At 34.0% G+C, this 61,649-nt stretch overlaps 3 protein-coding genes across 3 annotated transcripts; 1 reads left to right on the top strand and 2 right to left on the bottom strand.

The window, feature by feature from the left end:
- Positions 1 to 1,457: 1,457 nt before the first annotated feature.
- LOC113764460 (cellulose synthase-like protein G3) lies at positions 1,458 to 19,388 on the bottom strand. Its single transcript, XM_027308370.1, has 7 exons — positions 18,662 to 19,388; positions 16,348 to 16,494; positions 15,238 to 15,363; positions 3,358 to 3,725; positions 3,204 to 3,279; positions 2,377 to 2,721; positions 1,458 to 2,083 (listed from the first exon to the last, which is right to left on the bottom strand). The coding sequence occupies exons 1-7, from the start codon at positions 19,247 to 19,249 to the stop codon at positions 1,535 to 1,537; spliced, it is 2,199 nt and encodes a 732-aa protein (XP_027164171.1). The 5' UTR covers positions 19,250 to 19,388; the 3' UTR covers positions 1,458 to 1,534.
- A 16,925-nt stretch (positions 19,389 to 36,313) lies between these two features.
- On the top strand, positions 36,314 to 51,798 carry LOC113764551 (ATP-dependent DNA helicase 2 subunit KU70). Its single transcript, XM_027308477.1, has 19 exons — positions 36,314 to 36,487; positions 36,575 to 36,652; positions 38,663 to 38,779; positions 40,814 to 40,928; positions 41,068 to 41,173; positions 41,276 to 41,393; positions 41,537 to 41,620; positions 41,708 to 41,766; positions 42,490 to 42,623; positions 42,718 to 42,761; positions 44,299 to 44,375; positions 45,331 to 45,478; positions 46,483 to 46,544; positions 47,457 to 47,517; positions 48,844 to 48,936; positions 49,066 to 49,186; positions 50,532 to 50,634; positions 50,754 to 50,937; positions 51,367 to 51,798. The coding sequence occupies exons 1-19, from the start codon at positions 36,422 to 36,424 to the stop codon at positions 51,478 to 51,480; spliced, it is 1,884 nt and encodes a 627-aa protein (XP_027164278.1). The 5' UTR covers positions 36,314 to 36,421; the 3' UTR covers positions 51,481 to 51,798.
- A 3,758-nt stretch (positions 51,799 to 55,556) lies between these two features.
- LOC113764552 (UDP-glycosyltransferase 73C3-like) lies at positions 55,557 to 57,239 on the bottom strand. Its single transcript, XM_027308478.1, is given in 2 exon segments — positions 55,557 to 56,683; positions 56,685 to 57,239. Coding segments are annotated over 2 exon segments (1,470 nt in total). The 5' UTR covers positions 57,186 to 57,239; the 3' UTR covers positions 55,557 to 55,714.
- Positions 57,240 to 61,649: the final 4,410 nt, after the last annotated feature.

Here is a 61,649-nt window from a genome sequence, read left to right on the forward strand (position 1 = left end):
GGAATTAATGATATTTTTGTCCATATAGAAATCAAATAATCAAGACTTAATAAGAGTAGTAGTAGATCATCATCTTCCTCAAATACCTCTCAAATTAGGACTTCTTGGCTCTTGATTTCCAAAGAAGAAGATGGATCAAGAACGAGACAGTTCCAGGAGAGAACCTAACACCTCTTGTCTACCAATGTGGGTTGAGAAGCATTATAGGGACTTCATGGACAAGTTGGAACCCCAGCCGGAAACCTGCAAAATATCCTTTGCTTGGGGTATGATTGGTGAAAATGGTTGAATTTGAATTAGAAATTTGACATTCATGGCAATGTACTCTTTTCTAGGGCCAAGGATGCAAATTTTGGTAGTGGTTGAATGAAGAAATTTGTCATTGTTCAGTTGACACGTGGCTATTTGAATCACACGTGGTTCCATTCTAGTGGTAATATGACGTGGCTAAATGAAGGTCATTAGTCTTTATTGCAGTTAAAGGGAAGTGAAACGTAGTTGTGATGAGTGGTTGAATTTCGGGGATTTGAGGTAAAGCTGGCACCTCATTCGTGTAATGCATAGTTATTAAATCCGATCTAGGCATCAGCACAGCGAGGAGATGATTCTACAAGCAGTGGTTTAACTACGGATCAACTAATCAGATCAGTGGGACTATAATATAATATTATAATAATATAATGTCTTTTAAGTTATTAAAAACAATGGAATTTTTGACCTGCTGATTGAACCGGACCAATTTTTTATTTTTACGGGTGCAACTATCGATTAAGGTTTGGTTAAGCAACTTGTTTGCCGAGTCAATTGGTCGAACCACTGAGGTGGCCAGTTTAATAACTATGGTGCGATGTGCAATTTTGTGTCATGTGAAAAGACCAATTATCATTGGAAATTGTCTTGTGCAATTTTTTGGCCTTTTTTTTCTAGCCCTGTTTTGGGTAGTCAGATGAAAATAAGATGGATATGTTTAATTGGTAGTTCAGCCAAGGGATGCAATCAAGTCTAATTGAACTCGAGAAGTACACTCAAAATCAACTTGAGTTAAAAAACTTGGGTTTCTGCTCGAGCTCGAGCTTGTCAAGCTTGATTTTATTTTGCCTTATTCAAGTTCGTGCAAACCGAATCCAATCAAGCTCAATTCGGGCTCAATCAAGCCTAATCAAGTTTAAGAAATATAAATTTATACTTTATATAATTTTAAATAATGGATAAAATAGACATTTCGTACTGATAAATTAAAAAATTTTTAAAAACATATATATGTGAAACTCGATTAAGAACTCAAACTCAGTCAATCCGAGTTCAAGCGAATTCAAGTTCAAACCTTAATCAATCAAACTCGCAAGCTATTTGATTGAGCTCGACTCATTGCACCCCTAACTTAACCGCAATCCCTCAGTACAACTAGGACGTATAACCTTTTTCAGTTTTTGTCTAATTGCTGATCTCATGTAGACTACACACAACAATTACTTTTATTTCCAACGAAGGAATAGGTTTACAAGAGACAAAATAAAGCATAATACTAATACATTTATATCTGTAGCATGAGAAAAGCTGCTAAATAGAGACCCGATGCAATAATAATTGAAGTGATGGTAGTCTTGGTAGGCATCTTTCCTTTATCAGTTCTGATAATCATGGCTTCGTAGATTGGCAAGCAATTTAACACGCCAAAACCAGCTATAAACAGCTGAATAAAAACGTCTTCAGTGTTTCCTCCCTTGAGAACTAGCATTGTTCCATAAAGGAAGGCAGCAAAACTTATGATTGCTGCGGTTGCTAATGGCAAGAAAATTGGTGAGGGAACCCCAAATTCAAAGAGCCCTTGATAGTATCTTTTGCTTTGTTCATCATCTACTGCTTTGCTTGTCACATTGAATCCATGTGTAGCAATGCCCAATATTTGCATGAGGTACTCAAGAGTTCCAAAAAGATAACATGTCAGTCCTCTAATGAGCCATATCCTCTGTTCACTCCACCACCTTCTTAGGGTTGCTTGGCTGAATAGGAATTCTAAACAGTCTTGTGCATATGCCCCAAGGAATAGGAAAGCATACAAGAAAAACCATGGACTGGTTACCTGCAGCATATCATGTAATAAAATGTATTTGAGATTATCAGTGATTAATATGTCAGAACTCCTTCAACCTTTCATGTTCTTTGGTCTGTGAACATTTATAAGTACTTTCGCCATGTTCAAAGGACATTTACTCAGTTTGGTTGAAATCTTGATTAGGTACCGTTTAAAACTTGGTTCAACATTTTTATACCAAATTGATTGATGAATACCAAAAGGGTAGATAACAAAACAAGCTTTCTCAAAATTTTCAGTAAATCATGGAATGCAGATATTTGGACTGTTGTCATACATACCTTCGGGAAGATATAGATACCATTTAGGAGAGTTAGCTGAGGAAGAAAGGTATATATAGTGATGGAAACTGACCAAAGAGGTAAGAAACCATACTGTATATAATCAAGACTCATCCCCCCCATAGCTTGTATACCAAAGGTTAATGGACTGTATTTGGAGAATGAAAATTGAAGGTGGCCGACTGCCCATCGTTTAACCTGGTTCAGTGCTTCCAGGAGAGAAATCGGTATGTTACCCAAAAATGCTGCCCTTTGGGGTTGGCAGAAGATAGACTTCCATCCTTGACAATGAAGACGGTAACCAGTGTACAGATCTTCCACTAAAGAGCCATATCTGAAGCCCATCTGATATTTTTTCCAAATTAAACAAATTATATCGGTCAAATTCACCTATGAAAAAGTGCATAGCTATGGTGAGTTGGTACAGCGAGGACAATCTACCATTGACTTTTCTTTGAATCCTTAAGGTAGTGATTGTTTGCAAGGAGAATTGTAGGAAAGTGAAGGAAAGTTTTTTTTTCATGCATGTTTGATTAGTGGAGAAGTCAATAATATTCTTGCACTTTCTTGCATATTGTATCTTGCAAAATTTGTAGGATTTTGAAGGAAAATGATTAGACGAAAAAATTTTAATAATTACCTCTAACTTCTCATCCCATCTTCCTCCAAAACTTTTCTTGATAACAAAACTTAAACTGGAAAAAGATTTTCATTTTTCTTTACCTTACCTTTCCGCACTTCACTTTCCCACCCAATATTCCCTCGATTCAAATAAAGCCCAAGTGTTCAATTAAATTCAATGGTCGTATCATTAGAAAGGCGCATACCTGTTCACCCCAATTGGTTTGGAACTCATAATTGCAACCTGCCACAATCTTAGCCAGCTCTAAAATATGCTGAGACCTAAGTGACACCGAAACGCAACTTACAGGGATCCTGTTAAAAAGAAGGGACAAAAGAATGAAAGAAAATTACTGAGACCTGATAGGGTTGCTAACAACATGGTCAGGGCTCAACTGGGGCATTTCTGGCTGCAGCATCGCCGATGGACCACCAAAGAGAGCTCTACGCATGAAAAAGCATCCAGTGCCCATGCAATGAGGGCCTGTGAGTCCATCCATTCCCTTTGTATTGATGTGAAACCCACGTTGCATCTCGGATGAATAGATGTCATTCTTGTTTACGCCATGGAAACATTGAGGAAATTGGACATAGGCCAATTTAGGCCTAATTGAATTATCCATGAAGTAACAGAGCACATTGTATGGTGTCCTGGGGTTGTTTGAGAACATGTCACAGTCTAGGGTAAGAATTATAGGCGCGTTTGTCATAAGAGCTGATACTCGCAGCTATATAGGCAAAAAAAAAAAATATTAAATGGTTAGAGCTTGTAAAATGGTGTGAGTAAATCAAATTCACCAAATTGATGAGAGCAAAATTATCTAAAGTACGAACACGACACCTGGCTACAATGAATAACAACTTCGTCTCATTTTATCGAGGCTTTTGCTTTAATTTTTGTTCTACATTTTTTTTTTTTTTGAAGGATTGGGAGGATGAGGATGATAAGCATCAAATCCTTGTTAAACTCTTTAGATGTTGTTTATTGGAAGTTTTTAAAATATGTATTATAGCTCCCTTATTAGTAAGAGTATGCAATTTCGAAAAAAATCGATTTACCAACCGATTTCAATTTCAATTCGGAACTTCAAAATCGGCAAATACGAAACTAGAAAGGAAATCAGAATTTTCGTTTTAGAATTGTATGAATTAAGTTCGAATTCAAGATTATGTTTTCCCAAATCAAAAATTCCGATTTCAAATTCACAATTCGAAAACGATAAATTGGATACCTATTTCGAACTCAAATTCGTATATATAATATACATATGCATATAATTAATACATATGTGTAATATAAAATATTTCTATGATATAAATAATACCTCTAGGCTCTAACTACTAATTATATTATATAATAATAGTGAGTCTAATTAAGTTCGTTGTGTAGAAACAAAAATTAGCATCTAATTTAGCAAATTATATTATAAACTTATAAGTTTAATTATAATGCAAAATTAGTAAAATTAGGCCGAATTCAATGAATTTGGTAAACTACCAAAATCGAAACGAAATCAAAATCGAAATTTGTGAATTCGAAATTGAAATCGGTCAAAACTTCTAATATCCAAATTTTCGAAAACTTTGAATTCATAGTTTTGATTAATCAAGATTGAATTCGATGCACACCCCTACTTATTAGTGAATATGTATATAAAATAAGGTGATTGGGAAAATGTTTTAAGTTTTTCTAAAATATGAACTTGGCCATCCAAACAAGACTGTCCTTTTTTTCTCTTTTTTTTTAAAGACTTTTGTTTGTTAACTCACTCTGTTATGTTTGAAAGCTCGAGTTACTCCCTGATAGGGTGTTAATTGTTGGTATTTTTATTATTAATTTTCCCTTCTATCCCTGACAAATATTGTGTTAATTGCTGATATTTACTCATATTTGGTATCGGGACTTAATTTCAGGAATGAAGCAGAAAACTACCAAAAAGGAGGGACTTTATGGAGAATATGGAGACTTCTAAGGGCTTCAATCCTTAGGCCTTGGATTGGTGGGGACCACAAAGCTATAAGTCATTTGGGCTCTTAAAAGAAAGCAACGTAGAGAGACTTGGAAGAAGGAGTAATTTTGGAGACTTTGTCCACATGTGTGGGGACCACCGGAGATAGCTTTTAGTCATCTTACTTTTGGCTTTTTAAGGAGAGGACGTACAGAAGCAAGGGGGGACCTCTAGTTTAGCTTTTTAGTTTAGTTCTAGTTTCCTTTCTCTGGACTGGCCTCTGACACACGCCAGGTGTTCGACAATATTCCCCAACGGGAAAAACATCTTTTATTCCTTGCTTTCTAGTAAAAACGCAATGCCTTTGCAATCCAGTACTTTTGGCTGCAATTCAACTATGAGGAGTGGCTAATTTCTTCATCTAGTCAGAGGTTAAATCGAAGCTTTGGTTCGACAAAACTGTGAGATCGAATTGATTTCCCTACGTTCTTTAATTTGCAAGTGTTTATATATTTCCTGTTCACTTATGCATATGATTATTTCTTGCAATTAAATACTTGATCACTGTTTAATTGTGTGAGTAATTAACAGCCATCTAAGAGTGCTCAATCCGTAATTGTTGGGTAATTTTAGTGCATGTGGCAAGTGATATGATTCAATTGTAGTAGAAACTTTTGAGTCGTTGTTGCGGAAATATATGATATAGCCTAAATAAACCGAGCGTGTGTGTTTGTTGGTTATAATTGGTGGCCAGTCTAATGATTAATGCTGTCAATAGGTTAAATCCTAAGAGCGTGTTTAGGACTGCTTAATTGGCTAGGGCAATAACTACAGAGCTTGTTGTGGTTATCGAATCAGGAAGGTTAGGCAGGTTGTCAGAGCTTGTTGACAACCATAACCAGTTTATTTGTAAATGAAAGATTTTATCTCTGCATCTGTGATCAGTGATTCGAACCATAAGTGGAGATTATACCTTTGACTAGAGATTTTCCTTCCGTCAATTTACTTTATATTTTTAATTTGAGCAATTAAATTAGACAGTTCCATATCAACTTCCCCCATTTTTATTTAATGTTACATTCATTCAAAATAAATTCCCAAGTCCCTGTGGATTCGACCCTGCTCGCTGCTATATTCGAATTTTGTCTTTCACGTAATTAATACACTTTGGTATATCGGATCAAGCAAACTCTGGCACCAGGGTGAAGCTAGTAACCCATTGCACAGCCTAAGTCCCTGCTCCAGTACCATAGTGGACTTAATTCGTGACTTAAGAGTAGGAATTTTATTTTTGCTGGTTTGACACCCAACAAATTTTGGCGCCGTTGCCGGGGACTTGGTGTCAAAATAAATTTATTTTCTTTGAATTATATTTTCTTTGTTTATTTTTTATTTTTATTTTTATTGTTACTGGTTTATGCCTAGATCTTCTCGTACAGGTGAACTGCAATATAATCCTGAGATAGAGAAAACTGCTCGTGCATTGAGAAAAGCAACAAGAGAACGAGCAGAGGCATCCTCCTCATCTACTGGACATAATTCAGTAGTAGATTTTGTGGATTCATTTAGTGAGACGGAAGAGATAGATAGCACCATGGCTAATGAACGGACATTGAGAGAATTGGCTGCACCAGATTTAAATCAACAGCCTCTATGCATTACTTATCCTACATTAGAGGTTGCATTTGAGTTAAAATCTGGACTAATCCATTTACTTCCTTCTTTTCATGGCTTACCAGGTGAAGATCCCCACAAGCATCTCAAAGAATTCCATGTGGTTTGCTCGACAATGAAACCTCAGGGAGTCACAGAGGAGCAAATTAAATTAAGAGCCTTTCCATTTTCCTTAGCCGATAAAGCTAAGGATTGGCTCTATTATCTGCCCTCTGGGTCAATATCCACATGGACAGACATGAAGAAGCATTTTCTAGAAAAATTCTTTCCTGCATCCCGAGCTGCAAGCATTAGGAAAGACATCTGTGGAATTCGACAATTCAATGGAGAGACTCTACATGAATATTGGGAAAGATTCAAGCAACTATGTGCTAGTTGTCCTCATCATCAAATTCCTGACCAACTCCTCATCCAGTATTTTTATGAGGGTCTGTCCCAAACTGACAGAAGAATTATTGATGCTGCCAGTGGGGGCTCCTTAGTGAATAAAACACCCACGGAGGCAAGAAATTTGATATCGAGTATGGCTGCAAATGCTCAACAATTTGGAGACAGGCAGGATAACACGACTCGTAGAGTCAATGAGGTAAGTAATTCTACAATAGAGCAAAGATTAGATTGTCTAACTTCTTTGGTTGAAAAGTTAGCTATAGGACAAATGCAGCAATTGAAAACATGTGGAATCTGCTATGGTTCGAGTCATCCAACAGATATGTGCCCCACACTCCAAGATGATTCGACTGAGCAGGCTAATGCAGTTGGATTTCCAGGACCACCTCAGAGACGGTATGATCCCTATGCAAACACCTATAATCCAGGATGGAGGGATCATCCTAATTTTAATTATGCAGTAAGGCCACCAGGATTTTCACATCAGTCACAATATCAACCTAGACCTCAACTTTCACAGCAACAACCTGCTCCTAAATCAGGTATGTCACTTGAGGATATTGTGAAATCTTTGGCTACTAACACTCAACAATTTCAACAGGAGACGAAAACTAGCATTCATAATTTGGAGAATCAAATGAGCCAGTTAGCTTCCACAGTCAATAGATTGGAATCCCAATTATCTGGAAAGCTACCTTCGCAGACAATTGTCAACCCCAAGCAAAATGCTAGTGCCATCACATTAAGAAGTGGCAAAGAGTTGCCTGAGCCGAGCAAGAAAATTTCTGAACAAGCAATCGAGGAAGAGCTCGAAAAAGAGGGGAATGTGTCTCAACCTAGAGCCTTGGAACAACCAGATTTTGGAGAAAAATCAACACAAGTGGTTACACCTCCGCCTCCATTTCCTAGTCGACTGGCAAAGTCCAAAAAGCAAGAGCACGAACAGGAGATTTTGGACACTTTTCGAAAAGTTGAGGTAAATATCCCTCTTTTAGATGCAATTAAGCAAATTCCTAGATATGCTAAATTTTTGAAGGAATTATGCACTGGTAAGAAAAAGTTGAAAGGAAACGAGAAAGTGCATATGGGAGAAAATGTTTCGGCAGTTTTGCAGAAAAAATTGCCTCCTAAATGCAAGGACCCAGGTATGTTTACTGTCCCTTGCAAAATAGGTAATATTAAAATTGAAAAAGCTATGTTGGATTTGGGTGCTTCGATAAATGTTATGCCTCGTTCTATTTATAATTTGATGAACATTAGGCCTTTAAAAGAGACGGGCGTAATAATTCAACTGGCTGATCGATCAAATGCCTATCCTGATGGAGTTTTGGAGGATATTTTAGTGCAAATTGATAATTTGATTTTTCCTGCAGATTTTTATGTGCTTGATATGGAGGATGATAATTCTAATTCATCTCCAATACTGTTAGGGAGACCATTTTTGAAAACTGCTAGAACAAAAATTGATGTTTTCACTGGCACATTGACTATGGAATTTGATGGTGATGTTATTAAATTTAATATTTATGATGCCATGAAATATCCTGGTGAATCTCATTCAATTTTTGTTATAGATGTAATTGATTCTTTGGCGCAGCAAAATTTTGAATTTAATAATGACGATGCGTTGAAGGTTGCTATTTCTACTGGTCTCTGTCAGGAAAATTTGCAAAAGATAAAAGGGAAGTTTGTTTTTCCTTTTGAATTGCAGGAAGTTATTTTTGAATTGAATTCTCTTTGCCCAGAATTTTCCAATGTGTCTTACTTGGAATTACCTCTGTCTCATTCACAGCTTTTGCCATCTATTGTGCAAGCCCCGAAGGTGGAATTAAAGCAGTTACCGGATAATTTAAAGTATGCATTCTTGGGAGATGGAGATACACTCCCAGTAATAATTTCCAGTAAATTGACTGCTTTAGAGGAAGAAAAACTAATTCGGGTGTTGAAGGACCACAAGGAGGCAATAGGATGGACAGTGGCTGACATAAAAGGATTAAGTCCAGCCACTTGCATGCATCGCATCTTGTTAGAAGATGGTGCTAAGCCTTCGAGAGAGGCTCAACGGAGATTGAACCCACCAATGATGGAGGTAGTGAAGAAAGAAGTTTTAAAACTTCTTGACACAGGTATAATCTATCCCATTTCGGATAGTAAGTGGGTAAGTCCTGTTCAAGTAGTTCCTAAAAAGACAGGAATTACTGTTATTGAAAATCCTAAAGGTGAGTTAGTGCCCACTCGAGTTCAAAATGGGTGGAGAGTTTGTACCGATTTTAGAAAATTAAATGCATTAACTCGTAAAGATCATTTTCCATTGCCTTTTATTGATCAGATGTTGGAAAGGTTGGCAGGAAAATCTCATTATTGCTGTCTTGATGGTTTTTCAGGTTTTCTACAAATTCCAGTGGCGCCTGAAGATCAAGAGAAAACCACATTTACTTGCCCTTTTGGTACATTTGCCTATAGACGAATGCCTTTTGGTCTTTGTAATGCGCCTGCTACATTCCAAAGGTGTATGGTTAGTATATTTTCTGATTATGTGGAGAATATCATAGAAGTGTTTATGGATGATTTTACTGTCTATGGTAATTCTTTTGATGAATGTTTAACTAACCTCACAAAAATTCTTAAAAGGTGCATTGAGACTAATCTTGTTTTAAATTATGAGAAATGCCATTTTATGGTGGACCAAGGCATAATTTTAGGCCATGTGGTATCTGCAAAAGGAATTGAGGTAGATAAGGCTAAGGTAGAAATTATCAAATGTTTACCTTACCCTGCAAGTGTGCGGGAAGTTCGCTCTTTTCTTGGCCATGCAGGTTTTTATAGGCGTTTCATCAAAGATTTTTCAAAGATATCCCATCCTCTATGCAAATTACTTCAAAAGGATGTGGTATTTCATTTTGATGATAATTGCAAGAGTGCATTTGACACGCTCAAGGGATCATTGACTTCAGCACCAGTGGTTCGACCACCAAACTGGAGTCTTCCTTTCGAGATAATGTGTGATGCCAGCAATTTTGCTGTTGGTGCAGTACTTGGCCAGAAGGAGGGCAGAGCTTCTTATGTCATTTATTATACCTCGAGGACCTTGGATGGTGCCCAGTGCAATTATTCGACTACGGAAAAGGAGCTTTTAGCTATTGTTTTTGCTTTAGAAAAATTCCGTTCTTATTTACTTGGCACTAAAGTCATTATTTATTCTGACCATGCAGCTTTGAAATATTTGCTCAACAAGAAAGAGGCCAAACCACGACTTATAAGGTGGATTCTCCTACTCCAAGAATTTAATTTGGAAATTAAAGACAAAAGGGGTGCCGAAAATATGGTTGCTGATCATCTCAGTCGTTTGATCAATAGTGAAGGACCTGCTCCCTTGAAGGATAATTTTCCAGATGAGCATCTTTTTGTAGTTCAAAAGACAACTCCCTGGTATGCTGATTTAGTGAATTATCTGGTTACTAGAACGCTACCTAATGATTTGTCTAGAGCTCAAAAGGAAAAAATTAAAAGTGATGTTAAATATTATGTGTGGGACGAACCATACTTGTGGAAATATTGTTCTGATCAAATTATTCGCAGGTGTGTGTCTACAGAAGAGGTTCCATCAATTTTATCTTTCTGTCACTCATATGCGTGTGGTGGACATTTTGGCCCTAAGCGAACTGCAAGAAAGGTTTTAGAGTGTGGTTTATTTTGGCCAACTTTGTTTAGTGATGCATACTTATTTTGTAAATCATGTGCAAATTGTCAAAAGACAGGTAATTTAAGCCATAGAGATCAAATGCCTCTTACTCCTATACTGGTTTGTGAAATTTTCGATATATGGGGTATAGATTTTATGGGTCCATTTCCTTCCTCTTTTGGTAATATGTATATATTACTTGCAGTTGATTATGTCTCAAAGTGGATAGAGGCTAAGGCAACTAGGACTGACAATGCTAAGGTTGTAGTTGATTTTATTAAATCTCATATTTTTGTCAGGTATGGCACGCCAAGAGCAATTATCAGTGACCGAGGGACACACTTCTGCAATCGAGTAATGGAAGCATTGTTGAAGAAATATGGCGTCACTCACCGGGTTTCTACGTCCTATCATCCGCAGACTAGTGGTCAAGCAGAAATCTCCAATAAAGAAATCAAGTCGATACTTGAAAAGACGGTGAATCCCAATAGAAAGGATTGGAGTTTGCGCTTAGATGATGCACTTTGGGCTTACCGTACAGCTTTTAAGACCCCCATAGGTATGTCTCCTTACCGATTAATTTTTGGCAAACCTTGTCATCTACCTGTGGAATTGGAACATAGGGCATATTGGGCAGTTAAAAATTATAATATGCGGATGGATGAATCTGGAGAACACAGGAAGTTGCAATTGCAAGAGTTGGAGGAAATCCGAAATGATGCATATGAGAGTTCTTGCATTTATAAGGAGAAGACAAAAGCATTTCATGATAAAGCAATTTCAAGGAAAATTTTTTGTATTGGTCAAAAAGTACTTCTTTTTCACTCTAGACTTAAACTTTTTCCTGGTAAATTGCGTTCTCGTTGGATTGGACCTTTTATTGTGACTAATGTGTTTCCTCATGGTGCAGTAGAAATTCAAAGTCTTCACACTGACAAGATTTTTAAGGTTAATGGTCATCGTCTCAAACCTTTTTATGAAGGATTTCAAGTTAATAATGTTGAGGAGGTGACCCTTGCAGTGCCTGAACTCTCTGATTGAAGCATTATTTTGTCTAGCCAAAGACTTTAAAGAAAGGCGCTTTTGGGAGGCAACCCAATTGTTCATTTTAATTGTTTGTTCAATTCCGTGTGGTAGTTTAGAGGTGTTCTCCTTGAATTCGACTAATTTTGGGTTTCAGTTTTCGTTTTTGCCGATTTATAGGTGCCCTTCAGTTTTGACGTGCCCGCGTGATGACGTGCAGGAAGCTCACAATGAGAATCGTCCGAAAGCCACAGTGAAACGCGACTAGAAAACGCGAGTTGAAGGCGCGTTTTCAATCGCGTTTTCACTCCTGCGAGATTTGTGCACAAAACGCGACTTATAAAACGCGAGTTGAAGGCGCGTTTTCAATCGCGTTTTCATTCCTGCAAGATTTGTGAAGGAAACGCGACTTATAAAACGCGAGTTGAAGGCGCGTTTTCAATCGCGTTTTATGTGTCCCAACAAAGGCTTCAGAAACGCGATTTCAGCTCATTTCTTCCTCTCTTCTTAGTTTTCCAGGTTCAGACTTTGGAGGCTCGCATGGTCAACGTCGATGCCAATGTCGCCGGCATGGCACATGATTTGGCGCAGTCTCTGTTTCTTACAGGCTTTGCACCTCCGTTTCCACCTCGCCCTTCACTATGCCCCGATTTCAGGGAAGTGTGGTTGCTTTCCCTCTCACTTTTGCTTCACTTTTGCTTTTTATTTGTCACATTGAGGACAATGTAGGATTTAGGTGTGGGGGGAGCAGTTATGGTGCTAGTGTCTTTCATTCATTTTCTTTTTCTTCTTTTTAGTGATTAGCTCGTATGTGATGCCAAGTTTGATGTTGGATTGTTGCCTTTATTTCTGCTATTGCCAAGTTTTAATAATAAAAGGGTACCAAGTTAATGTGGTTGAATCCAAAAACATCTCTTTGGTGAATATCAATGATTGTTTTACTCTTATAATTTTTGGTTAACTTTCCTAGGCATAGGGAATGATTATTGGCATTTTCGTGTGAATTGGTCCGGTTATTAACTTTAGTTCTCCATGTTTGAAAATGAGGTTAGCTGATGCAAGTTTTCTTTTGGTTTTTGTGTTATATTGAGTTTTTGTGATTTTTAACTATGAATAAACTTGACTGTACTCCGCTATTAGTTACTACTGAGTAACCGGGGATCTGCACCTAAAAGTGTTGATTCTCGCGTCAAAAGGTAGTAACTTCTATGAGTACGTGGTCACGTGGCGATAGAAGCTGAGTAACCGGGCTCCTTCATCTGGCCAATGTTGGAGTTCGCGTCAAAAGGCTCAAATGGCTAGCGACTAAGTCTTTTGTTACTATTGAAAGAAAAAAAAAAGGAGAGAAAAGTAGAAAAAATGTGAAAAAAAGTTGAAGGTTGTGTTAGTGTGTAATAAAAGTCAGCTTGCCGAATTATGGATTTAATGTTGAGATTTTGGTTAATAGTTGGACCATTTGCTGATAACTGTTGTGTGTCATTCCTTTTTCTTAGATTAGTTAACCTGGAATTAGAGGCATTTGTGGTTTAGAAGCTAACCGGAGTGATGTTTCTTGGACTTGACCATTGATGCTTGAATATTATTTTTCTTGGTATCTTGGCAATTTGTTGGATAGAGCAATAGCCACTATCAAATATTGGTGTTTGTTTCTTGTTCTCATGCTTGAGGACAAGCATGGTTTAGGTGTGGGGGGAATTGATAGGGTGTTAATTGTTGGTATTTTAATTATTAATTTTCCCTTCTATCCCTGACAAATATTGTGTTAATTGCTGATATTTACTCATATTTGGTATCGGGACTTAATTTCAGGAATGAAGCAGAAAACTACCAAAAAGGAGGGACTTTATGGAGAATATGGAGACTTCTAAGGGCTTCAATCCTTAGGCCTTGGATTGGTGGGGACCACAAAGCTATAAGTCATTTGGGCTCTTAAAAGAAAGCAACGTAGAGAGACTTGGAAGAAGGAGTAATTTTGGAGACTTTGTCCACATGTGTGGGGACCACCGGAGATAGCTTTTAGTCATCTTACTTTTGGCTTTTTAAGGAGAGGACGTACAGAAGCAAGGGGGGACCTCTAGTTTAGCTTTTTAGTTTAGTTCTAGTTTCCTTTCTCTGGACTGGCCTCTGACACACGCCAGGTGTTCGACAATATTCCCCAACGGGAAAAACATCTTTTATTCCTTGCTTTCTAGTAAAAACGCAATGCCTTTGCAATCCAGTACTTTTGGCTGCAATTCAACTATGAGGAGTGGCTAATTTCTTCATCTAGTCAGAGGTTAAATCGAAGCTTTGGTTCGACAAAACTGTGAGATCGAATTGATTTCCCTACGTTCTTTAATTTGCAAGTGTTTATATATTTCCTGTTCACTTATGCATATGATTATTTCTTGCAATTAAATACTTGATCACTGTTTAATTGTGTGAGTAATTAACAGCCATCTAAGAGTGCTCAATCCGTAATTGTTGGGTAATTTTAGTGCATGTGGCAAGTGATATGATTCAATTGTAGTAGAAACTTTTGAGTCGTTGTTGCGGAAATATATGATATAGCCTAAATAAACCGAGCGTGTGTGTTTGTTGGTTATAATTGGTGGCCAGTCTAATGATTAATGCTGTCAATAGGTTAAATCCTAAGAGCGTGTTTAGGACTGCTTAATTGGCTAGGGCAATAACTACAGAGCTTGTTGTGGTTATCGAATCAGGAAGGTTAGGCAGGTTGTCAGAGCTTGTTGACAACCATAACCAGTTTATTTGTAAATGAAAGATTTTATCTCTGCATCTGTGATCAGTGATTCGAACCATAAGTGGAGATTATACCTTTGACTAGAGATTTTCCTTCCGTCAATTTACTTTATATTTTTAATTTGAGCAATTAAATTAGACAGTTCCATATCAACTTCCCCCATTTTTATTTAATGTTACATTCATTCAAAATAAATTCCCAAGTCCCTGTGGATTCGACCCTGCTCGCTGCTATATTCGAATTTTGTCTTTCACGTAATTAATACACTTTGGTATATCGGATCAAGCAAACTCTGGCACCAGGGTGAAGCTAGTAACCCATTGCACAGCCTAAGTCCCTGCTCCAGTACCATAGTGGACTTAATTCGTGACTTAAGAGTAGGAATTTTATTTTTGCTGGTTTGACACCCAACACTCCCTCTATATAAAGTTGGTTTATGAATCTTAACTAAGCTTGATTAAAAAAAAATTACGGTGTAAATATGGAGTTACTCCCTCTATATAAAGTTGATTTATGAATCTTAACTAAGCTGATGCAAGAAAATTCCTAAAATCTTTTGTAAGAATTTATCCATGTCCTAATAATTCTTGAAGCCTTTGTTACAAGTTTGGTTTTCATGCATTTGCTCTAGCAATGGTACCGTGCAAGTTTGGCTCAATTTGGACTGTCCATTGCATGCTACGATTATCGTACAATAGTATGTAAAATCTTAATCAATACTAGTATGTTGGATTTACTACAAGATTTGGATAATCTCCAAATTTGTTGGGGAATCTTACCAGGGTATTCAAGGCTCCCGCTTTATAATGATGCGGACTAGTGATGCTTTTCTCTCTTGTAACATAAATGAGATTCGGCATAGAGTGGCCTGATACATCGATATCCTTGCCACTTTGAAGCAAAACCTGCTCAAATTCATGTAAATCAAATGAGAAAGAGCATTCTTGTTGCTCTGAGAATACCATCATTACATGATAGCGTCATGTGAAATACTGGTAGTGCATGGATTTTTTAATGGTTTAAGCTATAAAATGGGAATAAATAGAGGAATTTATTAATTAATTTAAACAAAATTCTTGCATGACCTTGAAATGTTGATTTAAGACAAGAGTAGAAGTTATGGGAATTGACCTTTTTTGTTAATCTTCCACCACAGAGCTCAATCCAATCCTAGTTTAATAATTGATACCTTCTTCTTTTCTGGTAATTGTCGTAATAGAAAACCCCGTATGGAGTGAGTCAATGATCTCACAAAAGGTGGGATTAATATTGACAAAAAGCCATACTACAAATCACAACTATGAAATAAACTTCAAGTCTCTTGGTCCTTGGATTTCAACCCTTGTTCTTAATTGATTTCAGTACCACTCTTAGACCAAGGGTTCCCAAAATAGTCTGATTTTAATCACTTAACTTTGATTGTTAATTAAGTTTTGTTCATTTTTAAGTTTAATCCTTCATTTTCGGAATTTCATGCCTTAAATTCCTTGCAATTGAAAAATCTGTTGCTTGAGACATTTGATCATGACATGACAAAATGGGTATATCTTCTGTACCCAGTGAAAATATGATCATATTGGAATTAGAGGCCAAGCTATAATAACTTCCAACTGGCCCAAAAGAAAACCTGCCAACATAGGATCAATTGATGATCTAAATTAGATTAATAAATCAAGAACAGGATTTTGTGGTTTGGATTTAAATTTAAACACATTTTTCATTGTGCAGTGTTTGGACCGACCTAAAAATGCAATAACATTTTATGCATTCCATATGAGTATATATGCACAATAGTTGCATGGGTGTGCATAAACCTAGCATGGATATGTGCATGGTTTGGGTCAAATTCATACTGCGAAGCTTCTAAGAAATACTCGAGGGTAATGAACCTGAATCACTGTAGGATGATCTCGACGAGTGAATGTTTTGGTCCATGGGCTAAAAGCCTCGTGCTCTTGCTGACTGGTGATATATTGAGCTACCTTTCCATTTTCAACCACGGTTTCTATTCTTCTCTTCATATCCTCATACATTATCTGTAACATGATCAAGATCAATTTCAGGAAATGCATGAATGTAGTCATATTTTTTCTTGACAACAAAATGGCAAAATGCAATTGCACCATTAACAATCACTTATTGTTTTGTATTTAAAAACTTTAATGTGTGATAATTTATCTTACTATCTTAGTATTGTGTATCTTGCACTTAGTATTTTGAAGCTCGGCTTGGATTGGTCAGCTCAATCTGTTGGATCAGGATTCAGCTAGTTGTCTGGTCTGAATTAATTGGCTAAATCGGATGGCAATTGACCCAGCCAAATAAATGCAAAAAAAAATCGTGATAAACCGGAAAATCCTATTTCTTCATTATTTTTTTTGGGTTTTCTTGTGCTTTTTTGTCACTTTTTAAGTTTCCTTAATTTTTCTTGACTTGAGTTTGATAGTCGAAGCTTATGCAGGTAATTATTTTATTTTTTATATTTGGATGACTAGGACAATCATAAATATTTTTGTACATTTTTTGAATTTCAATTACAATCTTAATTTCTATATGTTTTGTCAAATACTATGTCTTATGAGTTTACTTATAAACTTGTTTGTAACGTAAATAAATAAATTTTTTTTCAAATCATGGTTATCCAAACACACTTTAGTCTTCGTCTCCTAGCAATTATTTGATGCTACAAGTCTTTTCCACCGACCGTCAAGTGGACAATATACTATGCACTAGACAACCCTTTCTTAGACCAATTGAATACCACATCTTTTTTTTATATTTTTGGCTCAACTTGTACAATATATTCACATGAATTATCCAGTCAATGAAAGCTGTGTTATCAAGATTAATTAGAAATTAACTCAAAAAATAAAAAAAAAAATAAAAAATGCAATTCAAGAAATTCCACAAGATTAGTTCTAGGGCAAAATGCCTCAGTGGCTCTCAGGTTATTATAAAAATGAACTTTTGACTATAGGTAGTAAATCAGCCCATTTAACTAAATTTACCCATATTCATCCATGAATAGATAGATATGGGTATCTTAAGTTTTTGCATATGGGTATAAATGGATTATAAATGGGTATTATTGGGTAACCTATTAAATCCAATTAACCCATTTAGAATTGTCTTCCCCCAAACCTCCTCTCTTCCCCCACTCATTTTTTTTCAGATTTTCATTTTGTCATGATGTTAACTACTTTTGGTTCATTATTATTATTATTTGTTGATTTTATCTTATCATTTATTTTCTCTTAGTTTGTTAACTTACTCATTTTTCAATATTACCAATTTATGATAAGTTTTAACCTCTTTTCCTACCTTTCCAAAATGAAATTTTAAATTTACACACGAAAAAAATGTTAGAGGTTCAAAATTTTTGAATTAAGTTTTTATATTAACTTTTATAGTACTTAGTTCAAATTTTTATATTCTTATTTTGCGACATAGAGTACAGATGGGAAAAAAATTGAGAATTAGTTTATTGAACATTATACGTAAATATTTAAAACTAATGTTGGGTGCAAAGAGTGGTATAAATTAATAACTTAGTTTGCAAAAATGAATTTAAATGAGTTTACAAAAAGTTAAAATAAATATGTTATAAATGGATAATTGGGTTACCCAATTCATTTTTTGACTTACCCATTTATACCCATCTAATTAAATGGGTATAAATGGGTTAACTCACTTATACCCATCACCCATTTTAACGAACTCAAATCCGTCCAAGTCACCCATTTTGGCACCTCTACTTTTAACCCTCCAATTATTAAATAGGCACTTTTAACTATCTAAGTAATTAAAATATATACACATAATCCTTTTGTCACCTTAAGTCTTATGTTCAGCAAAATAGTGAAGATAGTTGTTGACACTTTTGTTTCTATTTTAGTTAGACATAATAACTCAAGATCACAAAAAGGGCTATGAGTATACATTTTCATTAATTGGAGGGCTAAAATTGCTCATTTTATAGTTGAAGAATTAAAAGTTAATATTTGTAATAGTTTGAGAGCCTGGACATTTTGCCCTTATTGCTAAGAATTAGTACAAGCATGAAAATCCATCCTCCATCAAACACGTGAAATTGGCAACTATTTTTGCTATGAAGACAAGTGAAAAAGACTAAAACTTAAAAAAGATATAAGGGCAACAAAAACAAATTCTCCATTACTAATTTACTTGAAGTTAAAAATCTACCTTAATTTTCTCAGTCTTAGAGTTCTTTGTCTCCTGTAATCTGAAAAATTCAGCTGGGCTCCTGTCCAAGACCTTATTCTCCCTGCAAAAAGCTAACCAATGGGCTCCAAATTTAGCAGCTTCCATGATAGCAAAGAGAGTGAGCTCTGAGCCTCCATCATCAGAAACATAAATCGAAAGCTTCTCTGTCGGATAATCATATGCCATAACTGATAAAGCTGTGTTAACAATATCAATTGGTGGTTCTTTATACGGATCTGAAGTGCATATAAAGATGTCTATAGCTGGAAAATCTTTCTTGTCTATCATTTCTTCCAGGTTTTCTGGGAATACTTCACGAGTAACGGGACGTATTCGAAATCCCTGAGCTGTAAACCACAAGAAAGCTAGAAGAAGATCAGAGATGAACATGGAAATGGATATGAAGAAGGATGGAAAGGTGGTGGAGGAGAAGAGTTTGAATGCATGGTGATAGAGTAGGAAAAGAAGAGCAATTGTGTAAACTACAGCAAACAAATGGTTGAAAACTGTTCGACGCATAGACCTAATGGAGTGGAAAGGAGCCTTGAGCATGGTGGATGGCTCCATTAATTCTCTGCTGATTTTATGAAATTTCAGAGATTCACTTATGGTCAAGCCTTTGGGGTATTAATTAGAAGAAATATGGCCATATTCTTGAGTGTGAATTTTGTACAGGATTTTAGCTCAACTTGTTGCTTGTCTAGAAAACAGCCACCAATAATTCTAGGGATCGACTTATGTTCAAGTCTTTGAGGTATTGGAAGATGAAAATATGGCCTACAGGTCACAAAAAGAAGGTTAACGTAGTATTGGTATAAAGACACTGTCAAACACGGACCCCAGAGGTGGACCTGAATTTAGTTTGGATTGCATTGTCAAACACAAAAAGAAGGTTAACGTAGTATTTGTGAACATGGATTGCATTTTGATATATGTGAGGTAAAAAAGTAATTAAAAATGTATTCATAGAAAACATGATTTGGAAAATTGCTGTCCAAACAAGGCCGTTCAAGAATAAATTAAGAAACTATCAAAATTTGACTGGACTCAAGAAGATGCATCCATCAAACTGTAGAAACTTGTGCATTCAAAATAGCCATGATGGTTACAAATTGGAATTGAAGCAAGAGAAAAGAACATGTTGGATGTCAAACATATCCACCAACCTAGTTTCGGAACGGTGTAAAGACGTGGTAACAATTTATAACCACAAAGAACTTGTACAATTCTATAATAGTGAACACATGGATTATGTCAGAGTTAAAGAGGCAGTATTTGAACTCTAATTTTAAATTTTTTGCTTGTTGGAAAACCCAGATTGTAAAAATATTAGGGACGATTGTCAACTACAAATTTGCATAATCTAGGCCACAAAATACAGATGTTTAATCCAATGTTGAAAAAATAAATCTGGACTGTCCTATTGAATCGATTGAACTATTGACTAGGTTATATTTTGAGTTGGTTATAACTAAAAGGAAAAGATGCCAAATTAGTCCCTTACATTTTGAGAAAAAACTTTTTTGTCTCTTACATTTAAAATCAACCACAATAGTTCCTTAGATATAAAAATGTTCGCCTGATTGGTTCCAAAGCTCATTTTTGCTCACTTCTCTGATCAAAAAGTCCACACCTCTCTCACACGAACATAATTTCAAGGACAAAAATGAAAATATACTTCATTTCCTTTTTTTTTTGAAAAAAAAAAAGAAGAAGAAGAAAATGTAAGCCACCAAACCCTTTCTTCTCCTCTTTCCCCCATTTTTTCAACTACCAAAACCCTAATTGTAAGCCATCAAGCCCCTAATCAAAGAAGAAAATTTTAGTATGGTCACCTACAAATAGTAGAAGAAGAGTAAGAAAAGATATCTAAAAAACTCAACCATTTAAAAGTACAATGGAAGTAAACAATGATTGACATCATTGTAGCAAAGAGCCCATAATTATGACTTCTTGAAAACTTGCAAATTCAGGAGGGAGATTCTATGGCTACCCAATCTATGAAGTAAGTCTGAGCACATTTCATTTTGGTTGTCTTGGAAAAAATTGGTTCTTAATATGGAGGTGGAAATTGGGTGCTAATATGTGATGCTGTTGCATTTTAGGTAAATTATGCTTGTTGCTATTTCAAGTAGCATGATCCCCCAATGTGCAGTAGATCAGTATCATGTGCAGTAGATCAGTATCAATAATACTTGGCTTGTTAAAGACTATGAATTGGCTGGAAATTGAGCAAGAAAGAAGAATTTGAAAAGAAAAATTACTTTGGACTGCTTTGCTTATTTCTTGAATGTGCATTTTGCTGATTATGTTGAATAAGAGTTCAATTGTAGTCTAAAGAGGAAACGGAGCATATAATGTAAAAGCAATATGATCTTTTTAACTTAGTCACAAACGTTGTTGTCAGCATAATATTGAAGAATGAAAAAGTTAAAATCTCCCTTGTTTAATTGAGATTTATATTTAAGGTTTTGGTAGCTTATGTGTTTCTTAAAATCTCCGGTGTCAGTGTATTTTCATTTTTGGCCTTGAAATTTTGGGTATGGGAGAGAGGCATGCACTTTTTGTCCAGAAAAAATGAGCGAAAATGAGTTTTGGGACCAATTAGGTGGATTTTTTTATATCTAAGGGACTATTGTGATTGATTTTAAATCTGAGAGACTAAAATTTTTTTTTTTTAAATATAAGTAACCAATTTGACAAATTGTCCTAACTAAAATATAGAAGAGTCAAAGAAGTGTTGTAAATTTGAAAAGGGAAAATTGCAGAAACCTCCCTTGAGGTTACTGACACTTGCACTCACATCTCCTGTGGTTTAAAAAATTGCACTCACCTCCCCTAAACTTACTAATTCTTTGCATATTTAGTCCAGGTGATTAAAATATTATTTTAGGGAGTGAAATGAGAAATTTATGCTAGATTTGCCCTTTGTGCTACATGCCAAGTAGTATTAGCAAAGGAATGACAAAGTACTACAAATCAATTAACAATTAATAAACTTTAAGGGGTATAGTTTATGAATAAATAGGCATTACCTAATCAAAGTCTCATCTCTTTATAGGCATTTTACTTTCAAACATTTTATTTATGATAAATACATCAATGTTTGTAAGTAAAATTCAAAAAGTGTTGCAGTAATATACTTACAAAAAGGAAATCGATAGGTTATATATTTAATATAAATTAAATATTTTTAAAAAAAGAAACGACCCATAAAGTATTAATTCTTTATGACTTTCCTCCATTACATGAATAAAGTATCGGCTCTTTATGGGCATTTTATTCTGAATCATTTAATTTATGTTAAATATATAAATGTTTGTAACTAAAATTGAAAAAGTGTTACACTAATATTTTTATGAAAGGGAAACTGGTAGGTTTTGTATTTAACAAAAATTAAATATGTGAAAGTAAATACAAATTTAAATAGAGGTTTCAGATTTTGAGGCGATATCATGTGAATAGAGGTAAAATACAAACCTTTTTTTAAATTTAAATTGCCTGATAGAGATTTTGAGGCCATATCACGTCAATAAAGGTAAAATACAAATTTTTTTTTAAAATTTAAATTGCCTGAGAGAGGTATCAAATTTAAATTTGTATTTACTTTCACATATTTAATTTTTGTTAAATACAAAACCTACCAGTTTCCTTTTTGTAAAAATATTAGTGTAACACTTTTTCAATTTTAGTTACAAACATTTATATATTTAACATAAATTAAATGATTCAGAATAAAATGCCCATAAAGAGCCGATACTTTATTCATGTAATGGAGGAAAGCCATAAAGAATTAATACTTTATGGACTATTTCTTTTTTTAAAAATATTTAATTTATATTAAATATATGACCTATTGGTTTCATTTTTGTAAGAATATTATTGTAACACTTTTTGAATTTTACTTATAAACATTGATGTATTTATCATAAATTAAATGTTTGAAATTAAAATGCCTATAAAAATTGGTACTTTGAATAGGTAATACCTATTTAACCATAAACTATACCCCTTAAAATTTATTAATTGTTAATTGATTCGTAGTATTTTGTTATTCCTTTGCTAATACTACTTGGCATGTAGCACAAAGGGCAAATCTGGCACAAATTTCTCATTTCACTCCCTAAAACAATATTTTAATCGCTTGGACTGAATATGCAAAGAATCAATAGTTTAGGGGAGGTGAGTGCAATTTTTTAAACCACAGAGAATGTGAGTGTAAGTGTCAGAAATCTCAGAGGAGGTTTCTGCAATTTTCCCATTTTAAAAACTAGTAAAATCGTCCAATTCGAGCAACGAACCGTTGAACCGGATGTTTAAACTGTCTCGATTCTTACGCTTATTTGAAAAAACATTGCCCCACCATTGACGCTTGTCGCTTACCGGCCTTTTTAATGCAATGCCTACTATGCCTACTAGCTATTAAATCTTCTCTTCTTTAGCTACCCAATATTTGTGTAATAGTTTAGTTTTGTGTCGTCTGATCTTTTAAAAATTGTAGTTTAACTCTAAATTGTTTAAAAATTTCAAAATTTCTTACTAAATTTCATACCTTCTATCAACTAGACTATTTTAAAAATTAAACTATCCACATTGCAGCTTACTTTTATGCAACTTTTCATTTCTTTCATGAGTAATTTTATTTTTGTATAATTAAAATTTCATGATTTATCAAAGTTAGATTTTTTTCGTTTTCTTTGTTTAGTGCGTATGTTTGTTACTATCTAGTTTTCTCCTAAGCTCTTGAATGTGTTGTGATTGCAAAAATATATTTATTTAGTTGATATTGTATTACTATTTCAACTTTTAAGTTATTATCATCAATAATGAACAAAATACTCTAATCTCACCCATTGATTAACTAAGTATGGATTTACAAGATTCATTTGATTGGTCAATATGATAATACAAATAACATATTAATTATTAGGACATCACGGTCAATAGCACTTCAAAAATGACTAGCCAAACGATTGAACCAATAATCCTTGACTTAATACAATTTTCGATTTAATGAATGATTTGGGTTTTAAAACCTTAGTTTAATTCTATATTAACTCTTCACACATGTTAACAAGTGATATGTTGTTTTTTTTTTTTTGAAAATAACTAATATACACTCACACAGAATTAATATTACATGGTCCTGGTGGAAACAGCCAAGTCGTGTGCTCTATCTACAAATATTCTATCGACTTTAACAATATAAAGCTTATAAAGGAAAGAAGATAACATGATGATGTCCTTCAAAATAGAGACAACTGCCAAAGGAGCGGCTGGAATATTAACGCAGTACAACAAAAGTAGAAGACAACCTGTAGCAACGGTGAAAACTGATGATGCATAATTGGGCTATGCAAAGGGTCATAGCCAGCTAAGTGCACTCAGACATGCTTGAGCCTCTATCTGAAATGATGATAAAGCACAATTTTTTTCCGTCGTGACGATAATATTCCTATAACTTAATTTATCCTATTCTACAAGGAGGAAGAGATTAAAGAAATTGTGTAAGAGGTTAACAGGTATACAGACTTGACTAGATAAAAGGAATGCTTTAACGCATCCTTTGGATTTTTTTCAAAGCAAGTGAAGTTTGAACCCCGACCTACAGTTCAAAGAGAGATTTTGTCCCTTTAAATCCCTTTTTGCTGTCCACTGAACCAAAGTTGAGTGGTTTATAAAGTACAAATTGACTGAGTATGTGAATGCAACACACAGCCTTATTATTACAGTAATTAACATGTATATAAAAGGGGGAATGCACTTTGTTAAAGGAGTGGTCGTCTGATGATATGGCACCATGCCATTGGTGGAAATGTGTTCGTCACTCATGTGAAACCCACGTGGCTTCTTTTTTTTTAATTATTCCTCTACTTTGTGTATGACATAGTGGGTTACACTTAAATACTCTTCTTTTTTGGTGCAGCGAACGCTGCTTCTTCTGCTTTCCTTTGAGGGGAGTTACGGATTTTTTGTGCTCGGGGCAACCATCCCTCAAGTCTCCTTTGGAACCCTTTTTCCATTCTCTCCCATACCGTCTCAAAAATTATCCCAAACTACTTCCTCCTCCATGTCTCTTCAATAAACCTTCAATTATTCTTTCCTTTTTGTGAAAGATAAATGGATCTTCGACATCTTCCACTTCATCCAAGCAATTTCATTTTTTGGTGATTGCTTTCTGGTTCTAGATGATTTAATCTTTACAACATGAATTTCATTCAATTTTGATTAATTAGCTAAAGTAGGTCATTTGCATTCATAATAGGTACTATTTTTGCTTGGGTAGAATATCTCCCCTTAAGCATCAGCCTTTTCTCATTGTCTTGTTGAATGATAGGTGAAAAAAAATTATTGATAGCTACAACCGTGAAGAAAGGTTACTTAGGAAATGTTGAATAACTGCTCAATTGCTTAGCACTTCATCTATAGTACTAACTAAAAAAAATCCACATTTAATGAAGCAGCTTGTCATGGCAGCGGCATGGCATTGATGTAAAGCAGGATCCTCCTATTGATGGTAAATGATCTTTACATATTTCGTGAGTAGAAACTCCACTGCAGCAGTTGTCATTTTGATTTGTATTTGCCAAAACAAGGAAATTGATGACTTGAATTAGTACAATTAGTTGATTCTTTGTTCACTTTGAATTAATATAGACAGTAGAACCAATGATTTGGATGGAAACTGAGAAATTGCACAACTCATTAATATCCTCCATATGGTCAATATGTTTATTTCTGCTGAGGCTTTACATGATGACTAATTGGATGTGGAAAAGTTTTCTTTAACAATTAAGATTGATTGTTTTGTCTCTTGAATATCAAGTTTATGAGGTGAGATTGACTTTGACTATTATTTTTTTCCTCTTGAAAAATTGAGAAAAATGGTTGTTCTGGATCTTTGAGTTTTAAATACAAGTTTTAGGAAACGATTAGCATTAGCAGAATAGAAAATACTTGTTATATCTAATATGGTTCAAACCATGCTGAGTTAATAGGCATAATATTATGAGTGTCTGATTGGGTTCCTTAAAATGTATTGGACCATGCTGATTGGATTTCATGGATTTCATTCTCTGACTTTCTTCAAAATTCTATCAACTTTATAATTCTCTATACTTCATAAATTTCTTATGTGAGTCTCTTCTTGTTTCTCTTGAAGTCTCATTATGGCATTTGCTTATGTAGTTGTATTTTTTGCTTGTAGTTGTATTGTTCAATATTGGCTATTTGTTTTAGAATGAAAATTCAAACTACTTGGCGACTTTGTGGTCTACGTTGCATCAATTTTTTTGGAACTGAAAAGAATGTTGTTATATATTTTCTTTTTACTTAAAAAGAAAATAATAAGATACCGAGATTTTCTGAATTTGAGGAATTCTGGCTAAAACGTTTTGCAATGTGGTTTGAGGCTATAAATATTGGCCAACATGCAGTGTAAAAGAAAATTATGTGATATCCTATTTTTGTTTTTGAGTTGCTTACGAGGTTTATAGTTTGCTATAGACAGATCTTTTCTTCTTTTTTTTTCCAATGTTTTCTTCCCTTCTATTTCATTCTTTCTTCTGTTGCTATCTTTCTTCCTCCTGTGAATATCAATCATATTTTCTCTCCTTACCATGAAAAGTTTCTTCTGTATTTTGTTTTAGTGAATTGTTCTAATTTTTTCTTTTCCTTGGGCTAAAAGCATCAAAGTTAAGTTGAAAATTTTCAGAAGCTTTCATTTATCCTGCTTTCTTGAGAAATTTTTTTTTTATTCTTTTGCTTTCCTATATGGAAGACATGCCAAGTTGGATTTTGGAACACATGTTTGCACTTGAATTTTATCAACTTTTAGTTATGCATAATGTCAAAACTGAAAGTAAATTTTGTTTGGAAACCATTGACCAATTTTTTGCATGTGGCAAACGTCCATTTTCATTTAGCAGTTTAAGCTTGCATCTTTTGAAACAACTAAGTGATTGTTGCACGGTGGTCATGGGGTTGTTCCAAATGATACGTGTGAGATTCACTTTACATGAAGTGAATGACATGTTGCTAGTCATCTGTGCTCTCACCATTGGAGGGTATATATAAATCCACTTGATTGATCTTTTTCTTACATGGCCAACATGTTCCTTCCTTTTCTTAGTTGTTCTAGCTAAAGCAGTAGCACCAGTTTTAGTAAAAAAGTTTAGGTATTAGAACTCACTGGCTCACAATCTTCCTATTCAGATCCGAGAGTTAAAGCAAAGAAGCTGGGACTACTAGCTGAGCCATATTTGGAGGGAATGCAATCAATGTGCAAATTGGTTGGTCAAATGCAGCATATGATCCATCAGGACTATAAGTTCCCGATGATATTCCAGCAAAGATGCAAGATTTGTTAGGAGCAAATGTGTTAGGGGTTGCATATCTTCATTTTGTTTCTATTTAAGAGGTTATGACCTCTTCCAATGTACCAAAAAAGAAAGAAAAAATAAAGAGGTTCCATTACAGAACATATATCCTTGGTGCTTCTTGCAGGAATTTTTTTTTTTCCTTTTGATTGGTCATATCCCATAATGTTGTAAGACTTCTCTGACAGCAAAAGTGTATAGGAATTCTAAGGTTGCTTTCCTCAAAACTCAATGACAGGAATATGTTAAGAATGAGTTTGGAATTATATTAAGTAATGCAAATTAGTTAATGTAGCTGCTTTTTAAGTATGAGATTTCATTTATAAATATAGAGGACACCACAACATAACTTGTATGGTGGGTCAATGGTCAGTTGTATATGTCCTAATCATATCTTTATTATGTCCTATTATATTTTTTAAAGGTATGGTATAATAATTATCATCTCTTGGACTTTATATTTTTACAATTTTGAACTAATTATATACTTCCTAAGAACACAATTCTAAATATTTTGTTCATCATTCACATATGCTACTGTTATAATAATTTACAAATTAAGTAGGTATAATTGGACATTTATCCACCGTGCGTTTGCATGGTGAATCCCTCCTAGTATGTCCTAAACGATCCAAGCAATGCTAGCTTTAGTCGAAATAGATTTAGGATCAAAGGATGAGAGTCATCAGGAATGTTATTACCTACTTGGAAAAGGAGATATATGTTTTTATTACTTCCAACAAAGCATGGCACCCTGGAGATATTTACTCCAAACATCTTTCAGTCTTCGTCCAGGAATATGGCTGTAAACGAATTTCGGATTCGAGTGGCTTGAATCTGAGCTCGACTCGATCTCGATCAACATCGAGTTCGAACTTACCAAGTCAAACTCGAGCCCAAAAATACTAAACTCGTTAGCTCGTGAGTCGACTAGAACTCGATTATATATATATATATATATATTATTTTAATAGCAAAATTACATATATAAATTTCTAATATTTTATTATTTGTTAAGAAAAATTATTATTTTATTTATTTTTTAAAAATAAAATAATTTTATTTATTTTTTTAAACTCAATCTCGACTCGAATTTGAGTCGAGCTTGAGCTCGAACTTTACATTTTGAATTCATAATTCGAGTTGAGCTTGAGCTCAAACTTTACATTGTGAATTCGTCGAATTCGAACTTTATAAACCTAGGTTGAGGCTTGGCTCGATTAGGTTAAAATTTAATTCGACTTAACCCGTTTGCATCCTATCCAAGAACTATAAGAATAGGTCATATGATATGACGAATGTAAAATTGCATTACCATCCCATTGAAATGATGAATTTATGATGATCCCATTGATATGGATTTATAGGATTCATTTTATTAGTCAACACGATAATACAAATAACATATTAATTATTTATGACATCACCAGTCAATAACACTTCAAAACGATTAGCCAGACGATTGAACCAATAATCCCTGACCTAAAAAGATTTTTAATTTAATGAATGGGTTGGGTTTCAGAACCTTATTTTAATCCTATATTAACATTTCACACATGTAAACAAGTGATATGCGATTAATGTATGATAATCAATAGACATGCTTGCCAACAATGCCTACCACTTGGTAAGGGGCCACTCACTCGTTAAGACCACATTGCCATTTCTTTCAAAGAGTATCACCCTCTTACTTGTCTATAAATACCTTACGATGAAAATCAAAACTACTAACTATTAACCATCCATTAGCATATATAACACTCTTTTCTTATCTACCTACTTTATTTTTGTGGACTTGAGCATCGAAATGACCCAGGATATACTACTCCATTTTGCAGTCTCCTAGCTTTTTGTCTTGTTGTTCTATTTGAGAAGGGCCTGTTCCAATCAACCCTTGTCAGTAGGAATGGAGGGAAAGGAATTTGGAAAGAAACTGAAACTCAAACACGCTAAAGTTTCAACATTTTGGAACATAGTACCCAAGTTAAAAAATAGCAAAAAAATCTGTATTATTTACTGTAGTTGTCTTTAGATTTGAATTGCCACGTGATTCACTATAAAAGAAAATAGTTGAATGGATAGTTTTCCAAAATAGATAAGAGTTTCCTTTAGAATTCGAAGTAACAAAGATATATGTTGAAAAAGTACGTTAACACTTTTTGTGATATGATGAATGTGAGATAAAACGGTGATTAGAAAGATAAAAAAATGGTTGAAAATGTGTTTATGATAGAATCAAAAAAATTTGTAAACAAAGCTTTATCCAAACACACTCATTATCATCAGTAAATAATTTAACCTTTAGGTGATATACTTCTTTGGCAGTTACAAATCTGGAATCATGAGAGGATATAAAATCCTAGCAAAAAAAAAAAGGAAAGAAAGGATAATATGACTATATCTAGCTTTATGGCCTTAAACTTATGTGAAGACAAGATTTTGTACAACTTTGTGAGGATTTTAGCAATATGCCGAAGAAGACAAATTTAGAAGCTTTCCTCCATTACTGAGGCTAAAATTTTCAAGGTAAACCAATGACTAAAGCTTTGTCAAAAAATTTCAAGTTTGTTCTATGAAGTTCTTAAATTCCATACACATGCTAGTTATTTAGGAAAGAATTAGAGTTCTTATTAGGGATGCCCATGCATTCCACCAACAATTCCATTCGGATAGCAAATTTTGAACATAGTTTTTTCAAATAATTTCTAAAAATAATTTTAAAAAAAAACCTTTTTCATTCTTTCAATCACCTTTTAACGGATCCTCTTTAGTTTGTATAGTAGTTTTTACTAGTTTTTACCATGAAAATGGTATTACATTGACTAAACCAGTACGAAATGTATTGATTGGTTGCATCAATTTGATACGCATTAAGGTTGCTAAAGGAGCCCATTAGAGGGGTTGGGAATTCAAGGCCAGTTAGTGCAATAAACTTGTACAAGAAGACCCACATCGTGCATGATTAGATGAGCGGGACTAATTAGCATAAAATAAACAAGGTATGTAAGGAATAATAAAGAAAGCTTGCCTGTCAAGAAGAGGGGGCGTGAAAATAAATATAGTAAAAATTACTAGATTCATCAATTTGAATAATGTATTTTCATTCATTATTCTGAGATATTATCATTTTCTTCACTGTCAATAATGTTTCAAAATTTCAACTTCATAAAAATTAGCTAATTGTTTAATCTATATTGAACTGGTTCTACTCTTTTATCATGACATATTGATTTCTCTTATTTTAGGGGGAAAAATGAATGAATTAGTATATTTTCTTTCTACAATGTTGCTAAATGCAAAATATAAAGAATTCTTATGTAGCTATGTACATATGCAACTCTAAATCTCAACGAATTATTCTTTGATTCAAACAAGAAATTTGGAATTCCATATGTACCATGCATTTGTCAAGCTAAGGAATTCCAATTAGACTGGAGGTTACAATTTAATATATTTTTTGAATTAGCCAATTTCACTATTTTTTCATTTTTTTCATCAGAATACAATAGTGCTAGTAAGGAAATATGTTCATGTTAAAATGAAAATAGTATTTTTTTTTTTTATCCTCCTATCTTTTCCCGCATCCTTCCAAACCCCAATTGCTAAGTATAAGAATCGAATTCTAAATCTAACGATGGAATAGATTTTAACAGCCTTTCCCTTGACATGCTATAATTTGAAAATAAAAATAGTATAATATTCATTAGAGACATATATACATGGAGGTACAAACAACCAATTACATGTATCTCTAATGCCTTATCTTGTTTTTTTTTTAGATTTTGTAAAATTTGATTATTTAAATTACTTATAACATGATGAGACATGTATACCAACTTGCTAATAAATAATTGAACAAATTGTGTGAAATGTCACTAAACTATTGCAATGTGCCGCTTTTGATCACTAAACTTTTTTATTAGCCAAAAATGTCACTGAACTAATAAATTTGTACTGTTTAGGTCACTCTATCTATTTATGCCGTTAGGAGAGACGGAAAGTAACTTTTTGAGGGGTAATTTGGTCTAAAATGAAACTAACTTGCATACAATACTTTCAAATGAGATACAAAACTGCATAATCCATATTTTGAAATTGCAATAAAATGACAAGGTTAGGGGTGTTTTTGAGGATTTATTTTAGGATAATTTTTGAAAATAAAATAAACACCACCACCCCAACCACCGCCACCGCCCCTTCCCCCTCTCTCCTTCCTCCCTTTCTTTCTCTGCTTTCTTCCTCATCAACGCCTCCCAATTATTGATCAAACAGCCAAAAATTATCAATGGCTCGTCACGAAGGAAGTACAAGAAAAGCCAAGATGGCATTATTACTATACACACAAGTAGCGAGATTAGGTGCCAAAGCAGGTCGAGAAAGAGAATCAAGAGCTCTATAATGGCTTAGTTCGTCGTAAAATATGCCATGTTCATTTTGATTTGGGCCAATGCTTTGTGGAAATTCATGGGAAGTCAAATTGAGTGGAAGTTGAACATCTCCAACCATGGGCGTCAAGTGCCGAGGCCTTCCTTGATTTGCTCTTTAGCACGTGTGTTGTACTCGAAACTAGTGCCTCTGCGACCGAATGGCATTGGGATTGTTCCATATATTGTTAGGTCCGCATGGATTAGCTGTTTTTTAAATTATTTTTTAAAAATAATACTGTAGCATTTCGTTTTTCGTTTTTGAAATACAAGTCCATTTGGATTAGTTGTTTTTGGAGTTATTTTTCAAAAACTATATAAAAAACTTTTACTGTAGATTGTTTTTTGGATTATTTTTAGAGGTATTTCTCCACATATTTTTGAGTATTTTTATAATTTATAATTTATAATTTATATATTTTTATATTTATATACATTTATGCATTTATAATACATTTATAAATAAATATATTTATATAAAAATATAAAAATATATTATAAATGTATTATATTATATATAATACATAATGCAAATATATTTATAAATGTATAAATGTATATTATTATAAATGTATAAATTATAAATGAATATTATATAAATGTATAAATTATAATTTATAATTTATAATTTTTATATAAATATACATTTATGCATTTATAATACATTTATAAATATTTATAAATAAATATATTTATATAAAAATATATTTATATAAAAATATATAAATGTATTATATTATATATAATACATAATATAAATATATTTAAATGTATAAGTGTATATTATTATAAATGAATATTATATAAATGTATAAATTAATATATTATAAATATATATTAATATTATGTATAAATGTATTAATATAATTAATATAAATATTTAAATGTATTAATATTATGTATAAATGTAAAATTAATATTATGTATATTAATATAAATGTATTATATTATATATAATACATATTATAAATGTATATTATAAATATACATAAATATATATTATGTATAAATGTACATTTATATAAATGTATAATATATTATATATATTATATATATTATTTATATAATATAATATATTATATATAATATATAATATTTATATAAATATATTTTAAATATATAAAAATATATTTTAAATAAAATAAAATATTTATAATATGAATAAATTAATATATAATATACATTAATATTAATTATAAATATTATAATATTATAAATATGGTGTTTATATAATATTTCAATTTGTAATATTTATTGTATATTTCATTATTTAAATATTTAAATATATATAATATAAAATTTTCAATTTGTATAATATACATAATATTGTGTATATATAATATAATATATTATACATAATATACATTTATACATTATTACATAGTATGTATATTATATATTATACATAACATTATTATACATTATTATACACAATAATGTACATAATAATGAAAATATATTAATAATGTATATATTATAATATAATGTACATAATATATTATGTATAAATATTTATACATTTATGTATACAATATTACATATTATGTATATTATATTATATTATGTACAATATACAATATTATGTATAATATTAATGTATATAAATATTTATATAATATATAATATATAAATATATAATTTTCAATTTGTATATTTCAATTTATATTAAATATAATATATATAATATACATAATTGAAATATACATATTAAATATATATATTTGGAGTTGTTTTTGATATAATGTTTGGATATGGTGTTTTTGGAATTGTTTTTAAAATACACATTTACTGTAGCATTTGGAATGTGAAAAACAGTTTTTCAAAAACAGAAGTAAAAACAAGGAATCCAAACGGACCCGTCGTTCTCCAGCGAGTTTGGATTGGAGGTTGTAGTTGGAGCTCTAGTTAGGATAAAAAATGGGAGGGAAGGGGGGATTCCAGTAGGAGGGGTGAAAAGAGATGAGAGGGGGAAGGGAAAAGGTAGGAAGAGAGAGAAGGGGAGGGAAGGAAGAGGGAGGAGGAGGAAGAAGAAAGAAAAAGGGAGAGGGAGTAGAGTGGAAGAGGGGGTGATTGCGGTGGGTGGTAACGTTGGTAGGTGGTGGGTGAAAGAACAATGAGGGTATAAATTTTTCAATGGCTGTGCAAACGAAATTATTCCTCAAAAAGTTAAATTCCATCTCTCCTAATGGCATGAATAGACGGAGTGACCTAAATGGTACAGATTTACTAGTTTAGTGACATTTTTGACTAATAAAAAAGTTTAGTGACAAAAAGTGGCACATTACAATTTTTTAGTGACATTTTTTGCAATTTACTCTAAGTGATAAATACAAAATAACTAGAATACCAAATCCAATATTTGACATTCAAGTTCCCAAAAATTTTACAACATGTGCTTTTCTCTTATTCCTAATCATTTATGGGTTATAGGTAAAGTGCATTGTAGTCTACAAACTTTTCCAAATTTTCATCGAAACCATTAAATTTTTTTTGTGTCAATCAACCCGCTAAACTATTGAACAGATTTAATTAGCCAATCTATCATATTGTCTGGTTAAGTTAGATGGAATTATATTCACATGAGAGTTATGTACACTTCCCAGGGCAAAAATGATATTTCTTCCCACTCACCCTTACAATTGATAAAAAAAAAAATCTAGGCTGGAATTAGAGAGAAAGAAATGAGTTAGGCTAATGGGATTGAGGAATTGTAAATGATTACAGGAATGTGTGAGAAAAATATATCATTTTTGCCCCTAGAAAGCGCACATGTCTCTCACGTGAATACAATGTCATCTAACCTAATAGGCAATTTGACAGAGTAGGTTGATTGAAACTTTTTCAAAAGTTTAGTGGACTAATTGACACAAAAAAGAGTTCAATGGTTTTTGTGAGAATTTGGAAAAGTTTGATGGGCTAATTGACATAAAAAAAAAGTTTAATGGTTTTAGTGAGAATCCAGAAAAGTTTGATGGGCTACACAGTGTGCTCTTCACCCATTATTTATATACCGCTCAGCCCCTCTCTCATCCGAACTTTTCCTTATTTTCCGTAATCTTGCATTAGACCATTAGTGCTCCTATGCGTGTTCTCTCAGCAACAAGTTCAGTGTGTCTCTTTTTCCTTAGTCGTACACTATACCATATAACGATTTCCATCTTTTCAATATTCTTTGTGTTTGGATAGGAAATTATTTGGGATAATTTTTTGAAAAAAATAGCATTTTTTTGATGTAATATATGTGAGATAAAAAAATTAGTTGAAAAATATGTCGATAATGCAAATAAATGAGTGTGTATAAATAAGATGTAAACCAAACAACAACTTCGTTCTTATACCAACGCCCGTGTGTGTTAAAACCACCATCAATACCCTATTTCCTTACGTGTCATTTCTCCATTGCTCTGTCAAACCTTTACCATAAAATGGTAAACCACATACTTCCTTCATCCCAATTATTTGGTTCGAACACCCAACTTTTTAAAAATAGTAATTTGATTGTGATATTTGAATTTCTCTTTCCAATTTTATGCCCACAAATAGGGATGGTAATGCGCAGGCACCCGCCCCGCGGGGGGCTCTCGGGGCGGGGGTATACCGCCCCGCCACCTGCAAAAAAAAATTATATATAATATGTAATTTAATTAGTTATAAACTTATGATAATGATATTATTAGTTAGATGTATTATATAATGTATATTAGTGTATGTAATATAATTGATATTATCAATTATACGAATAATTAGACATGTCTACTAATAGAATTTATTAATTAGTTATACTAAATTTACTAATACATTTATACTAATTTTCTAATTACACTTAATAGAATAACACTTTTTTCTCAAAAAAAAAGCACAAACACAATAATGAATTAGTGATTGTATTTGTACCAAAAGTGAAAACTTAACTATTTTAGTTGTATTTATTTTCATCATATTAGATTGTATTCAAATAACTTTTGTTTGATTGTTTTTATGAGTTTCAATTGTAAAATTAAAATGAATAATAACTTGATAATGTGTTGATATTTTAGTACTTGATTATTTATTAAAATTTAACTATAATAAAATTTTATTAATCCCGCGGGAAAAATTTTATTAACCCCGCGGGGGAAGCGGGGCGGGGCGGGGAGGGGAGAGTGGGAGGCGGGGGACGGGGCGGGGGCGGGGAGAGTTTGTAGGCAGCGGGGTGGGGAATGGGGGAGGGGTCCCCCGCCCCGTTGCCATCCCTACCCACAAATTTAAAATTTGAATTTGAATGCTAACATGCGTATAATTAGAGGGAGGGGATAGATTAGAAAGAAAAACTAAAAAAATGTTTTGACGTTCTCAACAAGAAAAATATTTTGGGATATCCCAGAATCGAAAGTAAGACACTTTCAATGAGATAGAGGGAGTATTAGACAAAATCGCTCCTTTTAATCTTATATACTTCACGTCCAAAAAAGTGTGTTTTTGTACGAGTTTATTTGAAATATTATTTAAAATAATTAATATAATACTTTTTGTGAAGTGATGTATGTGAAATAAAATAATGATTGGAAGGACGATAATACTTTTTGTGATATGATATATGTGAAATAAAAAAGTGATTGGAAGGATAAAAATATGTGTTAAAAATATGTTTGTGATGCAAGCAGTACAAATGTCTATCCAAACATGAAGAAAAATAATTGTACAAAATTCAAGACCCATTCTAAAATATGCAACCCAAGTGAAAAAGAGAATGAAGAAATAAAAAATAAGGAAAAGGCAATTTTGTCATTTCACCAACCTCTTTAAAACCCCCTCCTTTATTCGAAAAGCTTCTCCGAGAAGGCGCGGGGTTTTTCAGTATACTTTGTTCACTTCTTCTGGTCGACTCCACGCACGACCGGAACTTCTCTCTACGTTGTCGTTTCCTTCCATCCGCCGGAAAACATCACCGGACAGCCATGGACCTTGACCCTGAAGACGTATTTCGAGACGACGAAGACGATCCTGAAAGCGAATTCCATCAGGTTCTCTCTTTTCCCCATCTTCTAATCCAATATTCTTTCAATTTTCAAATATAAACTAGCAAAAACGAAAATTCAAATTTTTCTCAGGGAAGAGATTTTACTAAAGAACTATTGGTTTACCTGGTCGACGCTTCCCCGAAAATGTTCTCAACTTCTTGCCCATCAGTAAGTCCCCTTCGTTTCTCTTTTTATGTACATATTAATTTGTTTTAGTTGTTTATGGATTATGGAAATTGGGTTTTTTATTAGTTGAGATTTTATAGTTTTAGTTGAAAAGGGAATAATGTCATAGAGGCTTGGATGTTGATAACTTAAAATAATGTCAAAAGGGTTGCTGTATTTTAGCATAATTTTGGTTAAATTGAACTGCATTTTGGTATAAATGGCGAATAAGCTCACATTGAATGTTCCTATTAGGCAAAATTTTGTAGAAATGGCACGCTTTTTGGACCCTTAATTTGTAAAATGGTCACGACATTGGGATTTTTTGTTCTAACGAGCATGTGTTGTGGTTTTTTATGCGAAATGTACATTTTTTTAGTACATTTGGCAGTATATTTCACGTAAATGTACTATTTCACTACCAAGTTATGAACGGTACTTCATTTATTCACTGTAAGAGGCAGTTGTAGCGACTGTTTTACAGAATGTTTACTTGATGGTAGTGCATTTAGTATTTAGTAGTACGTTCATAGAAAAATACGATATCACCACTGAGGCATGAATTGAATTCCATAAATATGATATCCAGTTATTGTGGCGTTAAAAATCAGTACAAATGCCCTTGATAATTGACAGCATAAAATTTTGCCATCTCTCTGAATAAGACATCTTCAGTCTCCTTTTTCATAAGTTTTCCTATATTGGAGCATGTTTGAGGGATTACTGTGAACTACAGAGTGAAAGCAATATTTATGGACTTTACTTAAGATTATTGAGTGCTGAAAAATCTTTAGGAATTTTGCTTAATAATCTTTACTGACCCAATTTACTTAAGATTATCTTTATGACTTTTGCTTAATAATCTTCATACTTAATTTTTTACTGCAAAGAAATTTTTTGTAACTAGTACATTTCACTTAGTTGAGTGATCCATAAGTTTTTTTTTAAAAGTAATTCAAGTTTTTCTTTTTTGTTTTTTATCTAGTTGTGAACCTATTATGCCCTTCCTCTACTGAGTATTCCAAAGAAGTTTTTGAGTAAGGCATCATGGAATTCATTAATCAAGAAAATTTCAACCCAACAGAAATAAAGAAACTTTTGATCATGTTTTTATGTTGGAAAGCAGAAAATGACCTATTATTAAAGAAAGAGATGCAAGGTGTGTGAGGAAGTTAGACATGGCTGTTTACCTGGCTAAATTAAAGGAAGAAATCACTAAAAAGCTCAATCGGTTGAAAGAAGGAAGATTCACCTGTTTTGTGGGAATGGCCTTAGGAATGGCTCTTAGTAGCAATTGTCTTTCATCATCAATTACCTTGAGAATAAATTGTGATGGAAGATTTTTCAAACATGAAGAAAAGAGTAGATTTCTTGTTCTGTAGCTGTGTAGATTATTAGTGGTCCTCTTCAATTACTGAAGTCAAGTACTACATCTATTAACCATTAGAGATGGCTCCACCATACTTTTGAATTGGAACATTCTTGTTAGTTTATTCAGTTGACATTGAGGACATCCAGAAAGGCATTTTGGAATCAACCATCTTTTGTTTCATTTTCCTTTGTTTCTAGAGATCTACACAAAATGGGAATCTGGTTGACTGCATCTTATTTTTTTGGGGATCTTTCAGTGCAATAGTTGATATAATAATGCATTGAACAGTCAAAATGTAATTGAAAAGATTGTTGTTTATTAAAGAATGTTTGATTTCAAAAGTTAAACTATCATCTTGTGTGTTGGCCAAAGTGACAAAGTTACGTTGAACCCTCGAATATGTTCAAAGATCTCGAAATAATCTTCCAGTTCCAGGGAGAATTAGCTAAACTTCATTTCCATTGAGAATTGAATGGAGTTTTCCCGTATTTCAACAAAATAATCTAACGTGGACAGTACTTTTGGAGATTCTGACCAAAAAAATTAGACATTCCATGCCCTCGGAGAGTGGTTTGTTGTGCTAGGTCATTGACATTATCCTTTTTTGTCTTTATATAACAGGTTTTTATCATGTGTTTCAGGAGGATGCAAAGGATGGATCGCTTTTTCACGCTGCTATCAGTTGCATTTTGGAATCACTGAAGACTCAGATCATTAATAGATCTTATGACGAAGTCGCAATATGTTTCTTCAATACTGTAAGGATTTTATCTCTGTAGTTATTGTCTTTGTCCATGAATCAAATTTGTTATTTCAGCTTTTATATTTAGATATATGTCTGAAGCAGTCATTGACTATCATTTATTTGGACTTTGGGGAACAAGCTTTGCAGCTCTTGTATCTCTAGTTTCCTTAGCAGTGTTCCTTGAATCAAATAATTAATATGACATGGTTTTTCAAAGAAAAATCTATATGACTTTGAAAAGTGAGACTAACCTACGTCCATTTGGATATTTTTGAATTTAACACCCTGTTGGGTTTGAGCTTGATGGCTTCATGTTCTATCATCTTATATTGCCAACTTCCCTGTGTTGTCCTTCTGCAAAGTTAATGGTGCTTAACTTCTCAAAAAAATTGATAAGGAAGAGAAATTGGTGTAGGAAGATTGTCATTTGCTACAAATCCATCACTCCATCAGGGTGCAAAAAACTAAAAGTGGAAGTTGGTAGCTGAACAGAGAACACAACATTTTGAAGGAAGTTAGCTTCTAGGTTGTTGGAGAGCCCAAGAGAGCTGGTAGATATTTTAAGATAATGGCTGTGATAAAAACTTCTGTCTGCAGTACCTAAAATAGGTACTTTTTGGGCTCCAAACACATTATTGTCCTAAAGTGGCAAAAGGCCAAAATACCCTCACTCAGGCACATGCCTAGAATATGTGCACCTGCCAAACAATTTCAGAAACTACAAAAAAATGTTGGCAACAAAGTATAATCAACTGAACAACAACAAAATCTAAGTTCTAACATGCTTCTGCATCACATTGTTGGAATTGTCTATGCCTCTATGGTGGTTTATTTGAGTTGAAGAAGGATTGTGGTCTAGCTTGTTTAAAGGACCTTGGTACAGGAGAGTTGTTGAATATGGAGATAGTAAACTACTTTAGTGTTGCTGTGTTGGAGTTGTTGAAGGAATTGGAAGGATTTTAAGAAGAAACTTCAGCAACTTTTCATTAGAGCATTTGGCTGTAAAGACAGTTGATAAGACACATTGTTAGATTTACTAAATTTGACATGAGGTAAGATTGCCCGGTGGCTGATCTATGCCTAAACATGGTACAGAGTTCCCTATCAGCCTAACCTTTAAGGTGAACGTGTTAAAGAGTCAGAAATTGGATCAAGTGCAGAGTTCTGCAAGTTGCTTTAATTTTACTTTACTAGTTTTCTAATATTGAAAGAAGTATGGTAGATATTTAGATTTGAACTATGAGAGGAATAGGCATTTTGGTTAAATCCTTTGATCCTACTCTTGGGGAATATGCAGAAGAAAGAATTTGTTGAGGAAAGTATTGCCTCTTATGTCCCATCAAATGTTTCCCCTTTTCAAGCGGTGAAGGAAGTATACTAGCTTGGAAAGAAAAGAAAGTCTGAAATCTGGGAGATGTGTTTTTTTGCTTGTTTTTCTCACAAACTTAAGAGGTGGGGTTCAGTTTCCCAATGTTATGAGTTCTGGGGATTAGCCATCTTACTCCTAATTCTTTGTGACATTATTATGCAACATTTGGTTGGGTTTTTAACATAATTGACAGAATTTCTTTATCTATAATGCATGCAGATTTCCTAATAGAGGTATAAGTACTGTTGGGATTTGTTCTAAAATTTTTTTTGTATATATATTATTTTATGATGGTGTGGCTTACCTAGGTGTCATGCCTGGATAGGTGATCTTGGGATTATATATTCTATAGTTCCATGTCCAAAAACAAAGTAAAGATGGGCAGGACATGTTGATTAATTCAATATGGTGGAGTGCTCTGAATTAAAGAAGCCCTTTATGCAAATTGTGGACAGTTTACCTATAAAGAAAGAACATGTTCTTCGAGGGTATTGGAATTTCTGTTAGACAATTGAAACATCCTATGAGTACCTGAGCTTTGCACACACAGAATGGTATCCAAGTGGGAGTCAATCTTTTGACTGAATTAATTTGTCTGAATTTCTGCATAAGCAGCTTGTGTTTAGTTTCTTGTCCAGGCGCTTATACTCCATCTTTCATCTTTTATTTGTGAATCAGAGAGAGAAAAAGAATTTGCAGGATTTGAATGGTGTTTATGTATTTAATGTTGCTGAAAGGGAGGATTTAGACAGGCCAACAGCAAGGCTTATCAAAGAATTTGAGAGCATAGAAGGTAAAGTAATTACAAATTGTCAAGCATGATACTTACCTTCTCCTCCTCTTTCCCATATTCTACATGCAACTTATTAATCTTGGGAATGCCTTTTGAATCAGTTAAATGGTATGGTAATAGTACCCGTGCCTGTTTGCAGAAAAATTTGATAATGACATTGGCAGCAAATATGGTATCTTGTCTGGTTCTCGTGATAATTCTCTCTATAATGCTCTTTGGGTTGCTCAAGCTCTACTCCGCAAAGGGTATCCCTTTTCTTTCTCATTTTTTCTCTCAGAAGACTGTTGAGACACCAACACTATCTAGCTATTTGGTTTTCAGTGATCATGTTGACTGAATTCCTACAGATCTGCAAAAACAGCCGACAAAAGAATTCTTCTGCTTACCAATGAAGATGATCCTTTTGGCAGTATCAAGGGAATTACAAAAATGGATATGATGCGAACAACACTTCAACGAGCAAAAGTAAAGACAGGATACATATATGCATATGTGTTTTTGCAATAATCAGATGATTAGTTGTGAACGATAAACATACAGTTTGTTTTCTTCATTCACGGATTTTTATTGGTAAGACTGAGATTGATCCTTCTCTGTGTTTTTCTCAGGATGCTCAAGATCTTGGTATTTCCATTGAACTACTCCCGCTGAGTAGGCGAAATGATGAGTTTAACATATCTCTCTTCTATGCTGTATGTATATGCCTACATTTGGAGCGGTCTTATTAAACTTCTTTTGGTGCATTTAGACGAATGTCATTCAATTTGGTAAGTTCACAGGAATTACTTGGACTGGAAGGTGATGAACTTACTCAATTTCAAGCCTTGGCTGGAGAGAGGTGAGCACTAGTAAGCTAATTGTTGCCACAAAAGCTAAAGCTGATGTTGCAGTTCTAAACACAATTGATTTGTTGCACACAATTAGCAGCCCTATGCCCAACTTTGCAATGATTAATGTCAATTTGCGGCTATGAACCGTTGAAATTCAACATAAAGAGCTGATGCCAAGAGAGATCGGCATGCTCCAAATTTGCCTAGCTAAATCTTGTCTACTGCAAAGCTAAATCTTGTCTACTCTTAGGCTTACCATATAATGAAAACACAAATAAGTTTGAAGAACCAATATCAAGCTGAAGTTCATCAACATGGAGATTGGGAATTATGAAATTGACACTGAATACTTTTTTGATTCTTTTGCAAATATTTCCAGACCAAGAATTTAAAAGATTATTTTCTGGGATCTTGATTTGGTACACAATTTTCCAGTTGTCTCTCACCTGGAACATTAAAATATGAAACAGTTTCTGACAAGATTCCAAAAGCTGAATAAAAATGGATGGAGTTGGAAATACTCCACTTTGATCTTTTCATAATCATGAGCATTAGACAGATGAATACAACTAATGTAACTAAAGAAATTCAACAAATTATTACCTGTCAAGTGTTTTTCATCTCCTTGTTTGCTGACTGGCAGCATTCTTTTGTAATTGTTGCATGGTTACATTAGTTGGAAAGCATTTTGCACTTTGGTATTAGCCAGTAAATGATACCTTCTGTATCAGATTGAAAGACATGAAGGAACAACTGAGGAAGCGTATATTCAAGAAACGTAAGATTCGAAGAATAAAGTTCATAATTGCCAATGGTATGTCCATAGATGTGGACACCTATGCTTTGATTCGTCCAACCAATCCAGGTTCTCTTGTTGCAAATATGTAGCTTGGAAAAAAAAAAAAAAGAAATACTATTTTTTCCTAGTGGTTGCTAATCCGTTGTGTTTTTGGTTTTAGGGACAATTACTTGGCTTGATTCAGTAACTAATCTTCCAATAAAGGTAGGAGTTATCTAATTCATTTTTACTTTGTGATGCTGAGTAGTATATACTTATTCACGAGGCAGTAATTCCTTTTTAAGTTGTCAAGTTATTTGTCAAACATTGTTCCTCCCACTATTCTCGAGATCAGGAGTGAAAACAGTTGAAAAGGTTGGAAACATGAAGTTGTGGTAGAACAATTCAGCTTTATTGCTCTTTGGGCTTCCTCCATTATGATTAATTGTGTGTTTGAAAGGTTTCTCCGTTCCAAACTGGAAAAATAAAGAGCTTTTTAAATCTGATAGAGACTGATTCATCCTCATTACCCATCACAGGCATCCAATCACTTTGTACACGTTATGTCCACTTGCCTCAGCATCTGTACAAAGGGACAAAGCTTGCCCTTTGAAAATATTCAAACCAGTCTTTCCAATAGTATTGGTACTGTCTTTTTGGCTGGAGTTCCTTTTCTGCGTCTTCAAATTGATGGCTGGAGCATTAATGAGAAATCTAATTGTGCTGGCAAGTGGGTAGTAGTCTGAGATTGTTTTAGTTATCGTTCTACTTGTCATGTGGACAACTGCTTTGTTCTAAGTAAAAGAGAAAGCTACATTGTCTTTTCTAGAACATTAATTTTTTATATGCATCTTTTTTGCTTCATATAAATGAACATGTAAAGAATCCAACAATCTGAGAATGAAGGAACAATGCCATATTTCCTCAATTGCATATGTTTAGAAATATTAAGCTGGAAAATTTTCCTCAAAATCCAAAAAGAAAAAGGAAGAAGAAATTCCTGAGGGAGACGTCATTTCATCACCTATTGGCTAATCCAGCCTCAAAAGAGACCCTGTTATTGCTATTTTCAGGCGGCCACTAGTTTCCCTTTTCAGACTATTGTAGGCATCATGAAATTTCCTGTTCTGGATGAGCCTCTAAATGTATCCTTCCCCCATTGTAGTTTATATCAACATACGTAAAGACCCTGGCAACCTGTCAAACTTCCGTTGATATATTGGCTGATCTAATCATCTTTAATTATCTATTGGTGGCCTTTTTTTTTTCCTTAAAGGAGCTGTTGCTGAAGTTAATTCAGTTAAAGTCTAGTTTTAGAAGCCAGAAAAAGATCTCCGCCTTCTCAAGCATTGCTCTTTTCTTTCATGAAAATCCCTTCCTCGTTGAAAACTGCTTGTTCTACCAAGAATCTTTAGAAGGAAAGGTAGATATTAAGGAAAATAAAGATCTGCTTACATGGTTATCTGCCACAAACCAAATTAAGAGATTACGAGGTTTATTGGGTTGTTTTCTTTCTTCCTGGCCATTGTCATGCATTATCTCCAATCTTCTTGTTGTATGGAAAATTGGGGCTTCTTATCATGTACCTTTTTAATGCAATATTACAAGTTTAATGCTCTTAAATAATGAATTTATTGTATTTTGTTGTCTGCCTCCATTTATCTCTTTAATTCACTTTCATCGACCTCTTTGGGCCAAGTGTTTCATTGTGTGTGATTTTCTTAGTATTGACAGGGTTTTTTGGATTATTGACATTTTGCAGTCTGATAGATCCTTCATTTGTACGGATACTGGTGCATTACTACAGGAGCCTGCTCAGCGTTTTCAGTCTTACAAGAGGTGCGTCTGTTGCATGCTATGTCAGAGCATCTGTTGGTCTTAATTTGCATTGCATTGTAAAGCATCATATGATAACTGGAATAGCAATTAAAGGTTCTTCAATCGGGTGGAAAGTATCACGATCGTAAACACCATGACCACACCCAATATTACACACAAACACACACACACACACTCTCTCTCTCTCTCACGCTCTCTCTGCTATCATTGGTGTGCGTCTGGGGCAGGTGGGAGAATCACAGTGGATTGGGACATTCATTTTAAGAGTGATAGCTTTCTGATGTGCTTGTTTTTTCGCTTTTTTAGAAGTTCCTTTTTTGTAATAATGGCGATCACTAATCAGACTAATATTTACAGAAAAGGAGGTTAATGTTTTGAAATGCATTACTTGTGTTCTCTTTCCGTGAAATCAAATCCCATAGGCACTTATTAAACACAATTGAAATATCATTACTATTGATAACCTCCATTTCCCTAACCAAGCATGTGATTTCTTATGGTCATATGTTTAGCTGTTTGGACCACTTTTTGTCGCAGCAGGAGTCACAAAATTTGTAAAATAAATATATAATACCAAAAATAAAAGATAAATTAATAGTAGTGGTGGTGGTGATAGTGGTGGTAGTAGTAATAGTAGTAGTAATAATGGAAAATTTGCAAGTAACTCATTAACAGAAAATCCATGGGAGCAAAGATTTGCATCTCAATATTTAAGTGTAAATTGCTAAAAGCCAACATAAGCTGGTGAAACTGCATGCACAACAAACACCCCTACTTTTGTATAACATCAAATTTTGTGTGCAATGAAGTTGTTCTCTAAGTACTTTGTCTCACCCTTTTCTGTCTCCTTAGTTTATCTTGTAAAGAACATTTCAAATATTTGGTTTGATAGCAGATAATTGTTCTGGTAGAGAGGTACTCAAACTTTGTATTTTTATGTGACATATCTTTTCAGTGAAGATGTCATGCTATCTGTTGATGAGCTTTCAGAAATCAAGAGAATTGCCAGTGGACACCTTCGTCTTCTAGGTTTCAAGCCATTGAGTTGTTTGAAAGACTATCACAACTTGAGGCCATCAACATTTATTTTTCCTAGTGATGAGGTTATAATTATTTTCTCAAGACTCCTGGGTTTTGCTCCTCTATTTTAATACTACTTGCTCTTGCCATATCCTAGTCCCATTTCTTTCTGATGATCTCATCACTGAATGGTAATTTTTCACAAGTCATGGAATTCTGATTAATTATTGCTGTTCTTTCATGTCTTTACTACATAAGCCTCCAGTTCTCTCTCTCTCTCTCTCTCTCTCTCTCTCTCTCTCTCTCTCGTATTTTGGAGTAGCCTGGTTATGAATTTGGATGCATAGTAAGTGTAAAAGTATGCACAAGAAAAAGGTTCAGTTGTAGTATTGTGCTAGCCTTGTACTGCTTGAAAGTACAAAATATTAGTCATGCCTAATGGAGTTTGTCATACAAGTGCCATTCTCTTTTGTACGGTAGGATATATCTCAAATATTGCAGATTCTGTTCAAGTGTGGTAATTTATACTGTTCTTTTTGTTCTGAATAAGAAAAACCCCATCTTGGACGTAAATGTGCAATAACTCGAGGTTTACAGAATTAAGAATCTTCATTGATTTTTTTTAAAAGAAACTTTGCATGTTCTTCGATGCGTATCAACTGTTATTATTGACTATTGAGATCTAATCATGGGTCAAGCTAACAGACATTCTCATTTTTTCTTTAAGAGGTGGATAAAACTGTAGTTTTCAGAGTCTAATTGCTACATGATGCATGCTTTTAGTGATTGTTGGAAGTTTAGCAAAAGAACATGAAAAGTGTAGAGGCTTAAAGCCTTTAACTTTTGACTTGTGCAATTTTGTATGGTCATTCAAACTTTTCTAAATTATTTAGAATAACACTATTGCACTTTTTTCTAATGTGATGTGTGTGAGATAAAAAGGTGGTTGAAAGTATAAAAAGGTGATTGGAAAATGTGTTTATGATGCAAACAAAATAATATTTGGAAAAAAATTTTGTATGCAAACACACCTGATGTTTTCTTGCTACAGCTATAGTCTTGTTAACTGCTTATAGTATTAATGCAGGAAGTGATTGGAAGTACTTGCATTTTTGTTGCTCTTCATAGATCCATGTTGCAGCTTAATCGGTTAGTAATCTTGATTTTTCGTATTCTTTATAATACTGTATTTTCTAGTTGATCCCTCGATACTAAAAATTAACATGCAAAAGCATGGAACAACTATGGAGCTCAGGATCTATTTGAAGTGCTATGATGGGAGGCTGAAACCCATTAAGCAGAAAGTCTAGTTTGGAATAGTAAAGCATTAAAGAATCCTCATAAAAAACGATCAATCTTGGAAATTCAGTAAGTTTGTTTGGATAAGAGTTTATTTGCATGATTTATTTGAAATAATTACTGTAGCACTTTTTGTGATGTGATGTATGTGAGATAAAAAGGTGGTTGGGAAAATAAAAAGGTGGTTGAAATTTGTGAAGTAAATTTTTTTATTTGAAATCAAGCCAATCCAAACAAACCCAGTATATATTTTCTTTCCTTTCACATATTTGTTATTTTGATGGAGGTGACAATGCACATCTGAACTCTTGAAACTTTCTCAAAAAGAAAGAACTGTTGAGACCTATGGTTGGAGTATTTCATGCATCTGCTACATCTACCCAAAATTGTATAGGATGCTCAATTGTTCGAATGATTGTGCCATCCACTGGATTCAGGCTAAAATGACTGTTAAATATTTTCTCCTCTTTCTAGGTTTGTGTTGCTGTTCTTATTGCAACTCTAAATAGCTGAGCACATTCTGGTTAATAATTTAGTGCAGTTTTAAGCAAATATTATTATATTACTGCTGCTTATAAATGAGGGAGGAAAAAAGAGAAGGATATTGACGTTATAGCCACAGCTTGGAACAATTTTAAATGTTTGCTTCTGATACTTGTACTTTCACATCTTTTCATGCACAAGATTGAATTGTCATTGACTTTTTGGTTTTTTTTATTTTAACTAATACTATGGACTTATTCTTTCATGTATTGTTTTCAGTTTTGCTCTTGCTTTTGGTGGAAGTTCAAATAATCCTCATCTGGTTGCCCTGGTTGCTCAAGTACGTTTTTTTTTAACACCGTTCATTTTCATGTTGGTCAGCTTGTAGAATGCATGTTTTTGAACTCTGAGTTGGTATAAATGAGCTTAGCATAACTTTGGCTAATCTGTGGCTGGAGTATATGATTGGTTCACCTACTGCTGACTGCCTCTCCTATATTAGCCAAAATCTGCATTCTTGCTAATAGTGATGGGTGTTTCAAGGATCAGTTTTGTACAGTATTCTTTCACCAGCTGATGCAGTTTCTTTTCTAATAAGTTAATGCTATTGATCCATTGCACTTGGTATTTTTGATACTCTAACATGCAGTCAGCAAATGATCACTGATGTACGAAAAGGACCTAACTTCCATGACAGTCTAATGTGGCTAAAATCTTGATGCTCTATTATCGGTTTACAAGCTTTTAAGCGTGCATAGTCAACTTGTATAATTTAACTGTAGATGGTTGTGCATTATACAGTCTGATTTAGACTTTAGGATTTCTAATTTTTTTGTTTGGTCTTAAAGATGTGTCATTTAGGCATACAGTTTCAGTAGAGTTGCAATGTTCTTCGAATGGGGGAGTACAATACCCAGACAAGTTTCTTTGATTATTGCCTTTACCATGGCTTCATTTTTGTCGTTTTCTCTTTTTTTTTTTCCCTTTTGGGAGCTTTCCTCCCTCCCTCCCTCTCTCATTCTCACACACACACACTCTCCTTCACTCTTATACATACGCTCACATAACACTCTCACAAATTAGGATGGTGTATTCAATTATGGATGTAAATATCACAGTACACGATTCTAGAAGACAGGAAAATGGTCTGGATAGGGGTGGCAAAAATGGAGGCTTAGTACCAAGTAGGGGACCTTCACACCTGGAGGGTGCATGCCTCTAGTCTCCCTGGCTGGAGTGAATAAAATTCAGTGGAGCACTATAACTTCTGGTCATCGAATGTGTTGAAGAAGACCCCCCGTGCCGGGGGGGAAGAGAGAGAGAGTTGTCATTTTATTTTATTTTATTTTTTTTGCTATCCGAATTACATTGTGCATGTGCAATCTGCAGTACCTTGATTGTAAGGTACACACCTGTATGGAGATAAGTTGGAAAAAGAGCATCCACGCATAATGTGCACCTAGAGGATTATTTGTTTTCCTCTGAAGTACTGGAGGGTCATATGTATCCAACTAATTGATGAACTGGTTCAAGTTTGTTTTCTTTACAGAATAACCAGTAGACAACATTGCAGGGGACTACTTGGAAAAGTTTTTTTTTTTATTTTTATTTTGCATCAGTTTTTCTGCCTGCTCGTACTTACACTCTCGTTATTGTCAAATTATAGAATGAGATCATTAGTGGTGGTGGTCAGGTTGAGCCACCAGGAATGCATTTGATATACCTTCCATATTCTGATGACATCAGACACGTTGAAGAGGTAAGAGGAATACATGTTTGTGTGTGTGTGTATACATACAATACATATATATGTCTATGTATGTATGTATTTGGGTAAGTAGGTTGGTAATGACATTACAGCTCTAAAATTTTGGTGTAAAACTTGCAGGTTCATGCAGATGCAAACACCATTGCACCTCGAGCAACTGATGATCAAACTAAAACGGCCTCTGCTTTGGTACGACGTATTGACTTGAAAGATTTTTCGGTATGCCAGTTTTCAAATCCCGGTATGTTTGACTATCATGTATCACATGTACTGTTCCAATTGCTGTCTGTTTTGCTTTTGACTTGACAGAATGCTAATAGCATATATAACATGTAATTTAACAATCCATTTAGCATAGTAATACTTAGGGCTTGTTTGATAACTCTATTTAATGCTGAAAATTAATTCATTCAGAACGTTTTCAATTCAGCATGTTTGAAAATAGAAATGCCTTACCACTTGATGTATTAAGCACTGATTAATTTGTGTATGAACTTTTAAGTGAATATTTTTCACTGAATTTTCTGAATTGACTGTACATACTATAGGTCTCATACATATAACACACTTGTACACAAAATATACATTTGTTCTTTTTCTGTTCACATTCACGCATGCAAATATACTCTCCCACACAAATATGCGCACTTAAACACCACCTCTAAATTGTTTCATTATTTTCTCTCTCTCAAACACACGCACACACACACACACTCTTTTCATTCTCTCTAAATACACAAATAAAGGTAATTTTTTTAAAGATGAAAACATAATATTTCTGTGATTTTTCAATTCAGCACTATAATTCAGTTAGTTATCAATCAGATACAACTTAATACTTTCAGCACTAATTTTAAGATTTCAAAATTCAGATTTCAGACTTCGGTCTTATCAAATGGGCCCTTAATTTACATGGAATGAGTGGAACTGGAGTCTTTGACCTGGATAGAGCTTGACTTTTAGTGTTTAAGTAGCAGTATGGATGGTGTATGTAGACCAAGCACAGTGGTTGGAGGGCCGAGCATTAGCTCCTGAAATATGAGAACTTTGAAAGGAAAGAGTACAATAACAATATAAAAGTCTCCAATTGACTTATGAAGACAAGCCATAAAGAGGGTAGCTAGTATATCATGTGCAAGTGTCGAAGCTAGAGATTACATCCATTTGTCTTTGGACTGGGGAAATGACCTTAAATGTATTCATATTTGATTTTTTACTTCTTTTGCATTCTGAAATTGGGGAAATGACTGTGGGCCAAGCAGTCGAATACATTGACTGAGTGAGGTTTTGAATGAAACAATATTGATGTGGTGACTCCCCAAGTGTTCATTTGTCATTTACTAGTAATTTTAATCATGCTGGGTTTCGTTGTTAAACTGTGTCAAGTTTTAGAAAAGTTGACTGAATGTTGCTCTGAATTACCATTAAGTGCTCTTATAAAATTGCCTTCATGCTCGTATCATGGAGTTGTTTGAATCTGCCATTCTGCAAACAAAGTTTATTAGGCTCTTTTGGGCTTCATTCTTCCTAATTTTTCCATCTGCAGTGTGGAATTTCTTTGGCCTTGATAGAAGCACTTCTTGCAGCTTTGCAGAGACATTATGCTGTATTGCAGGCTCTTGCTCTTGATGAAGATGAGATGCCTGAAATCAAGGATGAAACTCTTCCTGATCAAGAGGGCATGGCCAGGTGCTAGAATTTCTGTGCATTGTTAGATTTTCTCGTCAAATTGTTGAATGGAAGTCTCTCGGGGGGGGGGGGGGAAGTTTACTAAAGTTGATATTTAATTCTGGGTATACTGATCATAGGCCAGGTATTGTTAAACTGTTGGAAGAATTCAAACTTTCGGTCTTCGGAGAAAACTATGAAGACAATGATTTGAGCACTGGTGGAACAATGACTGAGGCCTCTCGAAAGCGGAAAGCAATTGCTGACAATGCAACGAAGGAGTATTCAAAATATGACTGGCTTGAACTTGCAGACACTGGAAAGGTGCGTTCAGATAAGCTGATCTTTAATTTTGAGGTTTAAATAAAACTTCATTTCTTGGATTGTTGAACACTGCTCATCTGTATAGGTAACGATGAAGTCAAATTGGTGTATTGAGTCAATGTTTTCTTTTTTCCTCTAGAGAGTTTAAGCATACCTAAAGCACAACACGGTAGGAAATATGGTTATGACTTGCTGATTCAAAATGCATGACTTCCTCCTTGCATGTCTGATAGGATAGATAGATAAAGCAGCATCAACTCTTTAATGTTGTGGTGAAACTGATGGTTCTGGTTCTTGGTTCATACTTCTTAGATGACATTCCAGGGAAACAAAAAAAAAAAAATCTGGCTATTCTTTTTGTTAGAATCAGCAATTAATTTCTTGTTTTCTGGGATGTTTGTCAGTTAAATTCTATTGTGGTTGTTTCAGTTAAAGGACTTGACCGTGGCTGAGCTGAAGTACTATTTGACGGCAAACAACCTCTCTGTTACTGGTGCAAAAGCTGCTTTAATCAGCAGAATATTGACTCACATGGGAAAATGAGGAACATCATGATTACTGTCTGAACATCAGCCTGACTCCTGTTACTACTGATTTTCTTGCTCCAGTATCTTTATGCATGCATGTACTTGTAGCTCTCTCCCTATTCCCTAACGAGAATATGTATAGGTTTTCACATTTTATTGTAAACAATGCACCCAATGTGCCTTGCCACTCCCCTTTATGGTGGTGAAGCTGTAGTCATACTACGAATTTTAGTGGGCCATTTTTGTTTTTTGTTTTTTTTTGTACAGAAGTATCGGGACATGTTCTCATTGCATTGTACAAAAGATGCAGAAATTGTAATGCCTTTTGACTTTTTTCTAACCTTGTATGATTTCCTGCGAAGAACGCCCAAAAATAAAAGAAAATCAAGCATCCCTTTTTACCCTAATCTTTTTAGTGGTGTATAAACCTAGCGTTGAACACCTGAAATAGATGATGCAGACAGCATTGTGATGGAATTTTTTTATTTGTCCTTTCAAATTATGATTTTGCTTTTCGGTCTTTGGCAGAAGGCCTTTTTTTAATTAAAAAAACTTTTGATGTCTTGCACCAGTCCACGAGGATCTTGGATTTCTCCACCGAAGTTGTATTATTTCTTCTGTTCCATTGAAAGTGCTATGTTTTCCTCTTTGGTATGTTATAAAATTACGTCATCTTATCAAATTTAGCAAAAAAACTATCCTTTCATTTTCAAGTTGTATCCGTGGTGATTATTGATTCTCTATTATGTATTTGAATTTTCAAAATTTCGACATCAAGTAGTAAACAATGTGCTTTCATTACACGTCCAATTATGTATCATGAAAGTTGTATTGAGTGTATTTCGCCCTCCATGTTAAGTTTAATAGTTTACGTGGACAGTGAATGATTGTGGACTCATATGTTATACTTTTCTTCTTAGACAAAACTGAAAAAATGACATAAAAAGTTCAAAAAAAGCAATAAATTACCTTTACTTTTGCTACTATACATAAAAAGCATGGACTTTTAAAAGTGACAAATATGAGACTATATAGTGTGTGTGTGTATAAATGTGGTTGAAATATGATTGGTGCAACCAATCGAAGAATCTACCTTTGTCAAGCCCAACTAATTTGTTGTATAATATGTACTAGATAAAGTTTGGATTAATCTTTCCTACATTGACAGTGTATACACTATCAACGTTCGATGAACGATAATTAGGCAAAATTTAAATTTAACATTCAACTTTTGCACACATGTCATAAATCAAACAGTGACAGTGTATACACTGTCAGTATATATAAAATTTACTCATAAAGTTTACACACATAACTTCTTTTCTTTTCTTTTTTTTAAAAAAAACCCTCTAATCCTTTCCCACACCCTTTCTACTCTTAACTGTGAAGCACATAATTCAAACCTGAACTTGACAATAAGGAAGAATTTAAGAGTTCTTCCCCAATTACTAGACTGAATCCAGTAGTTGTTTACACACATAACTTGTGGAGTAGTATATTCTTAATATATATATATATATATATATATATGAAAAAAAATGCAATTTTGGTCTTTAAAGTTTGGCACGAATTATTATAATTCTCAATGTTTAGACCAAAGCAAATTTGGTCCATAATATTTTCAGTTTGAAGCACATTTAGGACCGTTGAATGATTTTTTTTTTTAATTTCCAAAGGATAGAGTCACATGATCCTTGTCAGAAATTTTGGCCTTACATTTTCTTTTAAAAGAGAAGGGAGAGAAAGAAATAAGGTCAAGATCAAAGTTAATTTTGGATGTTGGATGCATATCCCTGTGATTTTAATAATTTCTTTTTATTTTTTTAAGTTAAACACATGGTTACATTCCAATAAAAATTGAAAAAAATTGATTAATTATCTTAAACATACTTCAAATTTAAAACATTAGTGACCAGATTTGCTTTGATCAAAACTTTAGAGACTAAAATCGCTCCTATGTCAAACTTTGGCAGCGAAAACTTTACTTTGCCCCAATGGTTCATTCATTCTTAAGATATTGTATTAGTATAAGTGTTGATGCAATGTGTAAGAGATTATTAGGATTTTCGTTACTGCAACTCTGCAAGCTGCCATAACTATAAACACAAAAAGTTGATACAAATCACACATTTGAAAGCATAAGTTTAGCACTAAAAAGGAGTGATTTTTCTCTAGAAGATTTTAGCATTTATTATCCATTCCCTTAGATTGAATGTATTTTAAGGTTAAAACCTAGGGGTGTTTGATCCGTAAACCAAATGATTGAACAGCCATTTTATGATCCGTACCCGTTAATAATTCAGATATCCGAATATCTCCATTATGTGGATCGAATCAATCTGAGATCAGTATCCAATTTTAATTTTCTTAAAAAAAGATAAAAAAATTTCAAAGATAAAATGAAATTTAAGTGTATTAAAATTTCAAAAATATCGCGTATGTGATATGTTGAACTAACATATGAGTTTTTGGTCCAAATTATAAGTGATGTGTTGTATTAACTATCATTATTCTTTTCTTTTACTCCAATTCAAAACAATAAGATTCAATAATTCATTTACATTTTTTTTATCTACAAATTATACGACAATATGTTTAAAACTTAACATCACATACTAAGAAAGTGCATTTTGAAAGAGAACATAAGCATAAAAATAAGAAATAACATATGAGACTATTATAAATTAGTGGATTTAATGTGTAAAAAATTTTTTTTTTAAAAAAGAAAAATGTAATACGAATCAAATCAAATATCCACAGATAAAAAAACATCTGAACCCAATTCATATAACTTCTTGATCTGGATGTGATTCGATTCGCATATGATCTGACATCGAATATCTGCTAATTTAGATCGGACGCAAATCGGATCACCTAATTTGTCAAATCACCAGATCAAGATGTATACCCCTACTAAAAACTTTAGCGTTAAAACTTTAATCGAGTACATACTTTAACTTTAAACTTTTTGCAGAAAATTTAACACCCACGCACCTTATAGAATAGAAAAACTCTACTACTAACATGTACAAGGTATAACCTAAAAATGAAATATGCAACCCTGTTAACAGCTGCCATTAACACGGCTGCATCTCTCTCTCTCTCTCTCAATGTTGTATGAGGCATTCATATGGCAAAATTATTCAAGATGCCTTTCACGTCACGCAACATTTTACAAGGGTGTATCTATGTCGATTGCGAAATAGAAAAAAAAGCAGTAAAAGTTTGAGATGGTTACATTTTGCAACAATTTTTTTAAATCATCATGAAATACGTGAAAGGAGTAACAATCTTTGAAAGTTTCCAATTTTGGATGTTTTCTTTTTGCTGCGTTCCAATTTTAAGTTCTGGGCATCCCTAGCGAATTTAAAACTAGGATTGCAAATATTTACTTACCGAGAAGCTGAGATTAATAATTGCAAATACCTTTTATGTAAAGCCACTCATGCCACTGAAAGGAATCCTTATACTATGAAATTGACTTTTTTTTTAACATAAAAGAGGTGGAATTTAATAAACAAAAGTTATTTATATTGTTGAAGGGCTAGTCAAGATGCTTATTTGATTCAACTCGCTTATGGCAAATGAATTTTTTGAATGTTTGTCTAAAACTTTACTATAGTTTACTGTAGAATTTGTAAGAAAAATTTTTAAGATGGATTTTTTTTAATGTTTTGGGTATTTTGATGTGTGCATTTTAAAAACTTTGAAAAGTTTTTTAAGATTACTATAGTTAAAGTTATTAAAAAATTTGTAGGAGACAAACTTGGTCAAAAACTTCTTTTCCAATTAGGGAACTTATTAACCACAGCAAATAAGTTGCTTATTAACTCAATTGGAACTTTTCCTAGGTAATCTGCTAAGATAGAAGGGCATGTCCTGATATGAATCACAAGATGCTTTGTTCAAAAGGATAATTCAAAAAAAAAAAAAAAAAAAATCATCCCAGACTTAAAATTGTATTTTCGTGTAATAATAACACGTAACGATACAAGCCGTGATTCAAACGTAGGATGCTAGAAGATACATGTTTCCTCTCTAAGCTGGCTCCCCCAACAAAAACCCATAAGCTGACTACCCCAACAAAAACCCACTCTGGATCCCAAAAAAAAAAGAAAGTATGGTTTCGTGGAGCAAATTTAGATAGAAACCGAATGCTTTACTTGTCATAGATAATCGTACAGATAATAAATATTATTCAGGAAATCTTAGTCCACCAGCATGCCTGTGTTTTCATTTTGCTACTTCCCTTAGCTTTGCTGTTCCAAGACATCTTGGATTAGCATTGTCATATTCTTGTGAGAAGAGCCGCCTTCTTCACTTGCCTTCTTGGCCTTCTCCCCAAGCTCTGTTGCTCTTCTTCTTCTCTCTTCTCCTTCCTTTCCATCGTCCATCAGTTCATATAATGCTTTCTTGACATCTTCCCTCTTCACTAATATCCCCGCTTTGTCTTCCTCTCCCCACTTCACGGGCACTTCAACACCCACGCTCACTCCAATCTTGAGTACTTTTACAATCAGCTTCTCATTGTAAAACTGCTCAGCAAATTGCGGCCACGCCACCATTGGCACACCTGCTGATATCCCTTCCAGCGTCGAGTTCCACCCACAATGGGTCAAGAATCCTCCAATTGCCTGGTGGGAAAGTATGAGCACTTGTGGTGCCCAACCCCTGATCAGGAGGCCTCTCTCTTTGGTCCTTTCTTCAAATCCACTTCCCGAAATCAGCTCCTCTAGTGCTTCTACTTGTCCGCCTCCTCCAATCGACCATATGAAAGGTCTTTTTGATGCTTCTAGACCAAATGCAAGCTCCATCATTTGCAGAGGCGTCAGGCGAGACAAGCTTCCGAAACTTGCATAAACCACTGATCTCGGCTTGCGTGAATTCAGCCAATTCAAGCAATGTTCTTGATCAATTGAAACCTTGTTTCCCCTCTCGGCCTTGTCTGAGTTATCCCTGTTGCACAATGACACAGGGCCTACGCACCAGACTTTCTTCCCCTTGGCCTTTCGATACTCTTTCAAGTACTCGGGCTCCAGCTCCTCAAAACTATTAATCACCACACCATATGATGTTTCCTCGGCTTCTCTGATTTGGTCGGTAATATCTTTCAATGCAGATGAGTTCGCGTTGATGGCACCTGATGTCTGAGCTTTAGTAACTTCAATCCGGTCCGGCAGGCCTGGCACCACAAAGTACTCTGTATCTGAGGTTATGTCGTTCCGAATCCTGGAGACTAGGATGTTGTAACTTGTAAGAGCACAAGAGCGAAAAGCAACACGTTCCATGGAACACAAATCTTGGGATATCAAACCTTTTAGCTATTTGTGTCGTCCAAGGTAAACCCATGTCTGAAATCAGGCAGCTTGGCTTGGGATTTACCTCTTTTAAGGATTGCTCCACTTCTTGGCGCAACAGGTTAAGTGCAACAAAGAAGTTGGCAGCCATGTTCAGCGAGGGAAGCATGTCAATATTTTCACAACCTTCTGGCAAACCAGCTTCCACAGATGGAAAACGGATTTCGATGAGTTGGAGTTGGAGCCCTGACTCTATTGCACTATTGATAGTTTTACTGAATCTTTGAGCATTGATGGGCGTGGTAATGATAGTTACAAGCACCTCACGCTGTGCCAGCAACTTGGCAATGTCGATCATGGGAATCATGTGGCCCGGGGCCATCAAAGGAAACAAGATAAAGTGAAGCTGGTTCTGGGATGCCATGGCTGAGAAAACAACAAAGGGAGAATACTCTTGGTATATTTGTGCCTCTTTCTAATGTTCTTCGTTTTGTGCCTCTTTCATGTCTTTCCCAATTTTATGTGTTTGATAAAGACGATGAGTGCTGTGGAAAACAGGTTCCCCATCTCTTTCTTTTTTCCAAGTTAGGTATCATTTTTTTGTTGTTCAAACACCTGTTTAAGACTTTAAGTAGATGACATACCCCACATGGATGGATGGTGTCCAACTTGTTGCATATACCTTCTAGCGTGCACACCTTAACGAGACTGGAGCCACATCATGACATCACATCACGAATTTTATTGCTGTCAATTGCATGAGGTGAACCATGGTTTGGGCTAATTTCTCAGAATATACCGAAAGAAAAAAAAGTCCATGAAATGTATGTCCGACAAACACATTGTACAAAATTATGCTTGCCGTGTCCAGTCAGCAAGATAAGAAATTTATTTTTTTTAATCGCTGCAGGTTACCTTGCTGACTGTGGATGACAGTCTGCGGCCAAATTTTTTTTAAAAAAAATATGGCGCCTGTGACAGTCTGCGGCCAAATTTTTTTTAAAAAAAATATGGCGCCTGCTACCGTGTTGACTGTGCACAATAGCAGGCAGTCGATCAAAAAAAATAGCTACCGTGCTGCAACTGCATATGCCTGGACTTTCTCAGTCTCTTCTAAACTAAACCTTGGTGTGTTTTGCTAGTGGATTTATCAAGGGAAATTCAACAAATACACAAGGCTGTACACCAGCTTTGCCATCTTCAGATTTAGCAGCAAATGAACACTGGTAGAATAGAGATCGTCAGACACTCTAGAATTTGACACCAATGAACTATGACAGAGTCAACTAATATCAATCTGGGGCTTTTCATCTTCAAAATAAAATATTCTACATCTCTGTCCGAAATTGGACATGAATATATTTTGGTTAATCCATTTATTGGAAGTTAAAGTTACCACATAATGGCGTATTTGTCTAGAAAGATTTTACTTTGACATAAAATATTATTCAGAATATTTATCCAAAACTTGACTAAGAAAAATAGGCGGGACTTCACAATTGTTGCTTTCATGGCTCCATCAGCAACATCAATTTGGCTTGAAATATTCCTACCCTTGACTTCCATGGATGGACATATGATTCGGTCAAACTAGAGGATGAGTACAAAAACAATACCTAAATAACTTAGAATGAAACCATGACATTATATCCACTAGCCACCAACCCGTGGCCACCAGAGAGGGGTTTAAGTCCCTCCTTGTGCTGCTGTAGGTGAGGGTTCAAACCTCACCTGCAGCGAAAAAAATCTAAGAGTTGTACCAGAACACTCCCTTGGTCTAGTTGGGTTTGTGTACCCACTAATCCCCTACTACAGCCTTCTTAGGCTCCCCTCCCCCCTAGATTAGGATAGCATAGGTTATACAAATGTATTGTTACGACAAAAAAAAAAAAAGAAACCATGACGTTATATCGAGGCACTTGGATGGTTAGTAGACTTAGTTTAGATGCCCAGTCATAAACAAATAATCAGACTAGATGACAACACAGGCACACTCTAGCATGATGGATGCAGAATTGTCAAAGAAACGAAGGCCAGTGATGAAATGCAGACCCGAGCCCTGCTTCTCCACCAAAAGAAAAACTACGAAAACCACAGTTTGAATATTTGGAAATGGAAAAGACATCATGAAAGCAACCATTATATTTGTCGATTCCTCACGTAAGTCTAAATTTGGTTGGTAACCAACTACTTGGCTTGGCCTACTCCGCGTTACTTGCCTGATTGCAAGTGCATGAAAATGATAGGTATGTCCAGTACTTCTGACTAGAGGTGGCAAATCAACCCACTTAACTAAATTTACCCATACCCGTCCATGAATAGATGGGTATGGGTATCTTAAATTTTTGTATATGGGTATAAATGGGTTACCCAATAATACCCATTTATTAAATGGGTATTATTGGGTAACCCATCAAACCCAATTAACCCATTTAAAATTCTCTTCCCCTAAATCTCTTCTTTTCCCCCACCCATTTTTTTTTCAAATTTTTCATTTTGTCATGATGTTAACTACTTTTGTTTCATTATTATTATTATTTGTTGGTTTTATTTTATTATTTTGTTTTCTCTTAGTTTGTTAACTTGCTCATTTTTCGGCATTACCAATTTATGATAAATTTGAGCCTCTTTTCTTATCTTTCTAAAATGAAATTTTAAATTTATATATGGAAAAAATGTTAGGGGTTAAAAATTTTTGGATTAAATTTTTATATTAACTTTTATAGTACTTAGTTCAAATTTTTATATTCTTATTATTCAATTATTAAATAATATGTAATTTTGTGAAATAGAGTATAAATGAAAAAAATTTGGTAATTAGGCTTATTGAACATTATAAGTAAATATTTAAAACTAATGATGGGTACAAAGAGCGGTATAAATTGATAACTTAGTTTGCAAAAATGAATTTAAATGAATTTACAAAAAATTAAAATAAATGGGTTATAAATGGGTAATTGGGTTACCCAATTCATTTTTTGACTTACCCATTTATACCCATCTAATTAAATGGGTATAAATGGGTTGACTCACTTATACCCATTACCCATTTTACCCAACCCAAACCCGCCCAAGTCACCCATTTTGACACCTCTACTTCTGACCAATCCCCTGAAGCCGATGAATGGGTTTGCAACAAATGCAAGAACTACTTGAAAGAGATCATAGGATAATTCTTACTACTGATTGGGTCTATTCAGGAAAAGGGTAGGAGAAATGCATAAAAAATGAGATTTTTTATGAATTTTCTGCTATATTTTTTAACTCATTTTTTATGAATTTTCTGCTATATTTTTTAATTTTCTATTATATATTGCTTTTTTTGAAGCTGCTGTATTTATTTTTTAACTAAAAAACAATGAACTAAAACATGATGTTTATACAGGAGAACTAGCAATATAATAAAAAGTGGGACAGAGAATGGTACAGGGTGTGAGACAGAAGATCCGTTGCAGAAAGTCCAGGCATATGCAGTTGCAACTGTAGCTTTTTTTTTTTTTACCAACTGCCTGCTACCGTGCTGACTGTGCACGGTAGCAGGCTCCATTTTAAAAAAAAAAATTAATTTTGGCTGTGCACAGCAGCCTGCAGCGATTAAAAAAAATAAATTTCCTGCCGTGCTGACTGGGCACGACAGGTATAGTTTTGTACAATGCGTTTGTCAAACATACATTTGACGGACTTTTTTTTTTTTTGGTATATTCTGAGAAATTAGCCCATGGTTTGAAACCATAAATTGCGAAATTAGCTTCTTTCTTTTTTATTTTTTGTCACGACGATAATATTTTTATAATTTAATCTATCCTATTTTAAAAGGAGATGGAGTCTAAAAAAACTGTATAATGGGCTAGCAAGTATACAAATCCAAATATATCAAAGAGGTGTTCTAACACCTCCTTTGAAAAAAACTGTATAATGGGCTAGCAAGTATACAGATCCAAATATATCAAAGAGGTGTTCTAACACCTCCTTTGAATTTTTTTTCACCGTAAGTAAAGTTCGAACCCTCGATCTAGAGCCCAAGAAAGGACTTAATCCCCTTTTGGTGACCACCAAAATTAGCTTCTTTCGGCTGTTGCAAAATTGATTTTAGTCTAGAGAAATGATTGTTTACACGAAAAGTCAGTATAGCAGGGAGCAAAGAAAATTACAGATAAAGAGTGAATCTCTCAGAATTGATTTGTCATCAGTTGAAAATTGATTTTAGTCAGAAATTAGGACCATCATTGGAAACTTTTGACTAGTGACATATATATACAAGTTGCTGAAATCAGTTTGTTTTGTGCTATTTAATCTAGCCCATTTTTGGTTCCCTTAATTTGGCTCTTCCATAAAACCCTTTCTATCCGTCATTCTTGAAAGGTAGTATTATATGTTTCAAGGTCCAAAAAAAGTTTTTGGAACGCAAACTCACAAAGTACAATACTATATCAATTGACCAATGTTGTAAAACGATGGAATGAAGTTATACTTCTCAACACAGCCTTGGTTTTAAGAAATGTGAAAGGACATAAAATTTTTTGCTTTTTACAATGGTAGAAATTTCACTGATTAGAATAGACGACATCCTTTAGGTTTGTGATGATAGCTGACAAATAGGATTCCTTCCCCTTTTCCAAATCTAATGTTTTAGCCTAAATAGATATGTGTCAGCTTTGAGAGTTCATGAAAATTAGATATTAGTGAAAACAAAATTTTCACAATAAATTAATAGAAGGCAACTTAAATATTGAGATAATTTCAGCACTTATTAATAGTTATCATCACTGTTAAGTCTCTTTTATCTTCTTACGTCTATGGATATCTATTTCTTTTAAAAATAAATCAAAATACACAAGAAAATAAACCCACCAATTATCTTGTAAACCCAAAAAAAAAAACAAATAGG

Source organism: Coffea eugenioides, chromosome 3 (genome assembly GCF_003713205.1).
Source record: "Coffea eugenioides isolate CCC68of chromosome 3, Ceug_1.0, whole genome shotgun sequence".
Lineage (NCBI taxonomy): Eukaryota > Viridiplantae > Streptophyta > Magnoliopsida > Gentianales > Rubiaceae > Coffea > Coffea eugenioides.

Coding starts and splice junctions, on each gene's coding strand:
- LOC113764460 (XM_027308370.1), bottom strand. CDS start 19,249: ATGGAGCCATCCACCATGCTCAAGGCTCCTTTCCACTCCATTAGGTCT. Junction 3,726..15,237: donor CGGGAGCCTTGAATACCCTG/GTAAGATTCCCC, acceptor TTGCCTATATAG/CTGCGAGTATCAGCTCTTAT. Junction 3,280..3,357: donor GTTGTTAGCAACCCTATCAG/GTCTCAGTAATT, acceptor GGTGTCACTTAG/GTCTCAGCATATTTTAGAGC.
- LOC113764551 (XM_027308477.1), top strand. CDS start 36,422: ATGGACCTTGACCCTGAAGACGTATTTCGAGACGACGAAGACGATCCT. Junction 38,780..40,813: donor CAATATGTTTCTTCAATACT/GTAAGGATTTTA, acceptor TTTGTGAATCAG/AGAGAGAAAAAGAATTTGCA. Junction 46,545..47,456: donor TCCATGTTGCAGCTTAATCG/GTTAGTAATCTT, acceptor TATTGTTTTCAG/TTTTGCTCTTGCTTTTGGTG.